At 46.8% G+C, this 69,788-nt stretch overlaps 3 protein-coding genes across 8 annotated transcripts; all 3 read right to left on the reverse strand.

Annotated features, from left to right (window-relative positions):
- Positions 1-1,199: 1,199 nt before the first annotated feature.
- HMOX1 (heme oxygenase 1) lies at positions 1,200-7,346 on the reverse strand. Of its 2 annotated transcripts, XM_051784634.1 has the most exons (5): positions 7,206-7,346; positions 6,762-6,882; positions 3,962-4,453; positions 3,245-3,356; positions 1,200-1,940 (listed from the first exon to the last, which is right to left on the reverse strand). In XM_051784634.1, exons 1-5 carry the CDS (start codon positions 7,235-7,237, stop codon positions 1,804-1,806), a joined length of 894 nt encoding a protein of 297 aa, XP_051640594.1. In that variant the 5' UTR covers positions 7,238-7,346; the 3' UTR covers positions 1,200-1,803. The 2 variants fall into 2 exon arrangements, with proteins under 2 accessions (XP_051640594.1, XP_051640593.1); XM_051784633.1 differs by lacking the exon at positions 7,206-7,346 and having other exon boundaries at positions 6,762-7,108.
- An 11,067-nt stretch (positions 7,347-18,413) lies between these two features.
- On the reverse strand, positions 18,414-39,595 carry TOM1 (target of myb1 membrane trafficking protein). Its single transcript, XM_051784603.1, has 15 exons — positions 39,471-39,595; positions 31,987-32,071; positions 30,122-30,200; positions 29,813-29,962; positions 29,567-29,701; positions 29,207-29,353; positions 28,054-28,170; positions 27,485-27,618; positions 26,811-26,844; positions 26,125-26,233; positions 24,968-25,088; positions 22,502-22,577; positions 20,271-20,330; positions 19,909-19,945; positions 18,414-19,813 (listed from the first exon to the last, which is right to left on the reverse strand). The coding sequence occupies exons 1-15, from the start codon at positions 39,520-39,522 to the stop codon at positions 19,665-19,667; spliced, it is 1,485 nt and encodes a 494-aa protein (XP_051640563.1). The 5' UTR covers positions 39,523-39,595; the 3' UTR covers positions 18,414-19,664.
- Positions 39,596-40,602: 1,007 nt separating this feature from the next.
- HMGXB4 (HMG-box containing 4) lies at positions 40,603-55,122 on the reverse strand. Of its 5 annotated transcripts, XM_051784583.1 has the most exons (12): positions 54,912-55,040; positions 52,814-52,919; positions 52,102-52,217; positions 50,801-50,876; positions 48,848-49,981; positions 48,804-48,811; positions 47,558-47,639; positions 46,796-46,860; positions 46,394-46,499; positions 45,680-45,849; positions 44,626-44,748; positions 40,603-42,886 (listed from the first exon to the last, which is right to left on the reverse strand). In XM_051784583.1, exons 2-12 carry the CDS (start codon positions 52,842-52,844, stop codon positions 42,842-42,844), a joined length of 1,956 nt encoding a protein of 651 aa, XP_051640543.1. In that variant the 5' UTR covers positions 52,845-52,919; positions 54,912-55,040; the 3' UTR covers positions 40,603-42,841. The 5 variants fall into 5 exon arrangements, with proteins under 5 accessions (XP_051640543.1, XP_051640546.1, XP_051640542.1 ...); XM_051784586.1 differs by having other exon boundaries at positions 48,804-49,981; positions 54,912-55,122; XM_051784582.1 differs by lacking the exon at positions 54,912-55,040 and adding an exon at positions 54,524-54,648 and having other exon boundaries at positions 48,804-49,981.
- Between the last annotated feature and the right edge of the window lie 14,666 nt (positions 55,123-69,788).

Here is a 69,788-nt window from a genome sequence, read left to right on the forward strand (position 1 = left end):
CCTCAGCATGGTTGAATGAATGTAATGATCTGGGGTGGCTGTTTGGGGTGGCTTAGGGGGACTGAATTGGTAGGATTTAACATAAACCTGAATGAACAAGTTCTGGTATTTGAATAGCAATCAAGCCTTGTATCCCTGCTTTTCAATCATCTACCTTTTTCAGGAATTAACTATATTTTTCTACCAGAACTGGCATGTGGGTCCAAAGAGAGAATTATTAAAGGGGATTGTGGAAGAGATAAAGGGTAGATAAGAGTCCAAGAATAATGACAGTCCCTTTTTCCCATTGCTAATTCTCAGCAGGACCTGCCTTCTGATTCTTTTTCTTTGAGTAGGTTCAGTGCTGGTCGTTAAAACAGATCAGTAGGAACATGTGTCTTTGGGATTAAGGTCACAGCCAGAACAGGCAGCATCATGGAGACCCGTTGATCAGAGAGGCTTTCTGGTGGAAAGAGAGGAAGGGACTCTGAGGTGGTACATAACAGTTCATTATCTGGCCACACCTGAACTGCAGCCTCTCCTGTGTAGGAAGACTTTCTGAAGCAGATAGGGCCTATGGCTGGCAAAAAAGGCTATCCCTCCAGATCTGCCACAGCAAAAGGCAGGGAAAGCAAGCTGTGTGCATAGTCTGCTCCAGCAGTGCTGTGGTTTGGAGTGTCTTTAGCAAAGTCATATGTGTGCCAAATCCTAGGAGTAAGTTGGATTGGTTTGTTACTCAGGTGAAGGTATCCTCATGTCTCCCATTTAGCTGCCTTGATGAAAACCTAGGATACATCTAATTTTTGGGTGGTGAAAACATACTTGCTGTTCTGATTCATGCTGAAGCTCTCGTAAAGGCAGTCTGGTAACGGAGCTGTCCTGGTTTTGACCAGCTGAGGGTCCCATCACCTTTTGTTTGTAATAGAATAGCAGCTCTTATGTACTGCTTCCACCCCTTAAAAATACTTTGTACACTCTCAGAATTTTGTGCCATTTCTAGAAATAGAGACCAATGTGTAGGAGCTGAAGAAACCTGCCCCAGCTTGTAACAGGTTATTGTTAGCACTGAGTGGGAGCAGAGTCTGGCTCTGATGATAGCTCCCACTTCCGTCTATTGTCATGTCTGTGGAGGCAGCAGCTCCAAAATACAGAAAACCGTGTAGAAGAAAGACACCTCCTTTTTCCCTGGGTAAGGCTTTAATAATAGGAAACACCAGGCCTGAAGACTTTACATTGAAGTTTATTATGTGTATAAATTATATAACCAGACAAGAATGACACTGTATCTTCAACAACCATCTTCTGCTTTTCAAAAACCATAAATGATTGGAAAAAGAAGTAACAAAGACCTACTAGTGTCATATAAAACAGTCTAACCCACGGGAGCCATGCGGCTCCACAGAAAGTGATCACAGTATTATCTACCAGTATAAAAAAACTGAGCAAACAGAGCTCCAAGGACCTTCATATTTCTGAGGAAAGACAGATGTTGAAGCTGTGTTTCTGATCCTGTAGGATTTTTGTAGGCACTCTATAAAGCACTCTATAAATGACAATTCTTGGCCGTCATTTTTAGCCTTTCTATCGTAGTTTTTGGTGATAAAGTTAGTCTCTGAGAAGAGCTCACACCAAGCACAGGATAGACTTTGCCTGAACCCCCTTACAGCACTCTCTTTGATTTCTGGGGAGAAAAGTCTCCTAATATTAGTGGCAGAGCCAAGATCACAGTACCCAGTCAGGGAAAATTTCTCTCAAAAGGACTGGGGAAGGTGGATTAGTTCAGGGTGAGGGAAGGCACAAAGAGAAGGTGAAGGTCCTGCTCTTTCACATGGCAAATAAGCCCACGGCCACTGTCATGGCTAGGAAGCTGAGTGCCAGGATCCACCGCACCAGGGAAGTGGTGGGTGTCAGGTTTGTGTTTTTCCTGTTTGTCCTCTCAGTTTCTTTCCCGTGTGCTGGACCTAGATCAAATAGAGAGAAAAAGAAAATAAAGGCAAGTGAGAAGAGGTTGAGGCAAGAAGCTGCTGGCATGGCACACTTGCTCTCCACAGTGCCAGAGCAGACCTTGCTGGGGTTGTCAAGGGAAGAAGGAGTTCTTCCCTTGGGCCAGGAGAAACAGTGGCAGCAAGTTCTACTCTCCTGGTGAAGAAGGGAAGAAACAGACTTGACCTGGGAATCACAAGGGCTCACAACCCCTCTGCCTGAATGTGAGTACCAGCCTCTTCCTTTGACTCCTTACAGGCTTATAAACGCACTGCCCAGATCCATCAGACTACTGATGTGTGCAGAGGACAACCAAATACTTAAGCCAGAATTTTAAAAGGCATTTTGTCTCCTACTTCTCATTAATTAATTAGGTGTCTAATAACCTTAAAGAGTCCTCAGCACTCCAGACAATTTTCCCAGTACAATTTCAGGATGAGATTCCTCATTCAATAGCAAACTTTTCTGAAAATTCTACTTTTATGACTGTGCTGGGAAAAGAACAGAGAACTTTTAGTGCCTTTCCCAAAAAAGTTGCTTTAAGCTTCATTATCTGGAGATGTACAAGGTGAGGTTTGCTTTTCATTCTTTGCTATGGGAAAACTGTGGTTCAATCCAGCGTGCACTGAAAAAAATCTTTCAGTTTCAGAATGGGTAGATAATAAGGGATTTTTTTATTTGACTTGCATGTCATCAGGGAAACCACTCTCCTCTGTAAACATCTCGCTCCTTACTCAGTTACAAGCCTGACTTACAAGCTGATTACATTTCACCATCCAGAACAATGCTCGCTAGAAACCCAGCACACTCTCTGGAGGGTTTTCAGCAAATACTTCTGGAAGGCATAAAAATGACCAGATGGAGATTTAGTCCAAAGGGACAGGCCGCTGGATAGGACTGTGTGTCTGGAAGAGCCTTCTGTGAGTATCACAGAACCACAGCTGATCTCCTGGGCCCAAAATTGATGCCTTTGCTTCTGTGAATTCAAGGACAGCTTTCCCTGTGGTGAATGAACCTTACATTTGTTAAAGTCTAAGAGGCAGAGAGGGGAGTCTTTTTTTCTCTTTTTGGAGAGCCCACATGTGTCATCCTTGCTCTGTTATGTCTAGAAGAAGCTTTGCACATACCAGTGCCTCTCCTTCCACTACCTGCTGATGGCTGGAGAAGGCATGGGGCAAGCACCTCATGCTCATTTATCAGTGGCTTTTACAAACAAGAACAGAGGAAGGGAGCCAAAGGAAATGAAGGAGCAATGTTAAGCACCTGCCCTTAAGTGTCTTACCGTGCTCATGTGATTTGTTGACATTCCTTGTGCGAAGAAGCTCTGCCTTTGGCTGCACAGGATGACCATTCTTCTGGCCCTTAGACACCAGCTCCTGCAGCGCCTCAAACACCTGAGAATAAGAAACACTGTCTCATTATGTGGCCTCCTCTTCTTCTTTCATGGACCCCTTGCCCCTTCCCCAGGCATTTTATGGACTAGAGGAAGACACAAGCCTTTGGTCCCAGTCTCCTATTTTGCATAGAAAATAAGCTGCTTGTGGGGTCAAATCATGTCTTTCAAGCTCCTTGTTCGTATTACAGGTTCTCCCTGAAGCTTTCAGCTAAGGATAAGGTGATTGCCCATCTTCTGATGGGAAGGAAAGCAAGGTACCTGTGTACCTGGTCAGTGTCCACAGGGGACCTGTGGAACTTTACTACATTGGTAGGACAGATAGGTGGTGATCCCTACTCCCAGTGTCAGCCCTCATTCATATCTGGATACTGGCACGTGGAAGAGGCTGGATTCAAACACTAAGGGAGGGAGAAGAGCTTTTCAGAGACCATACTTTTACTCGGCTCCCAGTAAAGCATGGCCATCCAGCTCTGACTAGCTTGCCCTAATTCACAACTTCTCATAAGCTCCCCAGAAGAAATACTGGCTTTGCATTTCCCCTCTAGCTATTTTATTGTTTGAGAGAGGGTGTGGGCTGGCAGGGCTGGAAGGTTGTGTACGCACCTGTATATTTAGCAGGAATGCTTTCTTGGCCTCCTCCATGACTCTTTTCTTAGTGGCAAGGTCCATCTCGAGAGCATTCATGCGGGAGCGATAGAGCTGCTTGAACTTGGTGGCATTGGAGACTCCATCGAAGGTGAAAAAAGCCAGCCCTTCTCCAGTGCTGGGCAACTGGAGGGCCTTTTGGGCAATTTTTTTCAGCACCTGCCCCCCAGACAGGTCTCCCAAATACCGGGTGTAGGCATGGGCCACCAGGAGCTCTGGGTGGTTCTTGCCTACGTAGTGGAGCCTCTCAACGTATTTCTGAGTAGCCTCGGGACATGGGATCTCTTCCCTCCAGTTGCTGCCGTAGAAGTACTCCAAGTCTTCCTCCAGGGCAGCTTTCCGGTGCAGCTCCGCCGGAAAATACACAGGAGCATAAACTGGATTGTTCTTGTTACGTTCAATCTCTTCCTCCAGAGCAGAGTAGATGAAGTACAAGGATGCTGTAACCAGCTGAAAGAGAAGAAAGAGGATTAGCTACAGGAGCATCTATCTGTCTCCTTCAAGTCTATGGGACAAATCCTGCTAACAAAAAGGTACTCATGGGCACACCCAATGTGAGTCATGCACATATGTGATGTTGCAGATTTCCCATTTGGAAAACAGAGTTGCAAGGTGCAGGAAGCCACTGTTTAGCCCTTCCCCTAATGCTTGAGGCAGCAATCAGGTAAGCCCTTTCCGGCAGATATTGGTCTTACTTGCTCTCAAAGTCACTGCCTTTGCCTTCACATTAAAGACCTTGCAGCTTGATGTAATGTAAACTGAGCCCTGTTTAATCATTTCTGGTCTATTCTCAGTCCCTTAGTCAATAGAGAGGGTATTCCCAAAGGTACATTTTCTGGTGCATTGTTCAAATTTGAATGCTTCAAAATGTGGCTTCCCTTTGTGCGGCCTTGTGAGACGATGACACACACTGTTTATTTTTCACCATATTCATCCTGTTGGCATCCTACCATCCTGGGAACCGAGGCACCACCACTCTGCTCATTCAGGCATGCAAGTGGGGTTGCCTCCTCGGTTGTCCCAGGGAGACAAGATAAAAGGGAGCTGGAAACACGGCCTGCCTCTGAAAGATGCCTTTGTGAAGGAATGCTGTGAGCCTGTGTTCTCCCCTCTATTTTGAAACCATTGTTATTGTTGTTTTTCCCAGCTTATGTGATACTTTCTTCTATCTGCCAGCTTTTCCACGTGGTCTAAGACAATCTAGCTGTGTTCTTTCCTTCCCAGGCATTCTGTTTTCAGAGGCTGTTACACCTACACCACTCCTTCCTTACACTGGGATCCCTTGCCAGCAGCAAAGGGTAAAAGATGAAGGTATTGCAGTACAAATGAGTCAGGTTGGATAGGGGGGATTACACTGCTTACAGGAGGGAAAGCAGTTTACTCTCTCAGAAAGCAGTCAGTTCTGCAGGGAGTTTCTATTTCAACTTTTCCCCACTGTGCCAGCAAATAGGACTTTGATAAGCACATGGGCAGTGACTTAGTTGTGGAAACAAATATTCACCATCTGGAGAGTCAGGTAGCAGGGCAGATATATGGGTTTGCCAAGAGAGTAAACAAAAATAGAGGTTTTTAAACAATAACCTGCTACCCAGCTTACTGGAAAAGAAACAAAATATGAGACCATTGCCTAACAAAGTAGGCAAAAATATAGGTCAACTGGTTGTTTTCAGAGGCAGGTAGTGGTTTAATGAGAAACACGCCTTTTGAAAACTGTCGTTAATTTTTAAAACCCATGTCCTATCTCACTTCCCCAACAACATATAAAACTCTTCTGAGAAACCAAGCTGTATTCCTGAAGGTCTGACTTTTTACACTCATGCCAGCCTGTCTCAAAGTTCACTGCCTAACCAATGCCACATTTCTAACAGCAGGGAGTCAGCACCTGAGATTAAATTTATGCTTGACTAAGTATTCTGAATGTCACCTGTCAGAAATAAGTAGTCTTTTTCCTACTCTTGTGGATTTATTTGCCAAGAAACAATTCAACAACAAAGTAATTAAGCCACAGGTTGGATCGCTAGCTGTTATATGCAAGCCCATGCGTCACATCCTATAGCCTCTCAGGAATTTCTTGCCCAGGTGCTTGCTTTGGTTTTGCTCACGGCTTTGTTACGTGGCTCAGATCCCAGGAATCGTATCTAGCCAGGTTAGGCTAATATGTGGAAATGTTTCTCTTTTATCTTGAAAGAAGCAACAGGTTCCTGCCTGTTAGCAGACTTGGATTGCTCAAACTCAGTCTGCTTTTGAGTTATTGTTCATGATTTCAGCGCAAAGTGACAATGCAAAGTTTAGTGCCAGAGATGATCCCACATCTTCACTTTCTCACCATTCCCTCATTATTTCTAGCTCTGCCTACAGTATTGCAAATATCATATGCTCTCTCTTTTTGGCATTTTGGCTGCTCAAGTATCTGCACAGTATCTCTATTAAACATCATTGCCAATAATTAACATGCAGGCATTTATGAAGAAAGAGAAAAGCAATTGCACTAATCCCATCAACCTCTTTGTCTTTTTTCTCCTGTTTCAGTTTGGCTGCCCATCCTGATATGCACAGTCCTGCCCTGCCTTCTGTGAGAGTAGCCAGGAGTTTGATGAAAAGCATGTTTTGCGTAGGAGATGCTGATACCAAACAGCTGTACTGTCCCCATTTTCCTTACCTGTACTGTTCCCATCTTCCCCCCTTTAGTCCCCATTCAGCCCGCCTGATCTAACTGGTGAGGAAATCCCATCCCCAAGCAAATGCTGCTATGAAGTACCTTAAACTCATCGAGTGACACCTGCCCCTTTTGGAAATTCTTCATGAACGGTGTGTTCTCTGCCTGCTCATGCACCTCCTTGGTAGCTTCCTTCAACAGTTCTGACAGGTCCTTGGACATGCTGGGAAAGAACACCAAAACGATATTAATGCCGTCTCTCTCCTCTGGCAAAATGGATCTTAGCTCGCTAGGAAAAACGAGGGAGCCTGGGATGACAGAAAACGGAGCAGAGCATTCCCGAGAGCTGCGTATGGGAACCAGGGAGCACCAGCTTTCCAAACGCAGTCCCGGGCGAGGAAGACTGACAAACTCCATCCAGAGGTGAAAGCAGCAGCATGCCGTTCACTGCAGAGCAGGAACAGGAACAGCATGCCTAAAAGCAACGGGAGAAACACAATATTCTTCTGGCAAAACACTTCCCTCTCGTTCCCGTCCCGCTCTCACCTTTCGGAGCTGTGTGTCTGGGAAGTTTCCATGTTTCTCCAGGTCGTTTCACTCCTCCCCTTCCCTGTTGTTGCTCGTGCTTCCCTCCTTCCCTTCTGCCCCCAGGACACTGAAGCTCTGAGCTGGGCAGCCCGGCTCCCGCATCCAGCTTTATACTGCCTGGCCACGTGAGCGGCTGAACGCTGACCTCAGTGTGAGTACAAACTTCTTGCAACACAGCAGCACTTCCCTTCCCAGCCTGGCTGTCACCCTCTCCTGGCCTGCAGCCCCAAGGGACCAGAAGGAAGTCACCTGATGCATCCTGATAACTAAGCACAAAAGAAGGGGTTATCCAGCAACTTCTCCTTCGAGGGTGCCTGGCTCTGTAACCCTTTCAGTGCATTGCCCATGGCAGGCAGAGGCTGGGTGCAGCAAAAGGTGCTCATTGTCCTGGAGGCAGTGGGGTTGGACAAGGAGGGTGGATTTACAAGGCTGGGGCAGGGAGGGCAGCCTTCTCACCCTACATCCCAGTCTATCTGCTGGCTGCATCCTGCCTGGAGAGCTAATCCAGCACCCCCCCTCATCTGCTCTAGCACAACTCGGGTAAAAGCATCTTATTTCCTGTGGCTGTGCACATCTTCAGAGAGTCTTTCAGGTAACACAGCTGGTTGGGGGCCATGGGATGGGGAGCTCAGCACTACAGGTTGGGGAGCACAGCAGGACCCTGGGGGGATGTACCAGTCATGGACACCTGGGGTAGTCTGGGTGCTGCGGCACATGCATGCACCAGCTCTGGTCTGCAGGTGCCAGAACTGCCCTTGTGCAGTGCTGGGCACTAGGGAATAAACCCTGTCACTTTGCACGGGGCCAGCACAGGTGTGCCAGCACTGACGCACAGCGAAATTGGTTCCATGCTCTCTTGCTCATGGAAACAATACCGTCTGTTTTGTTTCACAACTGGGTCCTGTTGTCACCACAGCAGTGTGCAGGGCAATTTAGGGGAATAGCACTCCATCTCCTAGATACCCAGAAGGCTGAGGTAGCTGGTGGGCTGAAAAGATATCATACAAGGCTTGGGGGAAACTGAGGAAGTCTGATCTGCAGAGACTTTGAAAGGCAAATAATTTTCCCCGATCTGAATAAAGAGAGTTGGACAAGGTGCTTCTGCCAGTAGCTGTCTGCTCTGCTGTTTTTTACTGATGGTCAGTGAAGCAACCAACAGATAAAGCTGGGCTCTCCTTTTCCACCTGTAGCTATGCTGGAAGCAGGGCTATCTGGGACAGGGCTAGCTATAGTTTGGAAAAGCACACATTTTGTGCTCAACCCAAACAGCAAGGCACTCAGAGCCACCATTCCCCTTCTGCTGTGGGTGTGAGAAAGTCCTTGCTACAGTTGTGCAGGGGGTGGTGGGGAGGCAGAGCCTGGGCTGGAGGGAGAAGGACTGTGGCATCTGCTGTCCATCTGCCCTGTCTAGCCAGTCCTCTCTGTGGCTTTGCTGGTGGGTGCTGCCATTCAAGCCACGCACCTCACCTGTCTCCCTGTCACTGCACCTATACCAGGTCACAGCAGGATTGGGTGCTGTAGGTTAAAAAGCTGTCCTGGAGAAAATATACTTCCATGCTTTTTTTTTTTTTACTCTGGCAGACATCTGGCATGCAGCGTTCAGGAAGGATTTCTCAGCATTTCCATCCTGACTCAGCCAGACTTTTCCTGTCTTGCTTTTGTCTTTTAAAGCAACAGTGCATACGAGCAAATGCTGTCCTGTCACGTTCCACTCTTACTCCCATGCCGTCGCAGACAACTTGTTGCTGGCTTGCTTCTTTTCTCTAAGGTAAAATAAATGTATCAGGATGTCTAAATCTTTGAAGCAATTAGTGACAAAGCTCCAGAGAGAGGGCTCTTTTGTGGATTCCACGTGCAGAGCGTAGAGCAGCATGGCCAGTCTCTCCTGAAAATGTTGATGCCGTTTTGCCACAGGGACAGCCCCAAAACAAATGTTTCCCTCTGGCATAACTTCTTAAAGCCACATTTTCTGTCCTTTTCAGTGAGTCCTATTCTGACGTGGGAAGCAGGAGTACAAATTGAACCTGTAGTTCTAATGCAGGAAAGTAGGAAATACGTGAGAATTATATGAGAATAAGAATTATATTATGAGAATATATTATTCATTTTATGAAATACCATGAAAAAATCCAACCCTCAAGCCCTGCCCCTCCTTTCACCTCTGTTCTGCAGCTCAGGTAATGCACCTAGTTCTTCCCTAAGAACTTTCTGGGTGCTGAAAGCCCATGTTTTTGTCCCCTGCCTGCCTGCCTGCCTGCCTTCTTCCAAGAAGTTGCATGCTTGGAGGCCTTATAAAGGGTGTAGCCAAAAAGTCCTTCTCCCTTTCATCCAGGATTGTGGTAGGTGTGAATAAGAGTGGGGGAAGAAAGAGAGGGTGTCTAATCATGTTTTTACCATTCCAGGTAGGTTTCCTGTCTTGTAACCATACTGCCCCAGGATGTGGAGCCAATGTACCTCCTCTGGATCTTGGGGCTTTACCTTTCCCTGGGTTAGTCACAAGAGATGCAGCTCACCTCTGCCATAAGCTTTTGCAAAGGTGCAGGCAAGAAAGCCATGCTACATAACTGATTTATGCTGTCTGATCTCTCACTGATCTGGGTTTCTTGGGATGGAACAGTTGCGAGACTGGGCCTAGCTCTCTGGAAAGGCTCAGATATCCTGCAGCAAGATGGAAGGAGAACTGAAACTGGGGTATCATCATCTTTGCAAGTTGCTGCCCTGAGGCATTCCTGGCCCCATCCAGTGCTCTGCGACGTATTCTTCTGCTCTGCTGTTGTTTTGTGGTGGGGGAAAGGTCAGTGACATGGAGTGGGCCAATGTGCTAGCAGGGATTTGCAAGGGACTGTCTCTTCCTCAAAGAGAACTTTGGAAGTCAACGCGGAAGCGATGAACGGGGAAGGAGGTGTGTGCTTTTAGTGGAAGGAACAGACTGACTCCCAGATCATAGTGGGCAATGGGAAAGAAGAGACCAGCCCATATCCAGGTCACTAGAAGATTTTGCTTAATATCACTGAAATGTCAGGGCTGTGGTCTCCATCATGCCTGGCATTAGTCCTGTCATCTCCTATTCTTCCAGTGAGCTGTGGCTGGTTGTGCCAGGGCTACTCCTTGTGAGGGCACTACTGAAACTTCTCAGGAAATTTTTAACAAAGATGAATAAAATAGCCTCAGGCAAAATATTTGTAATAGTTCCTACTGGGCTTAAAAGCCTCTGTCTTCACATTCCAGGGCCTGAGGAAATGCTTAATCAAGAGATGGTAGATGAATGGTTAACAGTAACAGAAAGTTATTGAGGGATCAATGTTTCCGTCTGGGATAGGGAACTGGGGAATTTTCTCCTCTTTGTATATTAACAGCCTGTTCTGCCAGTAGATTTATGGTCAGAAATGCCTAGTTACACAGGCAGTCACGAGGTACAAAGTCATCTCTCCTCAGTCCCTTGTGGGTAGCGCTGGCAGGCAGCTCCCAGCAGCTCAGCTCAGCTCAGCTCAGCTTGGCTTCTGTGGGGAAAACCAGCCTTTGCCAACTCAGAAGGGTTAATGGGCTTTTTCAAACCGTGACACAGCAAAATGCAGCTGCCTGGCTTGCACTTGGAAAGCTGACTCAGACATCAGGATTTGCTGTGTCATGACAGGGAAAAAACTTGCTGGAGAAGGGAGTCAGTGCTGGAGTATTCAGGGATATTCTGTGGGTTAATTTGTGTCTGCCAAAGGGAGATTGCCTTTCTCAACCCTGCCCTGGCAGAACTGACTGTGCTCACTGCTGTTGGCATCCAAAATTCCCATCTAGATCAAAGACACAGGTGGAAAAAAGGAGGTCAGGAGTCCAATGCACTGGAAATGCCCATGGAGAGCTCAGGCACTGCAGCTGTCCATGGGGCTGGCACTGCTAGTACCTTTGGAGGGTCCTATAGACAGGCATGGCTGTGCTGGGCAAAACCCACACATGGGAACCCCAGAGACCAACATAGTGGGAGATGGAGGTGCAGGCGGGTTTTCAGGATAAATGAACCAGCATGATAAAAATAGGAAATGCAGATTACAGTACATATTTTTATAGATGTATGGATATATGTGTGCTGCATCACATGGGTGTCTCCAGCACATGGCTTTGAACAAGGAGAGAGCTCTAGGCTGCCAGGAAACAGAGTGGGGAGGAGGTGGAGGGAGAAAAGAGCAAGCCCCCTGCAAGGCATGTGCCTGACCAGAGTCAGGCAGCGACCTGAAGCATGCAGCAGGTCTCCAGGTTATGGGTACACTGGGCTGAAATTCTGGGGAAGGATGCATAGAGCCCACCACGCTTCTTAAAGACTTGTGCCCTGCTTCACTGACCCTGTGCCCTGCTGGGTGTGTGCTTTGGGAGCCAAAAGGAGGTGTGGAAGGGAGCGGAGCAGAGTTAGCAAATAAAAATCCCATTTATGCAAATGTTTCAGTCAGTGCTGCCTCCTTTGTTTCAGTGCTACAACCATGTAAAACAAAGTGTGCCCTGACTGCGAGACAGAACAAACTGTGAAACTTTGGATTTGAAAAATCACACGTCGGCAACAAGGAGGACCTTGTACCACACTGCTCACATCCCTTTCTCAGGAAAGGGAGGAACTGGAGCTGGGAGCCAAGTTTTGCACAGAGAATGACACCCAAATACCCCCCTGCCAAGGTTACCAAACCACTCCTATGTGGTTCCCTGCCCCTGAATACAGGGGGAGACATGTTGGACCACAGAAAGCTGAGACTGTTTCTGGAGATTTCTCCAATTGTCCCGAGAAGCAGGATCAGAGCCAAGAGCAGCAGCTGCAATCTCAGGGCGGCACACAGGAACTGCCTGTAATAAACAGCCTCACGTGGACCCTGTTCCACTGTGACTCAGCAAAAGAGCCCCTCCGCCACAGCCCAAAACCTTTACTCAGCATTATGTGGTGTCCCAGCCTGACCCTGACTCAGCAGGACACCCACACTGGGGAAAGGGCAAGTCAGCATTAGCGGGAGGAAGGCTGCGGGTTTTGGGGCTCATGCGAGAGTGAGGATTCCTGACGGAACATGGGGTGTCATCGGCAGCCACAAAATGTTTCCCTTTCAGCTGTGCTTCCCAGAGCTGCTCCGGGTAGGCTGGGAAAGGTTGGAAAAGCAGGTGTCCTAGGCTGGGAAAGCTGCACACCTCTCTGACCTGGGGACAAGGAGGATGGTGTGGTCATCTGCTCTGGGACCAGAAGAGTTCCTGCTCCATACAGGGGGGAATCAAGGCATGGGAACACTGTTCTCTGGGGTGCTGGATGGGCACCCAGCTTTTGCCTATGCTGGTGGAAAACAGCAAAACCAGGAACAATGTGTGGGAATGAGTTTATTTTAGAGGTTGGCACGTAGGATGTGCCAAATTTAAGTGACATATTCACGGCCACATAGGGTGTCTGTGGCATAGCCTGTGTCCCCTCCTTCCCTCTACCTTTTCCTTCACTCATTACCAAAGATTGCTCCGGAGCAGGCAAGCAGGACTGTATTTACCCCACTGAGCTGCTGTCGGTTTTGAGAGGGTTACAGCTACATGCGGACAAGGGAAAATAAGCCAAAGAAGGGTTAGAAAGGGGAGATATTTCTTCAAAGCCCTTAGTTTAGGGGAAGAGTGGGCTCAGCATTAGAGGTTGCTGTGCACCACAGACTGCAGCTGCTACTGCAAAAGAGCGAGAACATTCCCCTTTTTTGTGGAGGCCTTCCCTAGCATCTCAGGCACCAAGGAGTCAGGGCTGTTGGCTCTGTTGGGCAGAGATCCCTTTCTCCTGAGCAGTGTTTGGCATAGCAGGACCTCAGGGCCGTAGATGCAGCTCTTTAGCTAAAAAAACATTAACAAGAGCACAGAGGCAACGTAGGGGTTGAATTTAAGTGTTCTGGTATGGTCTGGTGGAGGCTGGGAGGGACCAAAGGTGCTTGGCAAGTGGTGAGATTGAAGGTGCCTGTGATGGGGTGAGCCACCCCCTTATTGCTCTGCTGGAGCTGGTGGTTGATAGTGTGCATTGCTGCACAAAACATGTCCCTGCCCAGAGAGAGCGGAGATGAGCAGAGGGGCACTACTGGCAGAAGGTCACCCACACTCTGGCTATTTTTCTTTTCTCTCCTTTTTTTTTTTTTTTTTCCTATTTGGACTAAAGCTCTGCAAAAGAGCTCAGAGAAATTGGCACCTATCTCCCACTGAGACTGATCTGGTATTTAAGCTCTTTTTTTCTTTGGTCAAGGAGCTAAAAATACCACTGAAGTACCTCGCAGCAATTTTCTAAATACAGATTTTCCTACCACTCTGTGCTGGTGAAGGAGACTCCCCTAAAGCCGCAGGAAAGCCGTGTCCTTGCCTCACCCCACTGTCAAATTTGCTTTGTGCCTGATCCACAACTTTCTGCTAAGATTGGCCAGGAAAACACTGTGCCTGGATACCTTGCCAGGGCTGAGCTCCCAGCCTCATTATTGCAGAGTAAAACACCCCCCCACACCCTGACCAGGGGCTCCCGGCAAGGACCAAGGTCCAGCCCCACAGAACGGCCGCTGGAGACAGCACTGCAGAAAAACTGTACTCATGGGGAGTGATCCTGTCCACCCTCACCTGCCTCCATCCCTCTGATTGCTGGCAACCTGGCTGGGAAGGGTAAGAAAATCTGTCCCCTCATGCAGTCCCAAGCCCATTGTGTGCGCCACCACACAAGATTTTGCAACAATGGTGGTGGATAAAGAAGAGGAAGCTATTGCTTGGGAGCCTGTGCCACAGAGTCCCTGTTCCCTTGCCCAGGTTTCGCTGGTCGGTGACACAAAGCAACAAGGACACTTGTTCACCCAACACGTGTCAGAGCTCTGGGCACCAGGCAGGATGCTCTGGGTACACTAAAAGCCAGGGGAGAGCAGGCGAGTCAATGAGAAATCTCCTCAGGGCTACCAAACACCCTGGTATCACCTTGGTGCAAGAGGTCACCTGTCTGCATGGTTTTTGAAGTATCTTCAGGAGAAACAGACTGGCTGCAGTACAACTCCTTGTGTTGCACTGGTGACCGCTGGTCAGTGACCACCTCCATTCCCTTGCTGGGGAGGAAGGAGCAGTGGAGCACATATTTTCCCTCTATATGTTTACAATTTTTCGTATTCTTCTTCCTCCCCCCCCCTTTTTTTTTTCAGCTCTTTTGTCTCTTCTTGTGCTTTCATTTGCTTATGCCCACTACACAGATAAAAATGAGTTACCTACAGAAATGTTCTCCTTCCTCACAACCCACCTCTCTGATGCCCACTGGGCTCCCAGCATAAGTCCTTTCTCAACATCTTCATCTGCCCTAAGCAGCACCACTAACAGTAATCTGAAGGGAAGAGGAAGTGGCTTTATTCTCATTTTGTGAAGGAAGGGGGAGTTTTGTTATCCAAAATAAGATTTGAGGAAGTTTTGACATGGCAGAGCGACATGAGAGTCCTGTGGAATGGAGAACAACCTTCCCACTGTACTAGCTCGGGACACTTCTGTGGTGACTTGTGAGACAATGCTATGGGAAAACAGGATACAGTTTTGTTAACTGCCCTTTAAAAAGAATCATATAGTATTTGGAGGTTAGTGGTTGGTAAAAGAGAAGCATGCAAGTTTTTACCTCGATGAATGCAATGCTGGTATGGCAGATATCACAGTACCCAAACATCATGGAAATTCTCATTGACATTTAGCATATATTTACTTTTCAGAGACGTGGAGCCACTCTGGCCCAGTACAAGGAAGTTATGGCCTTCTTCACCTGGCATAGCAACAACTCTTCTGGGTTGTGCAAAATATCTGTCCAGGTCAAGATCCTGTTCCCAGTGTGGTTATTAATGGATGCTTAGACAGAGCATAAGCACTCCTTCCTGTCCCCCATGCAGCTGCAGCATGTGAATGCCTGTTCTGGAGCAGTCACTCTGTGAGTCCTCACTGGGCTGACAGTTGCAGCATAACACTTAAAATAAGGAAAAACTTCGTTTTGTTTTTGTTCCCAGGGATGGTAGAGTCTGCTAAGCAGGTCACTGAGAAGGGAGAGGTTGTTCTCTGAATTTGGGAAGCCCAGGCTGGGTGTGCAAGGGACCACAGCCATCTGGTGGTCAGAGTGAGCAGGCAGCGCTGTTCTTTTTAAAATAGCAACATTAGAAAACACTTTTAAACAGGGAAAAGCATTTAAAGGTATTCTTTATACTGCTGTCATTTTATTTTTTTCAATCATAAGCAGTTTTGGCCAATGCAAAATGCCCAACCTCTACTTAAAATGTTCCCTTGCAGAACTAGCAGGTTTTTTTTCCCCAAGTTCCTCCTCAAAAGAAACCTTGCAAAATAATTTGAGCTATTACTGGTGTAATCTATAAGAAGTACAACTGTACTAGTTTGGAATCTTTCTATGTCCTCATCCCCATTCTTCAAATTTTCAATTGCTTAAAAAAGAGATACATCCTCCCTGTTAGATAAATCTCAGTGCTGGATGAAAAGCACCACAGTGGAAAGCGCCATGACTATGGCTGGCTGCATGGTGGGGAGAGGACAGGCTCGCCCAGAGGGCCACAAGCAGCCATCTAAATTTTCACCTGTTGGTCACTGATTCAAACTGACCCCACTTGACAGCCACCAAAAACCCTTCCCACCTGTTTGCCCTGTGATGAAAATAGCAGCGAGCCAATTTTCCCACATTCAGGTCTTCCTCAGGGACGATTCCCTCTTGACTTTGCCAGGTCCTGTGTCCACTTTCTGGGGAGCTAAAATCAAGGTCATGGTGGAAGAAAGAGTCTTTATCCTGAGGTGGGCTCAGGATATCCCAGAGGTAGTTTGGAGGAGCTTGAACTCCCCACACTCGGGATATACATTCAGGGATGTCTTAATTTCTCTTTTCAAGGAAGCTGCAGGCAATGCCCCCTACACAGAGGGAGCTGGAGGCACTGAGGGCTTTAAGCACTAGTTGAGGCATGAACCAGTGTTCAAAACAACACTGGTGTGAACAGGCCACTATCCTGCACAAATGCTGACTGGGCACCAGAAACCCTTTCTTCCCAGAAGGGCCTGGCAGCCTGAGTCCAGGCACTGGCAAGAGGGTTTGGACATCAGGGCGTTTGCTTCCTCTGGAGGCCTTTCTGGCCCTACAGTTATGAAACTCGCCAGCCTGGGCTCCATCATGGCCCTGCTCTTACTTCCTCTCCTGCAGGTGCTCCAGCGGGAGAAGCTCAGTATTTTCCTCTTTTGCCTTTCTTCCTAGCTTGCATTTCCATTAACACAGGAGGGAAGCTGCAGGGGCTCTCAGACTCTCACATCTCAGCTCAGCCTTTTCTTGCAGGAGGGACCTGCCCTCGCAAGTCTCCAGCACTGGGGGAATGCTGCACTGGCCTGTAGCTCGTGGGCTCTCATTGAATCATAGAATGGTTTGTGTTAGAAGAGACCTTAAAGATCATCTCATTCCAACTCCCTGCCATGGACGGGGACACCTTCCACAAAACAAGTTTGATCAAAGCTCTATCCAACCTGGCCTTGAACATTTTCCAGGGATGGGGCACCCACAACTTCTCTGTGCAACCTGTTCCAGTGCCTTGCCACTCTCAGAGTAAAGAAATTCTTCCAAATATCCAATTGTAACCTACTCTCTTTAAATTTAAAGCCATTCCCCTTTGTCCTATCACTCATGGTCCCTTGACTTCGACTGTCCTCCAGAGGGCCACCCTCCCAGCACAGAGCCTTCAGTACAAGCTCTGTGTGCACTGACTGGGGTGGGGAGGGAGGTGCTTTCCAAGGATCTGAATTCAGCAGGGGTGACATCAGAGGCCAGACCCAGTGCTGCGTGGGTAAATTCAGCCTCTCCACGCATATTTCACTACTAACATCTGCTGTGACAAGGATGATTTGTAGATTAAAAAAAAGAAAGGATACTTCAGGAAGCCGTGAGTGTGGTTAAAAGGGACTAAAAATGCTAGAGGACTGCAGCTTTGCCAATCCCCAGTGTTTACCCTTGTCTGCCACATGAAACCCTCATGTAGTTGGTAAGGCAGAAGCCTGTGTCTCTTCAGCTGTGCTCTTCAGAGAAAAAATGCTTTGTACACTTTGTTCAATCCAAGCTCTTCTTAGGTGTGGAGCATGGGGTCCTGGGCACGATGAAGTCCTGCTACAGAACTGGCTGAGGGAGGGAGAGTAGCTCAGAAGTGAAGCCACAACCATTCAGCTTCAGGCAGCCCCCAGCAGAGCCACTCGTGGACTCAGCAGCAAGATGAGGCAGGACAAGCAGCTTTCAGGCTCAGTAGGCTGGGCTTTCCCCTCCCCAATACCCAGAAGATAGCATGCACACCCTGGTTTGAGGGCTGCTGCTCAAAGAGAGCTATATTAAATACGTAATAACACCTGGTTCAAAAAGGAGGAAGAGCTCTCCTGGGTCCTGCCAGAGGCATTGGGAATGCAATGGAATTGAAAATGGTGATTCGTTTTTCCAAGGGACAAACTATCCAAAGATAGTATGTGCTGTCTGTCTTGGAAAGATGAAAGAAGACACAAAGCCTCCTCCCATCCCACAGCTGCTTACAGAGGAGGAAAAACAGCACCCTGATTATTCCAGCGGCAGCCCAGCTTCCTTGCATCTCTGACCCTCAAGGCTCTGCCTGAGCTTGGTACAGCTGAAACTGAAGAGCAGGCATGGGGAGAGGGAGGTGCTGAGGTTTGGACAACTTCAGCTAATTTAACTCCTTCCCACAAGTATAGGGCTCAGATGACACTTTCAACCCATTCAACCTCCTTTTAAGAATGCGTCCCTCAGCTTCCACTCAGCTGCATGCTGGGGGATGGCATGGGGACAACTGAGAACGCCCTGTGGATACCAGAGGGCCCTTTCGTAACAACTGTATTTCTTGCATGTCCTTATAAATGACTTATGGGCTGCAAGGTGGGTATTCAGATCTGGTCACAAGGCAGAGGGGGAAAGGAGAGGAGGTATCTCACCCTTTGGCTATTGTGAGATGGGCTGTAGTCACCGACCCAGGAGACTGTGGTAAAAAGCAGCAAGCACCTGCCATGGCTCCCAGCACCCTTGGGGCCTCCTCTCAGCATGACAGTGTCCTTGCCTTTTCAAGGAAAGCAAATGTGGCTGCATGGTTTCACTCCTCCCCACAGGATCCTCCCCTCCCCACGCCGGCACTGATGGCACACACCATATCTTCAAGGGAGGCTCAAATCTTTGCTCCTTTAATGTGCAGTAAAAAAAGGCAACTCTCCCACGCTCAACAAGAAATCCCACGAGCAGGAGCCCTGGGCTTGGCACCCTCCTCCCTGGTTTTCATTTACAATCGGGCACCATGTGTGGTTTGCTCTGACGGGTTTTGCTCCCCATGTGCAAAGGAGCTCCTGGCTGCTGCAGGACTGCTTGGCTGGCATGGGATGATGGATGTCTCGCTTCGCCCCTGTACTCACCAGCTGAGCAAGCTACTGCAGCAACAGCATGTTCCCCCCAGTGGTGTAACAGTGCCAATGTAAGGACCTCCTGCTTTAGGGAACCCAGCTCTGCGACCCCAGAACACACAGCTACTCTGAAGGAGTCTATACGGAGAGACTCCCCACACCACGGCACGATGTGGTGGAAGGCATCAGTGGAAGTGAGAGAGGGGGGTAGGATCACATCGGGAGAAAAGTATAATAATGGGAGAATTAAATTAACTGCAGATGGTTTGCTGAAGGCACATCCTACCCCACGGGAGACAGCTCCTTCTGCCTGGGGTACCGCTCGCAGCTCAAGCCTTGTGTGCTGCCAAGGGCCTGGGGAACTGGCTGTCTTGCAATGGAAACATCTGGGCTGTGGGTAGGATTCTGGATAAACTGATGGGGAGGGGGAGGAAAGGAAGAGAAGGGGTTGTGAGTGGGAAGGTGTTGCATACCACAAGCACTTGTGTAAGAGAGATTAGAGCAACAGGTTCCCTCTATCAATAGTGTTCTTCCTTGGCCACCAGTAATGCTTCACATCCCTGTGCTTTCCAGTCTAATACTGCCGAGCAGAGGGCTGGATATGCATTCTAGGGAAGGGGTGAGGGAAGAGGCAGGCAGGAATGATTTCAGCAGCAGACTGCAGCCTCTCCTTTTTCTTGGGCAAGATCTCTAACTACGTCATCGGAGAGTAGGATGGGAAGCTTCTTCCAGAGCTTCTGCTTTGCCCACACTGTACCAAAAAGAGAAAAGCCCACTGAACTCCCACATTCTCTAGCAGCTTTGAAACCCCCCTTCACAAGTCTATTGTGTGATATCCCTAAACACAACAAAGATTATCTGAAGTCTGAAAGCAGCTTAATAATAAAAACAACTCAAAGGTAAAAGAGGAAGAGAATGGAGGAAGGGGACAGAGTCCTTCCTCTGCTGGCCCCTGGTTGGAGGCAAGCAAAACCGCACACACAGCCTCTTGCTCCACAGCACACCGGTCCATAGCATTCACAAAGCAAACATAGCATCATCTTCCTTTGCTTGCTTCCGATGATGGCTGGCAGTTGGAGGGGAGACAGATGTCCCTGCTGAGGAGCTGGACAAAGTGGGTAGGCGGTCCGCAACTTTTGCTCGCTCTTCCAGAAATTTGTCAAACTCTACAGAAAGAGAAGAGCAGAGCATTAGTAAAGAATGGAAGAGCCAACATGCTGCCAGGAACAGTTAGAGAAAAGGGATAGCTGGCATATGTTACCTTCACTGGTGACACCTTTTGCATCCTCTGATTCTCCCTAGAGAAGAATGAGAAGGGCACGGTTACAAGGAAGGTAGATAAAGATGTCTCACAGATGTGATTCTTTGCACAGAGAGAGACAAGGTAGTTCTCCCCCCACTTCTGCAGTACAGATATGTTAGAGTGGCCCTGATCCTCAGTTCATTTGCTATACCTTCCAGAGGGCTAATTATACTGTTGCCCTGTGTCCTTGGCTTCTCCTTCCCTCCTCTCTCTGAGCAGCCTGTGCCACATGTTCAGCAATGTTGTCCACCACCTGAAGTCCAGCCCTGCAGACAACTCTGTCAGGACAGCTGGCTCCAGGAAAGCAGCCCCTCACTTACCACATCAGTGGAGAGCCACTTTTCTATGTCTTCCATGAAATTGGCTTGAGGAACCGGCACCTAGGACAGAAGGAAAAAGGATGATGAGGCCAAGAAAAGAGAGGATGTTCCAGGAAATCCACTATGCAAAATGAAAGCCCAACCCAGAGGCTCACCCTCTCACTCCACTGTTCAGTCAGCTGAGGCCCTTCCAAATCCAGCCAGTGCCACTGCAAAGCTCTCCCAGCTACCGATGCCACTGCTCACCTGCTTCCTGTCCCCCATCCATGGCCAGACATGCATAGTTTCCAGGGTACATGCCATTAAAAGCCTCTGTGGTTTGGCAGTCGGCTTTGGGGTATTAGGACCAGACCAGACTTTCCATTTTGGTGAGGTCTCACTAGGTGGAAGTTGGCTGCTTGTGTTATGCAGCCAGAGGACAAGAGATGTGTGTTTCTCCACACCTCTTCCCTTCTAAAAACTAGTGACAGTCTGATGTCAAAGTCTGCAATGCTGAAGATATCAGACGTGCCAGGTTTGGCACCACAATAAGGGGGAAAGACACCTGCCAAGAACTGATTCCCTGCTAGGATCATGAAGCACAGCAGGATTTGACATCACACCAAACTACTGAGAGAGATTCATCAAAGAGAGAGTCATCTACAATAAAAGTAAATTTTACTTTCAGTAGGGATGAGGTTATCTGAGCGTAATTCATGTCCCTGGTCAATTTAAGCAGCAAAGAGACATATTACTAGTGGACAAAGATAACCTGGAAGGAAACCAAGTCTAATCCTTTTCTCCATTCAGGAGTTCCTGAACAAAGCTGAGCAAGAAGCAGCCCTTGCTAAAGGCTCCACAAGCAGAAGCATGAGAGTATTTGTGGTAACTTATTTATTAGTCTTCTAATATGTACAGCTTCCTTGCCCTCTGAAAAACACCAAGACCAAGAAAAAGAACACCACCTTCTTACCAAGGACAGGCCGATTTCCCCAAACCAGGGAGCAAGTGCAGATAGTTACCACAGCTAGCAGATGGATAAATGGGGATGGAAGAGGATGTGTGAGATTAGGGAAGTTTCGAAGTGAACTGGCTTTGCCTACCCAGAGAGAAACTCTTTGGAGTAGAAGTGCATTCAAGCCAAGGGGACAGCATGTGGGGAAACTTCCTAAAGCAGACATCAGTCTGGGCAGTGCCCATTACAGGAAGACAGGCTAACAAGCTTCAGACCTGGGAGCTGTCAAAGCCTCCATGTGCCTGAGGGAATGTAATTGTAGGAATTCCTGCTACTAAAAGACCAAATTCAACAGCCTGAAAGCTCAAACACTCAAGCTACAGGAGGAGGCCTTGAACAGTAAAAGTCACAACGTGTTTTCCTCCAAATGGGGCAGCTCCTGCTAAGCAGGGGAGGCTGCAAGGGGAATGAATGGCAGTAGCCTCCCTCATGATGCCACCAGCTAGTGCCTCTGCCCCAGATACCCACCTCAAAACAGGCCATCCTGTAGCTCAGAGTGGCACGTGCTCTCTTGGCCTCAGAGCTCCTAGGATTTTTTCCTACAGACATGTTTACTTGAGGCTGACACTCTGCCTGCTTCCTTCCCAACTCTGGTCTCCACCACTGGCCCAGGCCAGGGTTGCCCCATTTCAGTTTGCAATCTCTGCTGATGTCTGCTGTGCATCCTCATGTGCTGTGCCAGCACCACTCCTACTTCAGCAGCCCCAGCCTCCTTCCTCTCTGCTGGCCCTCCACGATCTCAGATCTCACCATTCCTTGCCGCATCATCCATTTAGTCAGCTGGGCTCCATCATTAGAGGCACCAGACTCCCCCTGGATGAGAGCCTGCATTGCAGAGTATGAAGGAGAGAGGAGGCAGTGGGTTTAGGGTGGGGGAAAGAACACATTGTACTGGTGGCCTACTTCTCTGATTGCAGAGAGAGGGCAACTGGACTTGGAAACCTGCTTAAGATGAATAAAACATACATTTCCAGGGGGGAATTTCCCTGCAGATATAGGGAGGACATCCTGTGACTGACTGAGTCAACCCCAGACTTTCCATAGTTTCCCACCTCAGGGGTTTAAAGAATGAGGTATGTAGCCCAGGTAGGACATGCAGGTTGGTAGAGACTGAACGTTATCATTGGTAATGTAAAACACTTGATTTTTTCCAAACAGACAGAACATTTATTGCATTGGTGAGCAAGGAGGATACTCTTATTCCTGGCAATACACTAAAAGCTCTGTGGCCACTTACTGTTCCTGTGTTCTGCTGCCGGGCATCCAGGGCACCAGCGAGTCCTTTGGTGGCTTGGGGATCTTCGTACTTTACCCTGAAAACATGAAATTAGATAACACACAGGCCATTGAGATGCCTGAGAGTGAAGAGCAGAAACTCCTAAACATATATTCAGTTCTTCTGACGGCACAGCTTTTCATCTCTTGCCATTCTGCTCCCAAGAGCTTCTAGAAAGGTGAGCAAAACCCCTATTAAAGGTATAGCTCACCACAAAGCAGACTAATCTACTCAGTGCAACATTATTATGGGATACCACAGGACAACTGTGGCACATGACAGGAGGATGACAAGGTATGATATGAAACTAAGATACAGACTTACAGAGGTAGGTGCATCAACCACAATGCTTACCTTCTTTGGGGTTGACTATAAAGAGAGAAAACTAACACAGACTGACCAGAATATTACAGCTACTTTAGAAAGGATTTGAGCAACAAGCCCCTACATACTCACCTACCTTCATAGACACAAACACAGCTCAAAAACATCTCTTTAACTGATACAACTCAAGAACTGATGGTGGCAGAGGTTCACTGCTACATAGGTGAGACTGGATGATCAGAAGATCCTAGTATTGCTTCACAGTCTCCAAGTGCACCATTACAGCAACCTCTTTCCACATGCAGATACTCCTCACCCATAAACTCCCTCATTCCATTTCTCTAGGCTGCCAGCACACATGATAATGCCACATGTCCCCATTTGATCCATGTAGAGTGGGGAAAACGCTCCATCCATGCTAGGAGAATGAAGCCTTTCACAGAAACTCTCCACAAGTCACCTCTGCAGCTGCTCCTGGGCCCCTTTCCACAGATCCAGCAGACCATCAAGCGGAGCTGTTTTTGTTGGGGGCCAGGGGCTTGGGCCACCGCTGCTCAAATTTCTCAAAGAAGTGCTCATCTGTGAAGGGGCCGCTGTGGACAATGGCATCCAGGATGAAGTACAGTGCTGCTATCATGCCGCTGATGAGGAAGAATGGCAGGAAAGGCTTGAAGTGTTTCAAGCACTGCTTCACTGAGGCACACATGAAGCATGGGGGGTCAGGAACAAACCCCAGTGGCTTTGCGTATGTCTCCTGCCAGCATGTCCTGTTTGGGAGCTGTAGGGCAATGGGTCTGTTCAGGTGGAGGGAGGCACTGAGAGCTGATGTTGATGAGCGAAATGTGAAGCCTGAGCTAGTAGAGATTACTTGGCAGGAGTGCAAGTGCAGGCAGATGAAGGGCAGTGAGGAATAAATAGAAGATGTCTTGTTAGTTGTGCCTCAGCCTGTTAAGGATTGTGCCACAGCAAAGAGGATACAATTTCACCCCCGTGCAGATCTCCCCCAGCCTCCAGCACTCAGCACATGCCAGTGGCTCAGATTTCAGCCCCAGATCAGGTGCTGTTGGCCCGATTGTTTTTGTGCTGTACTGCCTCTGCCCTAAGGCAGCACATCCCACCATAAAAGTGGTGGGGAAACCCATGGACAAAACACATGAAGTCATGTGTAGGCCACAGGTTTCCCCACCACTTTTATCAGAAGCAGTATGAAGCAGAGGAATGGAAGGAGATGTCCTTAAGAGACCTCGACATGTATATAAGAGACCTTAACTTGCTACTGCCCAGCTGCAGAACAAGGCACCCCAGTGGATGCAGGAATGCAGGAGCACAGGTCTTTGAGGGCTGGAGACAGCCATTTGCCTGTGGGGTCTACTGCTTGGTAGCTGATGGAGAGCAGGGAATGACTGACGGGAAAGCAGTGTGAGATCAGCTAGTCTCTCAAACCCAAGGGATCTGGTCAGCACAGCCATTGTCAGCTCCTCCAGAACAAGGATTCAGGAATCCATTTTGCAGTGGAGAAGACCACTTCAGCCAGTACTATGGAGACCCAGCTCTTAGTGCTTTACACTAGGAGGTCTCAAACATACTATGGTGGAAGAAACATCAGTCACACTTGCCAACAGGGAAGCTGAGGTACAGAGCAGTGCCCTGCCCTGCCACAGCTGACCGCATTCTTCCTGCACTCCAGTTCAATACTCTGCCTTTTAGGCTGCATTGGTATTTAGCAATTCCCAAATTCAACATCACCCCAGTCAGGGCACATGAATTCGGAGACAGACATGAAAACTCAGCCAGTCTCACTCCACACCTTCATCTCCAGACACTGAACCTCTTGAGAACATGTGGAACCACAGTGCTCATATATAGGGACCGCTTCCTTCTCTCCACACCCAGGAGGATACTGTGAAGGAGAGATGATGTAGCAGAAAAAAGGACTGGGAGCACAGAGCTCATCCTACAAACACTGTGCATCCAAAGAGTGCATTTCTTGCATCCTACTGTCTCCCAGGAACTGCTGTTGGTTGGGGTCATGGCCCCAGTTGCCTTGAGTCCTCCTTCCTTTGCAAGAAGGCAGGACAGGACAGAGTGGGCTGTTGCACTCACCCTCGGCGCTGCTCAGCCAGCGAGCTGCCACGGGTCAGGGCAAACATGTCAAAGTCTTCTTCCAGCTTGCCAGAGGTGTCGAGGGAGTGCAGCCCCGCACTTACGCTGCTCGAGCCCAGGTCTGTGGGAGAAAGAAGGGTGAGCAGGCAGCTCAGAGCAGTAAATGAAGGGCTGTGGGCTTGGAGAGTGCTAGATGGAAAGCTATCATCAGAACAGGCTAAACTGTTCTAGGTCCACTCCTCTATCCTGCCCCTCAGCTACAGCACAGGCTACGTGTGCATGTAGTGTCGTGAGTGAAGTAAAAGCAGCAGTTTCTTTGCCTGCTCAGTAGACATTTTTGGCTCAGTCTCAGGCAGAAGCATCATCATCAATTTACTGAACTGATGCTGAAGGCTAGATGTTCCCGATCATTTTAGACAGCTTGTGAGGGAATTGCTCCATAACCTGTGGAAGACCTGTGCTTCTGGGCAAGCACCTCTGAGACAGATGAGTGGATTTTCATGATTCAGGCATCATCTGAAAAAAACCTGACTTGAAAAATATCTCAACTGGCTTGTCTGTAAAAACGGTGTTGCCAATTTTCGGTAGCTGCATCCAAGCTGTGCTGAATGTGCTCCCAGGCAATGAGAGCTTCAGGCAGTGTTATGTAGGCTGTTGGTATATCTTGAAGAACCCTCAGGACCTCTAAGGCTTTTTGAGTAAACAATCTGTCAAATCATGAGTTCTGAGCCCAAGATGCTCATGGCTGCCTTCACAGCATAGTTTCAGCTGATTTTCTTCTTCTAGACCTTAGAGGTCAGCCTGACACCACACAGCATGAGAGGCAACTAGGCAATGCTGCCAGGCATGCAGAAGGGGCAATTTCATTCCCTACGCTGGTGGAAGGCCTAGTCCTTAGCCACAGACTAATGCTGAGGTCCTTCTTAAGTCATGTCTACCTCCTGCACAATGTGAGGTGTGGATGCCAAGACATATGCTTGAGTGCCTTGGGGCATATACAAGTTTCTTCATGGGTTTATTAGTTGAAAACACACACCATTTCCCTAGGTTACTCTGTGAATATGATTATATAATTCTGGGAGATGATTCAAGGGTAGGAAGGGATTCCCAGTGCAGCACAGGAGAAAGACTGAGGGGAAAAGTGCATGGAAACGTACTCATTCCAGCCAGCTGAGAGGAAAGGTTGTTGGTGACTTCAGCCTGTTTTAATGCAGAAGGAGTACTGGGTCCCAGATCAATCAGGCTGTTCTCTGTCTCATTTGATGCCTTTGAAGGAAGAAAAAAGAAAATGGTGGAGAATTTCTGAAGCTTGGACACCCTGGCCCTACAATCCTAGCTCATTAATACTGGAGAGGAAAACCCTTCTATACCCATTGAAAGATGCCAGTTGTGAAGCCTTTGCTTGTGAGAAGGGGGACAGTGATCAGAGAACTGGTTGGGAATAGTGTCCCAGGGCTGGCCTCAGTAGCCAGCCCTGGGACACATCCCAGCTCTGCTGGATGTCAGTAAGTAGGGTAGATGCTGGTTCAGAGGACAGGGTAGTGCTCAGAGAAGGCTCATATAGGAATTGGTCCTCCCAAAACTCAGTACTGGAAAACCATAACTGCTGTTGCTCTGCTCTTGGTCTTTGGGTGAGGAGAAGACTCCCATGGGCAGGGAGGGCGAGGCTAGCAGTGGGAACCAGAGTGTCCTGCACACCAGGGGGTCTGGTGCAGCTTGGCTGGGAGAGCAAAGCCTACCACTTCTGGGGGGCCAGACTGAACCTCTCTCCAATTCAGCAGGACCTGGCTGGACCTGTGGGATGCAGTCCAAGCTGCACAGAGGGGAAGTTGCTCTGAGTTACCTTGACAGGCTGTCCTGTCCGGAGGCGCTCAAACCTGCAAGAAAAATGACAGGATGCATTTCAATAGCACGTGCTTATTCACCCACAGATTTCTTATAAGGCTTGGCACAGCCTGTCCCTTCCTGCATAATAGGAAGAGGGCAACATGGTTCAGGGCCTAATTTCCTCTCAAGACTGAAGACCCACACAGTTGATGTCTTCTGAGAGAGAAAGCTCCTTGTGATCTTCCAGAGCTACTCCTAACCAAAATGCTTTAAAAATAGCTCTCCATACAGACACAGGGCCTAAATTCCCTAGACTTCATCCTAGCAAAGAGATGTGTTTGATAAAATGGTAGGGAAAAAAATGGGTTGCTGATCCCACCTGGGCAATTTCCATCCCCATCTGCCTCAGAGCCAGAAAACTAGCTCTTTCCATGCAGTTCCTTCTTCTTCTTCTGGGTTATGCCACCAGGGCATCTTTATATCCCATGAGTAACTTACACAGCAGTCTTGAAGGGACAGGAATTAGTCAGCAAAAACTGAGAACTGGCTTTGTTCTCAAAGAGGGAAGATACAGACTGATACATCTTGGGTATTACACTTATGGGCAGATCAAAAGGGTGGGATAGGCAGCCTTCAAGGGGCAGTAAACTCTTGTGGGAGAGCAGGGCAGAGAAGGGAGGAGAGAGGTACCTTTCATGGCGCAGAAACACGTTATTGAGGTTGTCATTGATGAGAAGCAGCTCCTCAGTGAGCTGCTCATGGAGGACACGGGGAATCAGCTCCAGTACACGCTGCTGCATGGCTCTGCATGTCCGATTCAGCTCCTGTTCAAAGCAAGGGGAAGTTACCACACAGCTCACGCTAAGGCTGAGCACTCACAGATTTGGGAGTCTGACTGGAATAGACAGACTCCACAGGCTACTGGGATCTATCAGGAACTGTTTGTTGAGGGGCAACAAATGGTGTGAGAGGTAAATTGAGTCTGGGCTCTACATGGAATAATTGTATGCTTTTTATATAACACATTGCCCAGAAAGAGAGGCCCTCAGGGACAAGTCCCCATGTGAGATGATTCCAGCCTCAGTAGTGCTATTTCCCTCCACCTACCCTGTGTCTCCCTTATCCCATTACTCCCTGATAAGCCACACACTAAATTGTTCAGTTGTTCCCCATGCCTGGCAGGCATCATGCCTCAGTCCATCAAGTCATTGCTAAATTTTGCTGCATGTTCCAGCCCTCCCCCCGCCAGCGTTCCTTACTTGCAGCAGCTCCAGGTCAGAAGGCTCAGCCTGGGATGGCACCAGCTCCGTCAGCATCTCTGACATGACCTTTGTGTTCCCATTCACCACTTCCAGCTCACTGCGCAGCTTCCCGATCTGCAAAAGGAAGTGAAGTGACAGCTCCACCTGGGAAGACTGGGGAGGTAGCTGAGGTAACTCTGAATGGCAGTAAATAGCACCATGTTTGTACGTGTGTTCACAGAGCCAAAGGGAACGGCCACTGGAGAATTCATTTGTCACCACTGTCGCCACTCAGTTAAGCTCTCGGGAGCTCCCAGCAGAAAGAATCTCTATTACTTACCATTGAGTCCATTTGCTGGTAACAGATGCCAGGCCTTCACCTGAGACCTTTGGCTACTAGCCCAGCCTTGACTTTTAGTAGCCAGCACAGGCTGCTGTTGTGATTCAAATCTCTCTCCAGCTAGCAGCTCCTGTGTGGCAGCCACTTAAATGGTTTAATTTCCAAAGCAGTGTAAGAGAGGGAAAAAATTAATTCCCATTCAACAGGAGAGCCTCAGCTAAGTGTGCAGTTGAAGCTTTATCCCTCTGTTTTCACAAGCTGCTAATGAGCCTCTTTAGAAGAGTTTCTACCCTCTCTTCTGCAAGAGAATGCAACACACTGACAGCTGGAGGTTTGGTGCTGAACATGGTGTCATATGCAGTCAGAGTGAGGAAGGAGAAAAGAGGATGGGGAAACAAGTGAGGAATCCCTAGCCTTCAGAAACCACAGAGCCAGACAAGGTTGATTTGTATAAAGTAAGCAGTGAGGCAAAATAAACAAAGATGATAAGGAGACATCTACTGAGCAAGCTTTTGCTGAACTGCATTATAAAGACCTCACTCTAAACCTCGATATCTCTAGTCCCCACTTCCCTATAGCCAGAACTTCCCTCTACCTTCAGGCAGCCCTGTCTTTGGAAAACATAACCACTCCATGATTGTGGTGTCCCAGCTCATCAATGTGATCACAGTGGAGCTCTGGGGAGCTCTTGAGAGTCTGTGCTTTAGAAGAACGGCTCTTGAAGACAGAGGCTGGGGAAGGACCAGGACAGCAGTCCCAGAATATTGTTTGTGAAACAGCCCCCAAACACAGGGAGAGTCAGGAATGTCACAGGGCTTGTGTCCAACTCACCTGCTCTGGTGTGGGTGTGATGGGTGCGTCGCTGGATGAGCCTCTTCCAGTGGGCAATGTGACAGGGTGGAGGATGGACTCTATCTGCTGAGGGGAGTTGACTGCAGGTGAGTTCTGTCCGGATTGGGAGTCAGTGCTATACACAGTCTACAGACAGAGGTGGGAAAAGTGACAGAGAAGATGTTAGACACTCACACCTGACATTAGAGGAGAAATGTTGATGGCATCTGCTTTCAACAGTTCTTGGCTGTCCTGGAGATTCTCACTCTCCAAAAGCCCTCTAAATGCAAGACAGAGTCCTTAAAGTCCCCTCATAGCTCCAGAATGGCAGCTGCCCAACATTCAGCAATGCTCCCATACCCTCTGTGGTGTGTGGATGGGTGACAGCATGTCCAGATCAGTCATGGGGAACTCTAGGCCCTTCCGTCTCAGGTCTTCATAGACAGCAACGACACCAGTCAAGTCTGGTGAGCTACGGAAGGCATCTGCCCAGGACTGGGGAGAAGGAGACAGCACAGTCCATCATCAATACAATACTCTTCTGTACAAAAACCTAAAGACAAACACTCTCTGAACTGGTGCAGATGCTCACAGTTCTTGGCTCACCTGTATGAGGGTCAGCACCTTGTCGTGCACTATGGCAGGTGGGTTGTTCTTCGGCAGGATTGTTCTCACCAGGACACCTTCTACAAAATCCTGGCTGGACACAAGGACATGGAAGCGATGGCCGCAGTTTTTGACACATGTCTCCAGGACCTTCAAAGGCAATGAAGCATTTGCTATAGCCTTCTCTGCCTACATGTGTTTATTTGCCTTGTTGGCTTTAGGTACACGTGTCTTTTCAGTACATGTGCTAAAGCTCGTGTTCAGCACTCAGCTTTACAGCAGAGCCGAGAAAGAGCCCTGACCACTCACCGTCAAAGCCAGCATAACTTCATGGAAGTTCTTGTTCCCTACAATTCTCTTCTTAATGGCTCGGAAGGCATCTTTGGGCCTGAGGGAGAAATGAGATGAAGAAAGATCATCAGAAGGTTGAGCCCGACCTACAGCAAGGCAAAGCAAAACAGCCAGTGGCTCTGGATGCCTCATATTATGCAGGTGTCCTTCCCCATCAGGTTTTCAGGGTGGCTTGAAGCGATGACTAGTAAAGCAGCTTCTGCCTGTGGTTCTGCAAGAGTAGTGGAGCCCTGCTAATCATGAAATCATTTAGGTTGGAAAAGACCTTTTAAGATCATTGAGTCCAACAGCAAACCTAATATTGCCAAGTCCATCACTAAACCATGTCCCTGAGTGCTGTTCCTGAAATTGGAGGCCTCTGTGCTGATGTCTGCAACAACTCAAGGTGCTCAGGACACAACAGAGAACAGAGTAAAAGCAATGCTAGAAACACACAGCTTGGGGATAGAGCAAAATCCCATGGCAGAGAGACTGAAAAGGAGAACGTCACCGAAAAGCTTGGCATGGGTTAGAAACAGGAAGGAGTGAGCAAGCTACAGCAATTCCTCTGTTGCTCAGAGAGAAGCTGTTTAACAACATTTCCCTGGAGAAAAGGAGACTAAAAAGCTGCAGGGGAAATTCAGTGGCAAAATCTTGCCTATATTGCAGGTGGGAAAGAGAGCAGCAGCACAGTAGGGCCCCCTTAACCATTCTCAGAGGGGAGAAACACCATGGTCTCAGACCACTCGTCTTGAGCGGGCACAAATGAATCAACATGCTCTAGTAGAGCACAGGAAGTGAGGCTGAGCTGGAAGAGCAGCACTGCTAGGGGAGAAGAGTGGCAGGGAGACACTGAGGCAGGAGGAGGGAAGGAGTGTATTGGCCCATGGGGCAGCATGGTGTCAATGGATGGGCATTAGCAGGGCAGTGGGAGAGCCTGTCATCCCAGAAGGATGCAGCTGTGTTATCAGGTGCCAAGACCTGAAAAAAAGTGGCCACAGATCAGGACTGAGAACTGTGGACAGAGACAGGTGCATTTGTACCATGGGAATATCATGAAAAAGAAGTGGTGACAGATCTGTGAGTAGAGATGTTTGACTTTGTTTTCATACAACTGTGAAGCTGAAAACTGGGCTTGCTAATCCTCTGTCAACATCACTGTGGGGTAGGACAGCAGGAGTGAAACCTACATGTTTTATTCCATGTAGCACCTTCTTTTTTACATGCTGCTCTTGACATCTCCACTGTGAGAAGGAGCAGTCTCCCTTGAATTCATTGCCAAATCCCCAGGTCCAGAGTTAACAAGTCTGGCAGATTTATGAACATCTCCCTGCAGGGAGAGGGAGACAAGGGCTCCCCCACCCACTTTGTGCGAGTCTGAGTGACTGTACATGAAAACACCTGAGCAGCAAACCCCAGCAGGACTTGCACAGTGAGAGGACTGAATAGCAGCTCTCTCCTCAGTCACCAGCCTGCAGATTTTTGCATTCCCAGAGGAAAGAAAGAGAGGGGTATGAAGAAGGAATAAACCAAAGTGGAAGAATTACAAATATGCCTTTGGGACATGGGAGACAGCCTGGATTCAATCACGGTTCTCTGGGGACCCTGAAAGCCTGTTTGAATGGCTCCCAGCACTCACTAAGATTATACAGAAGCATCTAACAAATGCTGTGGCAGATTGGCTGTGTCTCTAGGCCTCCTAGCAGAGTCTTGTCTAAGGGACTGTTGGGAAGCCTAGCTTATTATCTCCACCAATGTATGCTACCACTGCAGCCTAGGCATGTAGTGTTACAGGGTGTGCTGGGACCGGCTGCTGGATATGGACCCTTGCCAGCTCTCCTTACCCTTCTTCAGTCTCGTTAATGATGTCACAGATCTCCATGTTGAGAGCCCAGTCCTCGCTCCGTAGGGACCCATCGGTAGCTCTCTCTGGAAAACAGAAACCAGAACAGGGTAGGGCTAAGAGCAGCTCTGGCACTCTCACGGGCTGCTGTTAAGCTCTCACCGCAGATCCCGGCTTCTTCCTCGCTGGATTCCACTACAGTATGCAAGGAGGCAAACCGAGCTGCAAATCCCGCGTCACCAAGTGCTGCCCACTAGATGTCAGCACGGCAGAGCACATGGCTGGCTGGTGCTGGAATGGGTGGGTGCACCCGTGCCACCCATGCTACCGACACACACATTGTGTGATCACTGGAGAGAAGGAAGAGGCTCAGCATGACTTCAGCTCCATAGCTGGGGAAAAGGGGGCTTATTTGGTTTGTTACTGCAAGGCCAGAAACTGTCAGTTTGGTTCATTCGCACTGTCATGGCTCTAAAGTCACTCTTGGTTTGTACCACTTAAGGAGACAAAAGAATCAACCCCCCCTTTTTTTTTGTACACGAGGCCTATAAAAATAAATAAGCAAACATAAACAACCAAAGCAGGGCTCTCTCTTGTTTAACATTTACACCTCTCCCCTGAACTTCTGGCCTCTGGGGAGTGTGGGCAGAAGCAAACTGCAGGCTGAAGTCAAAGCAATATTGTTTCAGCTTTGATTGTGTTCCCTTTAATTAGGAATTCCTTAGTCAGCCTTGATGTTATTTATTCAAGGCAGAGATTTGGGAAATGAGCAGCTATTACTGAGAGCACCAGTGTCTCCACCCTGTAATCAGCCATGTCTCCATCCTGGCCACGCCACTGACTGATGCCTTCAGGGACACCACCAGCGGCTGGGGGAAAGAGAACTGCCAGTGGGACTGGCAGGACCCAGGCACTCTCAAGACCACAGGGAAACACAGAGACGCAGCAAATGGCAAGCAGAGGGCAAGAACCATCCTTCCCAGCTCTCCCGTCCTACAAAACACTTGACTTAGAGAACTAAAACTGGCCAGACTGGTTTAGCACTTATCAAGTGCTCTTCAAGAGAGCTCAGACCCAACAGAAGTCCTTGCATTTTCAAAACTGCTGTCCCTGCAAAATCTGGGGCTGTCCCTTGCTGCTGTGGGTCCTCTATCCCTTTGGAGAGCCCTTTTCTCTGCAGAGCTGCCTTTTTCTCTTTTTGACTCAGAAGCTAATGATCCCTGTGCAGGAATGAAATTAAATGCCCATTCACACATTAATGGGATAAGGCCATCACAGAGGAAGACTTTTTTAACTCCTGCCTGGGTAAGCACATCCATCATGTTTTGCGATGTCCTGTTTCTTAAGGGTCAGGCTCAGAGCTATTCACAGCACTGTGCAAGGTAGCCTCTTATACACGTGAACCTCCCACAGATTGCACACCACAGTGTGAAGTTATCTGCACATTATCACTATGCAGCCACCACCTTTTCTGTTGGCTGCAGAATGTATTGATTACACTGTGATTATGCTGATTACATTGTGGCCGTAGCCAGATGGAAAAGGGCAGACAAGGGAAGGAGAGTGGCAGAATGTTCTTGATGTTCTTCCTCCTTTCTGAAGGTCTGGCTACTACTGTAATATCCATAAGGCTCCTTGATTCAGGTGATCTTTTGTCACTTTGAGTACTAATTTTACATAGGAATCCTGATCTCTGGCAGATCCAAGCTTCCTCAGTGAGGCATAGGAGGTAGCATCACACTGGGTGATTTGGTAGAGAATATATCCAGGGCAATGGGCATGTCTGGTGCACCAGGGCATATACCAATCAATAGGTGAAGCTGTGGTAACATGTGGGGAAAATGTTTTCCATTGGGGCATCTCTGGGATCAGGACTCAGTAATATCAGAGCTCCAGGTTTCCTCCTGCCCTGGGACACCACACAGCCAGCCTTGCTGGCAGGCAGATTCCAGCTCAGGTCAGTCTGATGGTTTTGGCACACATGGTCACAAAGCCACCCTTCACTTGTGCTCTCCTCTGGCGTTCCCTGCTCACAACACACCGTGGTTTGAACAAGCCAGAAGTTTCTCTGTACTGTTTGCTGCTGCTGGCAATGAATCACACAAATCCATATAGCGGTTGCTCTGCTGAAAGGGAAGTCTACATCCTCTCTTCTCACAGTCTTCTCACTGCACATGGAAGGAAAGACCCACAACTCAGGAACAGGGCTGAGCCTGCTTGGAAGCTCTGAGCTACAGAAGAAACCAAGGACAAAATAAACACTGCCTTTAACCATCAAGTCCTTGCTGTTCAAATCTCCCCAGCCCTCCTCATTCTCACTGGCATTGTACATAAACATGAACCGAATCTGCAAACACCTTTCCCTTGCTTCCCAATGTTTGGTGGCACTCTGTAACCTGCTCCCCACCACTCCTTTTCCTCTAAACACACCAATCCTGCCAAGGTCGAGCAGTAGGTTTGCTTTTCAGACACGAATGCAAATAAACCATGCATGCTCTGGCCACTTATGACAAAACTTGGTTTCCTCAGAAGTGACACACACTGCCTTGCTGTTGGTTCACAATGTTGTGGTCATCCTGCTACCATCACCCTTGTTCATACAGTCATCAAGGAAGAGCTGCAGGAAAGCGGTAAACCTGTCATAAATGCAATTTGGCTTATAAAATAAAAAGCTGGAAGAGCAATATTAGGGTATATGGAAAACAAGAATGTGACCCTGAGGCAATTCCATGGACAAAGTACTTGAATTCACCCAGTACAGATTAAGGCCTGGCCTATCTGGCCTTGGGAGAGCTGGAGCTAATGCCCTTTTAATCCTCCTTGCTCTCTTCCAAGCTCTAAGGAACTGCCCGAGCCTAATAAGATATGCTGGGGTTTTCTCTGAAATCTTGAACTTTATCCTTTTTCTAAAGCCTGCAGAAGGGAAAGAAACAAAGTCTAATTCATTAGTCACATGAAGGATCAGAGTGGCTGGCCCCATTTCATGAGCTGTAATTAGCACATGAGCTGTCTGCCCCTCATGAAATCTGAGACTTGGATGGCTGAGGGCAGCGACAAGTCCCTAAAAACAGGGAGCACAGGAGGCAGGCCACAAGCACATGCTCAGCACTTTGCCTGGTGGGATTCATCAGGTAGCATCTCCTTCTGTGTGCTAGCAGCTGAGCCTGACCTGCAGTGGAGAATTCCCCCTGGCAGAGATTATCTATGAATGCCGTCTCCCTCCAAGCCCAAAACCAACTGGCTGTTGAATGTACAGGAGGCCCCTTCACAGGGCTGCTTCAAAGCCACATTGTTTGGGCAGCCAGTCCAGTTCCCTGGGTGTGACAGCATTAGGGTTTGTCTGATTCCAGTCTGCTGCCTCACAAATTACTCAGAATGACCCAGCACCACTGAGGACTGTGGTACGGGTTCAGCCAGAGCATCGACTCTTTTCCTGCCTGGCATTTGATGTGCTCCTACTGATTGCAACTGGGTTATAAAAGTTATTTGGAATCATCAGATAAAAAAGAACTCTGAGCTAAATATAATTGACCACCTTGCTTTGTGCCATGAGTAAATTTCACAACTTTGTTTCTTTTCAAGTTTATTGTCTCTGCCTTCATGCATGGCAGAGGAGAGCCCATTGTTAAGTCTGGCAATCCCACCCAACCATCCCTGCAGCAGCATACCATCACTGCAGTCCATAGTGTGGGGAAGTACAGGAGCCAGGGACAGAAGATTCTGTGTGGGCTCCTGTCCCCTTTGCTCCCCATCCCAGATCTGAAGCACCCATAACCAGACAGGCGCCGTTCAGAAACCCTTTCCCTGTGATATGCTTTGCCATAGCAGGTCAGAAACTGTGTGCCTCTCCAAGTCAAACTCTTAAATAGGGCTCCCTACAGTCATCAGTCTTGCTGGCTTTAAGTTCCTCAGCAAAGCATCAAGCACCTTCTCACCCATTTCAACAGGCATTTGAGGGCACTAACATTCCGTTGCACAAGACAGCATAGGTTCAACATAAAACAACACAACAGTCCTTTCTCCCAGCCTCCCTTCAGTTCATAAAGCCCCTGGCCCAAATCAGCACCCTGTACAAAGTGTCCTTGCTAAGCCTCATGCTTTCACTTCCCTTGAGGGAACTTCAGCTCTGTCAGGACTCCACCATTTAGCTGTATCACTCCTCCAAAGACCAAGGGGACAAAAGGCTTTCTAGAGAGAACAGAGATACGGCTCCAAACCTAACTCCAGGACAGTGATGGACACAGACTATGCTGACACAGAGCTCTGGGTTTTTGGGTCTCTGAACTCCTGCTCCTTTCCTGCGAATCAGCTCAAACTCTCAGGGATCAACTGACTCTTCAACTGCTGCCTTTTCCCCTTCTCCACACAGAGGGGGCACAGAAGACAAGGTAACGCTTTTTTGAGAAGCACACCCTTGCAGGGACCCACCTGGCTCCAACAGGAGACTGTTACTGACAACAGCTCCCAAGGTCCCAACTCACAGAGGGGTGCAGGGACACCTGCAAGGTGGGATCCAAATGGCTGTGGAGATTTTTCTAGCATATTGTGTTGTATCTGCCCTTCTTCCTCACCCATGAGCCTCTCTTACTTGCTCCCTCTTTACACTCTCAACTTTTACTGGTTCTCATGCTTAAAACGACTCCCAACCACAAAAAAATCCTTTTCATCTCCGTGCTACACCGTTACTCCTCTCCCTTGCCTGCCCTCACGCACTGAAATAACCTGTCTCTGTCCCTTTCAGTATTGCTATAATTACTAGTTATTTCAGACTTCGAGGGTGAGGAGAGAGCATTGATGGTTTCCTCTCCCGTCTCTCACTCAGAGGGAATTCACCTGCTTGAAATCAGATTTTCCATTGTGAAAGTGGAAAAAAGCTTCTCTTAGTTCTTAGATGCAGGTGCAGTGGATTTCCCTTTTGAGGGGGGATTCCAAACTACAATGCTTCATCACTCTGGAAAATTTCCCACTGGTCAGAAGTACTGTGTTTAAAAACCCACTCATAAAACAAAAACAAATAATGAAAAAACAAACAAGCAAGTCTGTATTCCTCTTACTTGGGAAGAGACATCACAAACAAAAACAGGACAGAGGCAACTTTTGTGACTAAATCTCAGAACTGTGAGCAAGAAACTAGAAAACCTACTCCTCTGCAACTGACTCATTCTGTGACACATCACTGAGATTATCTCAGCATTGGATTCCTAGTCAGCAAAATAAATAGGTCTTACTAGATTAACATTAATGAAGGAATTTGAGAACGTCGCTGCAGTGTGCCACAGAGGATTTTTTTATATTCCTTAGCCTTCATCTAAAGCTATTTTAGACCTCATAAGCTATATCAAGCGTACATGACTTTGCCTAAGTAATTTACAAGGACGCAGCATTAGCTTTTTGCAGACAGCCCAAAGCAGCAGCACTATGCAGGTTTGGTGATCAGGCTCATGGGTTGGACACGAAGCTGCCACGGACCTACCAAACAAGTTTGGGTAAGTCATGTTCGCGTCTCAAATTAAACAGGGCAGATAGCATTTATCCATGTCCCCAGGATGTTGATAGGCAATGTTCAAAAGGAGAAAACATTCATGTTTTCAGCCACCAGCCCTTTCAAGTCCTTCAGCCTGAGTTCCTTACACATATGCTGTAATTCCTCCAACCCTTTGGACTCAGATAACCCCAAACCCCAGTAACTAAGATCTCCCTACTATCGTACCTCTGCTACTAAGGATTCTCAACTCTTCTTTGACAACACTCTTGAAATACCTTTTTTCCCTCTTATTGGCTGTTGGTTTGTTGCTTGGGAATCCCTTCTTTAATTGAAGCAAAGCCCAGAGGGACCCCACTTACAGTCTGGTTACTATACTGACGAGAAGATCTGGAGGGCAACAAGGGACCTGTGACATCTTCAGATTGCCTCTACCCAAGCACAAGGACATATTTGATAAAGTCACTGAGAGAACAAAGACCTTTTATTTGGGAAAGGGCAGGAGATGTTTTCCTGGAACGTGTGATGGAACACGTGACATTCTTCTGGGGAGATGCTGAAGATCTTCTGGAGGTTTTTGATAACAGAATGATCCCTGATGATCCTTCCCCCATCTTGCTGTAGTGCATCCCACATATGTGTCCCAACACCAGAGCGGCACATCACAGTGCCGCTAACCCACTTTTGGACAGCGCTTAGGGCAGCCTCTAAAATAAGCAGTGCCTACAAAAGCATTACTTAGAGCAGCTGCTTGCTCCCTTCCTGCCCCAGCCACAACAGCCCATTCACCCATGTGAGCTCACCAAAAACAAATGAACCCAGGACCAGATGTTCACAGTGAAGAGCAAAGGTCTGAAGGGTGACAAACAGCAAGAATGGAAGTGCATAAACTGACAAATGGAGAGTTTAGTTGGGCATCAATGTTCAAGTGCAAATTGAAGGCCCTTAGGCAATGCAGCATGGGAAGAATGGGAGGAATAATTCATTCTAATTATTTTAAGAACTGCTCAAAGAACTGATTTTAAGAATCTCTGTTCCAACGCCAGTGCAGCTGTTGACGGTCTTGTTCTAACTGTGGCATCGCTGCTCCGCTTTCTCAGACCACATCCTTCTCCCACGTTCCCCAAGTTGCCCTGAGTGCAGGGACTGCGGGAGACCGGAGAGGTCACAGCGTGGGCGCCGTGTTAATTGCCAGAGTTGGTGCTCAGTGCGCTGAGCCGGCCCGTGCTGCAGGGAGCTGCCCTCCACAGCCATGACGCTTGTCCCACAGCTCAGCGCGGGGAGGCTCGGGGCAGCCGCCTTGGGTGCCCAGCGCGCATGACCTTCGAGAGCAGGACGCTGGCACGTCACAGGGACAGCCCAACCTGGAGCTGCTGTCCCTGCAGCCCCCACTGTCCCCTCTGTCCCCTCTGTCCCCACTGTCCCCTCTGTCCCCTCTGTCCCCACTGTCCCCTCTGTCCCCACTGTCCCCACTGTCCCCTCTGTCCTCTCAGCCCCCGAGGGCGACCCTCGCGCCACCGAGGGTCACGCGCCCCTTCCCGCCCGGGCCGCGATAGGCCGCCGCAGCTGGAGCCCAGCCAATCAGCGGCTCCCACCGTACCCCCGGCGTGGCCCCGCCCCTGCTGCGAAGCCCCCGAAGAGGCGCGGGCGGGAATGGCCCCGAGCCAATCACGGGCCTTGGTGGCCCCGGGGGGCGTGGTCCGGACCCCCGGCTCGCGGCCCCTTTAAGCGAGTAAACTTCACCCCGAGACCCCCTTGCGCCCGGATTGGCTGGCGGGGCCCCCGGCGGAGCCGCCTCGGGCTGTGCGCTCGCTATTGGCCGGCAGTGCCCGTCAGTCAGAGAGGAGATCTGCTCTGATTGGTCAGTGCCGGCTCGGTCCCGCCGCGGGGGCGGGGCCCGGCGCTTCCCCGAGGAAGGGTCGGTCGGGCGCCCCCGGGGCGGCGGGGGCGGGCGGGGCCGCGGGGCCGCGCGGGGGCTCGGGGGGCGCGGGCGCGAGTCTCACCGATGCGCTGCCCCACGGGGGAGCTGAAGGGGTTCCCCAGCAGAAAGTCCATCGCCGCCGCCGCCGCGCCGCGATCAGCTGACGCCGCCGCCGCCGCCGCTCACGTGACCCGCGCGCCGGCCGGGGCGGGCCCGCTGGGCCCCGCTGTGACGCCGCCGCCCGGGAGGGGCCCCGGACCGGCCCCGCCGAGCTACGGGCTGAGCGAGGCACGGAGCCACCGTGCGGAGGGGCGGCGGCTGCCGGGACAGGGCTCCTGCCGGCCCGTAGCCTCGGCCCGCGGGAACCGAGGGGCTCCCGCCGCCGGCAGCCTTCGCCACTTTCTGCAGCCACACCGAGCTCGCGCAGAACACCCAGAGCGGTGCCCGAGTCGTGGAACGCCTGTAGCCATGTGGTTTTAGTTTTCCACGGCCTGGTGTGGGAGCACACTCGTAGGAATTGGGAAGAAACTCTTTACTGTGAGGGTGGTGAGGCACTGGAACAGGTTGCTCAGGAAAGTGGTGGATGCCCCATCCCTGGAACTGTTCAAGGCTGGATGGAGCTTTGAGCAGCCTGGTTTTAGTGGAAGGTGTCCCTGCCCATGGCAGGGTGCTGGAATGATGACTTTTAAGGTCCCTTGCAACTCAAACCCTCCTGTGGCCCCATAGATGGTGGTTAGTAAGGCACAGTGTTCTGTGACCTGCTCCTGGCCTAATACCGCACCCTGCCCAAGCCGTGGCTGCAATCAACCAACACCCATACCCGGAAAATGAGGACATGTTAACAACCAGCACAAATCCTGCTCTAACGCTGCCACGCCTGACATCCCATGGAACACAGTCAAGTCCCAGGTGTTGGTCTCATCTGACACTATGAACCTGAATGGAGGTGAGGCAGCAGGGAAGAGGAATGCCCCAATGCTATCCGTGGTACTCAATAGCTTGTCTCCCTTCAGAAAGAAGGGCCAAATGGCCAGGGTCTTTCAGCAATGATTAGGGTGACCTGTGCTGCTGCAAACAGTACAGCTTGCCTGCAAACTGAGTGAGCTTAGCAAGGATAGGGTTGGATGTGCTTTGCTGGGAAACACTAGATACGAGTAGTAACAACAGCTGCAGAAAGCAGTGCATGCCAGAAATGAACGACAATACTCCAAATGTTAAAAAAAAATTATATTGTAAGTACAGTACAAAAAAAGTTTCTGTGTATAATTGTAATGTAATCGGGACCAAACAGCAAAGAAATAACAAAAATATAAAAACGGCTAAGTCTTGCCAAAGTTTTCCCTATAGTACCAAATACCACAAGATACAGATTATACAAAGTGTACAAATTTTAATACAAAATACAATACACCAGGGTTGTGTGTGTTTTTCACTCTTCAAGAGTTTTTCATTGTACAGACAACAAAGCTAAAGCTATCCCCTTCTGTTTCTTCGAGAGCAGATCTATCCCTTCACCACAATGCTCTCAACTGTAAAGGGCTGGAAAAAAAGTTATTTTGTGCCGCTCCCAGCAGCAGATGGTTCTGTATGGGCTAGGATCCCTCCTGGGACCTTCCTAATTCTAGGCTCACTGGGATTTGTCATATGTTGCTAAAACGTGTGTTCTGGTCCAGTGGTCTGAGAACCTTCTGCCTCCTCCACTAACTGACTGACAAAACCTCTCACTGCGCTGAGAAAAACTCTGTAAGAGAGAGACTACCTTGTACACAGGCACATCTGGGGAATACATAGTGAAGAGGTATTGGGAGAAAAACCCTCCTGCACACCCAAGGATTTAATTTACTTCCGATTTGGGGCTCAGCCAGAATGAGGGACAGTTCACTTTCAACTATCCTGAAAAACAGAAGCTGGACTTACTTGGATGTAAAAAATGGCTGTTCTGTAATTTTAAAACTTTCTTGTTACAGAGCTGGAAAGGTTTGAGTCAAACTATATTTCAGTTTTTCTACCTTCTTTCACAAGATGTCCTGTTTTTACAAACACTTAGAATCTTCCTGGTGTTTTCCCACATATAGCTGATTCCTGCAGGAACAGGTGAGGCAAAGTTGATTCCTATTTTCCACACACTGTTGGCTGAGGGAGGGATTTTTGCTTTTAAATTATGTATATATATATATATATACACACACACAGAGAAATATACAGGATAAATTAAATCTGTTACAGATATCGGTAAAAGTTAAATACATGTGATATGAACACCACATAAACATATAAGACAGACAAAAGTCTAAACAGGAATCAAGTCTTCTTCTGCATCTCCTCTTCTGGAGGAGCAGAAAACCAAACTCCAAGTATGTGGTTGGAAGGAAGAGGAACCGATCCAATCAACTCACATGTGCCTTACTCAGCCGTAGCTGCTTCAAACTGGTCAGCAGTCACTGCCTTGCAGCAGCACCACAGCTCTTTCAATAGTGCTGGTGAAAGGGATGGGGGGTGAGCAATCTCATAAAACAGGTGCAAGATGGGCAGAAGCAATCCAAGTTTTTCCCATCTGCTTCTGCACTCCTCTCCATCAAAGCAGGCTGACCATGCCCTGGAAAAAGCCAGCAGGAGGTTCATTCTCTCAAGCAAATGCAGTTGGTTGATACATTGTGCTAATGATGATTTGGGTATGAGTCCACAAGAAAAAATTAAACTTGTTGACATCTTCTACTTCACTTCAAATGCCAGCTACCAGACCAGCCAGCTGACACTGACAACTTTCAGTTATTATTGACTGAGGAGCGAGGGTTGGAGGAAGCGACCAAGAGGCAAAGACCTCTGTATCTTTAATCAGCTATCCAGCTTTCCCCTCAAGCAGTGGATTTTAAACTGAAAAAGAGTTACAAATACGGCTGGTGAAGAATTCAGTTCTATTCCTTGGTCCAAAATATATTATCATCTCTATCTGCCCATAGAATATCAGAATACTTTAGGCTGGCAGGGGTATCAGGAGGTCATCTGGTCCATCTCCCTGCGTAAAGAAAGTCCAGCTAGAGGAAGCTGCTCATTCAATTTTTGAAATCATCAAGAATGGAGAGTCAAGAACCCCTCTGGGCCAACTTTCTCATGGTGACAGCTTTCTTCTTTACATCTAGAAGTCCATTCTCTGCCTGCTTCCCCCACTAAAGGATCTGAAATTAAGGCAAGTATCTCAAAAGTCTTCTGAATTCTTCATACAAAGTACTTTCAGACTGGAGGACATTTCACCCAATGACACAAAAGGGTTTTCTCAGCTTAATTTCACAACTTTTCATAAAATAGAAGTCAAATAGTTACAATCCTATGTATATACTATACACATATAAAACTTTAAAAGCCTCCACATGGAGCCCTTCAGGAGCGCCGCGTAGTGCATATGTACACAAATCAGTTACGCAGAGGTTGAGTACATCCCAGGATCCTTTTCCATCAAAGTCCAGGCATGATGTAGGCAATGTTGTCTAGTGTGTTTGACTGGGAAAAGAAATTCAGTATTTTTTTAGTGTCAGGCAATAACTCCAAATCCTTAAAAATTACACGGATGAGGGTAATAAGCATATTCACTTGTCTTACAAGTGATGGGACAACCAAATCTGCCTGTCGATCACTAGGCTTATTTTCACATTTTTGGAAATGTAGGTTAACTAAACATAAAGGTAGCCTCAGTATTTTTAAGCACCTGGAAACACTGAAAATGCTTGAGGCTTTCCCCAAGTGACTTCCTCCTTATGGACTCCATACTCTTATCTCTGCAAGCCACAGTAACCACATCACATCAACCATAGAAAAACCAGTGATGAAGGATTTGAGCAAGGTGATCAAAGTTGTAGCATATAGAAAAAAATTACTTGACTTTACACTCATAATTTCTCTATGAAATTCTGTAGTGTAAAAGTAAAGAGAAAAAGCCTTAAATGCACCTCAAAAAGGGTGTCAGATGGGAAAAAAAAGTGCTCTTCAGTTTTTCTTGCAAAACATAACACAATTCTCAGAGTAAGAATCTTTCCATGCACCTCAGAAAAAAAGTCCCCAGCTCTATGCTTCTTCAAGTGCAGTATTTCAGTAAGCTCAAGCCTGTGGCTGGATAGCCAAAGGCCTTAGAACACCACCTTTTAATTGGAGGAGCTAGAGCTGTACCAGTTGTGATTCTAGAAGTTAACAATGCCACCTACTGCCTGAAAGATAAAATGCATTCTACACGCAACACAACTGCTGAATTTTATCCATTTCTGTTATGAATCTGACAGTAAAATTCAGAATTATTTATTTATTATCAACTCCTGAACACCAGTTTTCAGAATTGAAGGGTAGGTGCTTTAATTCACCTAAAGCTCCACTACTGCTTATAACAATAAGTTGATCATGTTTCCAATAGACCCACCATTAGTCACGTGGTGTCATTGCACTTGGCAAGCAAGAAGGAAAAAAGCATATGATTTTTCCATGGCTTAGGATGGGAACATCCCACTGATTCAGCTTTTGTGCAGAGAGCCAGTTTGTGGGAGCTCACAGCCTAAGCTGTCAACTTTGTTCCTGTTGTTAACAGTCTGCTCTCAGAATGAATCAATGTTTAAGCTGCCCTATTATGACATGCCAATTCATAACCCATTTTTGTTGTTCTCTCTGCCAGATTTGTTTTTAGTCTCTCAACTTTTGCAGACTGTATATTTTTGATCTTTGCTTCTATCCTTCGCTGCTTTATTCACGTCTCCTGTTGGGGATGTGACTCCCAATTCCTTTATGCTGCTGCCATCTGAATCTGTCACATCAGGCTACATAGATGCCACAAGCTGTTGCTAAATCAGGGCTCAATACTAAGGGTAATTTAAAGTGGAAAAGAACTTGTAGCTATGCAGTTCCTTAAAACAGGGACTATTTTTCTTTCCTCAGAGAAGGTTTCAGCCACATGTAAAAGACCCTACACCATCACATGGGGAATATTGACATCACAAACTATTTTTTATGCTTCTAAAGGAAAAATAGCTTGTGTGATACAGAGCAGCTAGAAGGGGGGGTTTATGTTTACAGAAAATCAAAACTTTGAAAAATAGTGGTACACGTACTGGCACTTTGATTCACACGGATTGACTCATCACTAAAACAGAACCTACCCACACTGCAATTAATGCTACAAATATTAGGTCAGTTGCCAGTGGTAGATAAAAAGTTACACAGTATCATACAGTGGTAACATATAACCACAGGGAACTCACCAAAACGTGCCTCGGGCAGCCATTCAGCTCAGGCAGTTGTGTGGTCAGACATGCCAATGGGCCCAAAGCACAGATGATTGAATCTAGAAGTACTGACAAACTTCCTGAAACAGCCACCATTCCCTGGTAATAAAGAAAAAAAATTGGATGGGGATGAGTGGTGGAACTGATGGTTTTCTCAACTGTATCACTCCTCATGCAGATACAGTATCTTCAGCTCCTCTAGTCCACTTTCACTATTTACACAGTAACAAAACTGTGCCTTGTGCTTCACAGGGAGACTGCTGGGTCAAAAAATTTAAGAATTCAGTAGGCAACATACTGATGCAAGAAAAAGGTAGGGAACAAAAGAAAAGGTCAGAAGGTTGTGAGTTGCATAAAACACTGAATTCCCCAAATTTTTGTAATGAACTCTGCCATTTCATACCATCTATTTTGTTAACCACATGAGTCCTAATGACAAAAATTTTTGATTTACGAAGTTTAAAGAAATGCTATGTCTGTAACAAATGCTTTAGTCATTGATATACTTTCAGGAAGGGGAATTTTGTGCCTTTCTGTACTCTGGTTGTTCCTCTGAAAATTACCTCAGTCATCCCAAAAACAAAATGCTTGTTTTTATCAGCAGTGAAATAAATGTTCTTGCAAGCACAGTACGATGAGATGATCACGCTACCCATAAAATTCAGTGGTATTATTTGAGACAAATATGTGTTCTGCTTAGAGTCTGGGCTGAGTTCTGAAAGTGCATGTGTGTATGTGCATTCATAGAATCACTATCATTTACCAGTAGGAAACCATTAAAATATGACATCTTCTATTACTAGGTAAGTTGAAACAATAGTAGCCCCTGTCCAAAGCACTGGCAATATGATACTGCCAGAAAACTACCATAAACAGCAATGCATCAAAAAAACATGGCACACCACCTCCAGTTTCTCTTCCTAAATGAAAATCATTGGTTAAACTTCTAAATTAAATAAAATAATCATCCCCCACAATCCAATGTGTAGATCACAGGACATCACGGTGACACTGCTGGTTACAGACTCACCTCTGTTTCCTGCAGTCTGTGTCCAATGAGGCTCAGGGATTCACCCAGCAGCTGTAAGTGTGCAGCTACATCAATAGGATCTGTCTCAGGGGCTTTGGCTGGTGAGGAAGGCACCACCACGGTGCTTGTGGGGGATTTCTTATGAGGGGAAATCACTCCTGTTGGAGAAGCTGGAAACATGCAAATTAAAATTCCATATTCATTTCTTTCACTGTTTTACTTACAAGCCTATTTACTTAGTAAAGTTCAAATCTCAAAGGCATGAGATGCTTAAAGAGTTCTGCGGACCCAATCCTGTGGTCTTTGGAGTCAAAGCTTTTTTTTCACATGTACAAAGCATCTACCTCAGCTGAATGCAATTGGGGAGATTTGGTATCAGTGATGCCAAACCAAGAATCAATTTTCCTCTAGCAGCAAAATTAATCCCACTACAACTTCCTTTCTGCCTTCTCTTATTTTACATTTCAATCCCTATAGTGCTAAAAACAACGCCGTTCTATGAATTAGACAAGGAAATCTGTATGAAAAATGCTGATATCATTCTCGCTCTCACAAAAAAATTGATTTGAGTAGTATGGTGATTTAAATGTCAAACCTTGTGAGAAAGCTGATAGGGATGTGAAGCAGGTAAGGACGTTTGCTCCTTATTCCACTGGCAACACTATCTTCCCTGACCAAGAAAAACAATGAGGGCAAATAAAGTGCAACAATTACCTTTCATTTTTGGTGCACCATCTGAAGATGATGCCTTTCTCTTCACAGTAGTGGCCTCTGCTTTATTCTGCTTGTGTTGGAGATACTGAGCTTTCTGTTTCCAGATCTGTAGTTATCGTGGTAAGAAAAGAGAGATTCATAACATTAGGTAATTCTGCTACCTGATGCCAGGACCTGGAGGCAGAATGATGTCATGTAGCTAACGGGTGAAGCAATACCATGAGAAGGAAATGAAGGCTTTTATGTTTGCAAGGGCAAGGTTTCCATACTTTCCATCTTTACATACTTTGGGGACATAGGTAGCATATTTCAAGGTATGGTGGCAATGCTGCCAGCACATTCTGATCTAAGCACCTAGTTTACAGAAATCATTTTACAAAAACATCTCACACGCACACCCACCAGTTTGTCCTTCTCAGGTAGCTGCTTCCACACTTCTGCCAGTTTTTTACTTAGCTCTCCAAAATCTGGCAGAAAGAAAGAAGAAAAATGTTTAAAACAAATTAGATCATAAAATCAAGGAGAGAACATAGGAAACTTACAGGCCCATCCATACACATTTAGGAAGCAAGCCACTGCACAACTGGAACTCTCCACGCTGTCCTGAAAATGAGTGCCAGTGTGCATTCCCATTACTGTTTAAAATAAAAAAAAAAAAAGCTGATACCAGGAATATGAAGTGACAGTGTATTTGCAGGACAGTGACACAATAAAGGTAAGTCTCTAAGTAAAGAAAGAGTGAGCTAGCAATTTCTTTATCCAGACTCATGGCTTGGTTAAAATGTAATTATAATACAATCACAAAATCTTTTAGGAAGACATTTTTTACAGACATTTGGAATGGGCTGCCCAGGGAGGTGGTGGAGTCACCATCCCTGGAGGTTTTTAAGATAAGACTGGATGTGGCACTTAGTGCCATGATCTAATAACTATGGTGGTGCTGGATCAAGGGTTGGACTTGATCTCTGAGGTCTTTTCCAACCCGGCTGATTCTATGATTCTACAAAAATCCACTCCTGTCCCCTTTTCCACCTCTTACTCTAAGTTGGCAGATTCTTTGCATTCTGTCAAAAGTAAGGGGTTGGTCTGAAACAGAGATATGTTCTCCTAATTAATCTGACTGGTGTATAAGCAAGAGAAGAGAAGGCTCAATTATTTTCTTACCTATTCCAGGGTGCTCAGACACAATAGTTGTACGATACTCTTTACAAAACACTTGATAGGCAGACATGTTTTTCTTCTTTGGCTAGTCAGAAGAAGAAAGGAAACAAAGATTTTTAATCCTGATGAGACCTTCTCCAATTTAATAAGAATTTGGCATTTATTGAAGACCTAAAGAAAAGTATGACACTTAAATCAGGAACCTTAAAAAGCAGTGTTTTATATGTTCTGGCTGAATTCAGTGTTTATGAAAGCACAGGAATCAGCCAGAACCAGTGTTAGTCCATGGCTTATCTTACAAAGTTCAACAGCAACCTGCTATTCTAATTTCAGGATCAACATCCCACTCTGTTAATGTAGCTCAGTTTTAAAACTTAAAATAAAAACCACTATCTGTTATGTTATTCACAGTACCTATTGTAGATCTGTCAAAACAATTCGGTTCTCATGATAATATTTTGTTCCATTTCTTGCATCCTTACAAAGTATTTCAAATTGGCAGAAAACAGACTGTGTAAGTACATTGACAGCAGAGGTTTTGCAGTTGCCAAGCTATGATCAAGGAAAACTTCCCAAATAGAATAGGATAATGCCTGAACAGATTTGGGCTCTGTCTGACCATTTCCTCATACAAAGCAACATTTCTCTATCTGAGCATGCAGAAACTGCTTTTGCCCATTTATAAACTTACACAGCTAGTTACATAACTTGCAAACTTGTTTGTATGCTAGTTACCATTTCTGCTACTCATTTCTTTACACAGTAACCATGGAAAACTGAATTTATAAGTACAGGACAAAACTGGGAACATGGTAATCTATAAGAATTATAATTTCATTGAATACAGGAGTAAATGGGTAAATATCTTCACTTTTCATCACAGGAACTGTGATGATGGACTAGATCACTAGTCCAAAAGTCTGCCTGGCAATAGCTTGAACCAGTCATGTTAGAAAATGATGCAGTTGTGCTTGATACCTGACCTGTACAAAGCAAAATTAAGTATAACCTTTCCAGAGAACCTCTATCGGCTAAAGACTACCTGTGCCACAAACCCAAACCAACATATGTTCCTTTTGCTACAAACAGAAATCACAGTGGCTGACTGTTTTCCAAACATGCTTCAGTGAAACCATTGATAGTGGTATTAGTTATCCTTCTGTTTCAGTTTAACATGCCTTTGTAATGGAATGCCTAATCCGCCATTACCCACCACCCAATTTCTCTTTTCCCTCCAATTTTTCCTTACTTTTTCTCTTTCTCTTTCCTTTTCCTTTTCTCTTTCCTTGTCTTTTTCTCTTTCCTTTTCTCTTTCCTTGTCTTTTTCCTTTTCCTTGTCTCTTTCCTTTTCCTTCTCTCTTTCCTTTTCTTTTTCTCTTTCCTTCTCTCTTTCCTTTTCTCTTTCTCTTTCCTTTTCTTTTTCCTTTTCCTTGTCTCTTTCCTTTTCTTTGTCTCTTTCCTTTTCCTTGTCTCTTTCCTTCTCCTTTTCCCATTTTTCAGCTTTGTCTTTCTCCTTGTCTTCCTTTTTCCTCCTTTTCTCACCTTGACCATCTGAGTGAAAAACAGCAGGAGGAGGTGGAGGAACAACATAGGGGGTACTGGGAGGTGGTGGTGACACCCTTACTTCTGCTACCGCCACAGGAGAATGCCCAGAACTCTTTTTAGACTTAGAGTGCTTCTTCTCTCTGTGTTTCTCCTTGTCCTTTTTTTTCTTACTTTTTTTTGATTTCTTCTTCTTCTTGATTTCCCGGTAGGAGTCATCTATCACTAGCTCTCCAGCCTCCAACTCTCCACCAGAAGAAGAACCAGATTCTGGTGGTGCTTCCGTACCTGGAATCTCATACTCACTTCCGTGGCCCTCTGAATGAAGGGAGGTGTCAGCACCAAAACTCTCAGAAGGCGGATGTGAGTCAGAAGGTGGTTTGTGCTTCTTTCGGGATGACTTCAGGAAGCTCTGCAGTTCATGACCCAGCAGAAATGAGCCTTGCTCATCTCGAGCTGATTTCTTTGAAGATTTCTTTGCAGCTGCTGGTGTTGAAGAGTAGGATAAAGCATCATCATCTGCTGCACTACTTTTCTCTTTTGGTGAGAGGATGAGCTTCATCTTCAAGCCATCAGGTTCACGAAGAGTAAGTGTCTCTGTGTTCACATAGAGAGGTTTCATTTTTTTAGATTTGTGGGAGCTGCCATCGTCCACTGAGTGTTCCCCACTGCTCCCACTCAGCTTTTTCTTGGTGTGCTCCTTTCTGCTTTCAGAATGGCCAGAGGAAGAATGAGATGATTTTTCAGAGGTCCTCTTTGAAGACTTTGAGCTTGTGGCCAAAGGTGAGGTGATAGCCTTGAGTAAATCCATGGTTGGATCAGCTGAGGATGGGCTAGAAGCTGCTTTTTTCTTCTTCTTTGATGGTAGATCCAGAGGCGAAACACCTGAAAAAGATGAAGAGAAATTTACATCAAGATGACTCCCTTAAAGACAGCAAAGAAGGGAAGTGGGGATCCTGCAAGACTTACAATTTACAGCTAACAGATTTACAGCCTGGCTTAAACAGAACATGCCTCAAGACTGCAGCCAGCTCAGCATGGTCTTACTGATACAATTCAGAGGCTGTAACACCCGAGCTGGTGTTAAAAAAATTTAAGGCAGGAAGACAGTAGGAAAGTTCCGGAAGTTTTGTCAAACTCTATTCTATTGTGAAGTAACTTATTTTGATAGAAATATATCTTACTGAGCCTGAAATTACACCTTGAGTGCAAGGTTTTCATGCCATTTTTAGCTAATGTGAGACCAATTGATTGAATATATGAGCTTTTTCATTCTCTAGACAGATTTCTTGAAATTTCAGCTTGGCTTTCTCCTTCTATTGTACCAAAAACAAAATTCTAAACATGTTAAGCTTTTACGAGGTGAACTGTCACCTTCTGGCCAACTTACTGTGAGAATAACTGAGCAGAAAAGCAAATGCCAAATGGGAAGGCAAGGGTTAGAAAGCTACAGCTTGTCAATGAAAAGGGGGTGGAAGATCTCTACCCCCAACAATGGCAACTTGTTGAGCTAGACTCTGAAAATATAATTCCCTAATCTTCTGCTGTCTGGTGCTGATCAGCGTCGGGTTTCCGAATACTTGTTCTAGACAGGTTGACTCCCCATAAAATGCTAACCATAAAGCTTCATGACACTGGTTTAAGAGCATCCTTTCCTCAAAGTCATGATCTGTTAGCCCCTTCCCTGCCTGATTACTATTTTACCTCTGTAGCAGAACTCATCGGAGGAGTGCTTTTTCTTCTTTTTGTGAGGTTCTGTCCCCGGAAAAAACTCACTGTCCTGGAATAAGAAGAAGAAAGTTGCTGACAAAAAAGAGGGAAATAATATGAGATTCACACGGACTATTAACATAGATAATAATTCGTAGGAGATATCAAGAGTTATCTGTACTACTGTAACATCAAGGAACCCTAGGTATGAGCCAGGATCATCATTCTGGGTGCTGAGAGGAAACATGCTCTGTCCCCAAGAGCACACAGTGTAGGTTTAAAGTAAAACAAAACTCAAGTTATGAGGAGGTGGGAGAATACAAAAAATGATATTAGTCAGGATTGGTTTCAGCACATCAGTCACCAGATCAGCATCAAGCTTTCTGTAAGCATTGCAGCAAAACAGGGTTTCAAGCAAATTGAAAGACATATCTCTAGAGGGAGGTCCCCCCAAAGTGAGAGGAGCAATGCACAAGAAAACTTGAAAAAGCACATTTGAAAATGTTAAGAAATGGGCAGTGAAAGCTAGCTGTTGGAGATTAGCAGTTCATGTTTAATATGCTAAATAAGATAAAAGAACTGACAGGAGGTACGAAGAGATGACAACTAGAATGGGCCAAAAATATGTCCTTAATATGTCATGTCCCCTAATTATTATTTGTGTCTTGACCAATTTACGATCCGAAACTGAAGCTCCTCTGCAGAATTCATCTACATGGTAAAAGAATTTTAAATTAGAACTTGTTTTCCTGATTAAAAAAAATCACAAGGTAGTCACCTTTGAACTAACAGCAGAACTTTTAGCTCAAAGAGGAATGTTTTGCAGAAACTTAAGTTGCCACTATGTGATTTCAAAAGTTAAGGCCCCAAAGAGGTGAACAGGGCAAGTTCATATCTCTCAAGAGCTATTGTTTCAGGCTGTCTGCAGAATCAGGAAAACAACAGTGCATCAGTTAACATTATACCCATCCTTTCTTGGCTACTAATACAACCATAAATTCCAAATTATTTTTATGTGCGTAAGAAGTTATTCATGGAATCTCATGACTTGCAAGGTTCTATATCAAGACTAGGACAACATCCTACTACCAGAAAAATCAGAATCAGTTGTAACTGAGATTGACCCCCTCCTTTTCCCCAGGAAAGTTACTGAACAATACAGGACATGATTAGCTGCTCTTGCTGCCTTCTACATGCATTTCTAAATTAAAAAAAAAAAAGAACAAGAAACCCATTCCATCACCAGCTTTACACACATCCTTACACCTTCAACTTTTCCTCTGAGGCTTTCCTACCTGAGTTGCTACCTCGTCTTCCTCTTGCAGCAGATCCTTGTAAGAGCGCTTCTTCTCTCGCTGTATCCTGCTGGTTGCCAGCCCGTCATCAACACCTCGGTGACTCTCTAGGAACTCTATCGTTTATGTGAAATGGGAAAAAAGGAAGAAATGAAACACTCCATTAAGGAATGATAGGTGTGTGGACCACGCACAAAATAAGCGAACAGCAGATGCTGGCACTGAGTGATGTGCAAAACTCAACAAGCACAGGGGCCTAAAGGGGCCTGTACTGTCTGACCACAGAGATGGGGCTCGGTGCTCTAACACTCTAACACAGTCACTCCAGATTTAATTTGTAACCCTTGTATATTCCTTCCTAAAGACAAGTGGACCTAGAAATGTTACCATGACTAAACTTATCATTACTGCTGGTCCCCAGTTCCATTGACCTGGCAGGGAAAAGAAAGGCTGCAGTGGCACAGTTTCCAGTCAGGGTGTCTGCACAAGAAAATACCACCCATTTTTCTCAAGTTCTAATCCCAGTACTTCACACCTGAAAGTCAAGGGCTTGGGATCCTCCAGTAACTTGGTCAGGTTAAATTTAAGAGCTCCACAGCACATTAGCTTCTGTTCCCACTCTGACTGCATGGCCTGGCAAGGCTGCAGAGGGAGGGCACCCTTTTTTTTTTTTTTTTCTGCAAATCTCTCTGAGATTATGAAGCAGTCATACCTTCTTTCTTCTTGGCGCCATCATAAGCCATGGTGGTCCGGCAGGAGCCTGTGAATGAGTTGCCACGTCTGGGCTCCTTCCCCCGTTCCCATCTATAGGAAAAGGTCTGAGAAACAGAGAATGAAAATAACTCTCCCATAAAGAAGAATCACTATGTAAATTGGGAAACTTTCTCTGAACAAAGTGAAGATTCTCTGGAAGACAGTGTGAAAGGAGTCTACCTCTTGGTGGGTTTTTGTTTATTATTCAGGCTTGACAGATTTTTTTTAAAGTAAAATGGATGTTGTATTATTTTCAAGATAGAAAAAGACCACCTCTTCCGTATAAAGTAATTTCTTTACAAAAATAGAAGAGGGTGAGAAGGCAACTGAATTTGATTTTTATGACACACAAAACTGTACCCAAACTGTGTCAAAGCCATTTTTTTGTCAGGAGCCACTGTAGCAAAGATTAGGATGTTTTAAAAGAGATTTCAAACCCTTGAATATCAGATAAAGTGAGGGAAAAGAAGGGATCAGGCAGAAATCATTATATTACAAAAACCAATAATTTAAAATCATTTTAACTAAAGGATCACACGTTTTGTAGTAAAGGTGTGCATCCTTTTGATGTGTTTCCCAATGCTACCACTGCAGCCATTCTCAATGCCAGCCTGGGAGAGGGGATGGAAGAGAGCACTCCTTTTCACTAGGCCTTCTCCAGCACCCTAACCTCTGCCAGCCCACAGGTTTCAGGCCTCCTCTGAGTCACCCTGTTCCACAGTTATTGGCATATAAAATGACACTACCATTATGGAATAGCCACACACTGGATTTCGCAGAGCAAACAACTTTTGTTCTTCAGTCAGTGACCAGCTTAGCAAGAAAAGATCAACTTTCTGCTCGTAGGTGATTAAACCAATCACACCCAACTGACTCTGTGTGTTTGTATGTATGTGCACACATGTAAACACTCAACGATGAAGACCATGCAGCTTGTTCATTCCAGCTGTCACAGTAACTGTGCCACACTGAAGTTACATTGGAATGCTTGGGGAGCAGGGAATTTGTGCTTGTACATCCCTGCACACCGCCCAGTTTTACAGACAACTGGCTAATGTACAATGTACAACATATCAATTTCTATAGTGGTTACTCAAGTGACATAACAAAGTCACAACTGAATCAAGCATGAGGGTACACAGGAAATGTTTCTGCTTAAATTCATAGGCATACACGTTACTTCTTCAGCTTTTGGGAACCCATCCATCACAAGATGTCAAGTCAGTATTCCAACCCCTATCCATTGCCGGTAGCAAGCACAGCAATTCTGCCAACACACAAGAGCACTGCACATGTATATGCACTAGAGCACTACACTTTGCAATAAAAAAAGGCATCTTGCTACTTGTGGGCTCAAGATCTTGAACCAGATGTTGTCAACATCTCGTGATGTTCATCTGTCAAAGAGACTTCTGTGGGAAGGCACACAATATTAAAGCGTTATGCTCAAGAGGGAAAGGGCCTAATACAGATACTGCTCAGCAAAACAAAGCCGGAGACAGTCATTCATGAATGGATGACCTGGAGAAACTGGGACTTCTTTGCAGCTACATGCATACCTTTTACTCTATTTTCAATCTTACCTGCTTAGCAGGTACAAAGGTTGGTAGATACTGCTCAGAGGGGCTCACCACCAGAGGGGCTCCCACCCAGCAAACACAAAACGTACCCTTAATTAGTTTCATCCTATAAATCCTAATTAGGTTCCTCTGCTTCGAATTCCTCGGTGTCAGCAATGACCGCACAGGCTCGGTGAGGAAGCTCTCCTTCCACGTCTCCCGTTCCTTAACGCACACGCCCGGGGGATCGAGCCCCAGCCTCGCTGTCCTGCATCCCCGGGGCCCCGCACTTCGGTCCCGCCGCCGCCAGACCGCGGGAAGCGGCTGCCTCGCCTCATTTCCCGCCGGCGTTCCAGCTCCCAGCCGGGCCCGAGGGACAACCGGCACCGGCCCCTCCGCGGGCACCGGCCCGGCCGCGCATGCGCCCCAGCACCCCCCGGGCCGGTCCCCGCCACCGCCTCCGTTCAAAGCGGGCTCGGCTGCCCCGCGCCCCCTCACCCGAGCACGCTCCAGCCTCGCGCCAGCCCGCGGCTCCGCTCGCTCTGCGGCAGGCCCGGGCGTGCCCCGGCCGCGGGGCGGCCTCACTGGCGACACGGCCCGGCGGCGCCGAGCCGCGGGCGCAGGGTGGGCACGGTCTGCAGCCGCCTCACTCGGCCTCGCCGCTTCCCGCCGCGCCGCCACCCGCCGCCGCCATCTTGGACTGGGAGACAAGGGGCCGCAGCCAGGGCCGATCGCCCGAGCACCGAGTGCCTCCAACGCGGCGCCCGCGGGGTGTGGGAGAGGGCGGGGCGTGGCCTTGCCGAGCGCATCGATGGCTGGGTGGGAGTCGCACATCCCTGGGACACACGGGCGGGATACGCGCGGGGCACCCCAGCACAGTCCCGGCTCTCACCCCCACCAGCACCTGTGGAGCCCACACCCACCTTCCCCCTGGCTTTGGCGCAACCTCCTCCTCGCGTGTGTGCGTCCCGGCACAGCTTCCCCGTTCTCATCGTCCTTGTCTGCAGGAGACTGACCTGGCTGGGCTTGCAGCCTGGCTTAGTTGTTGGCTGCAGCCTGGCTTAGTTGTTGGCTGCTCGTGCCTGCAGCGGTGGGTCAATGGGAAAGGGTGAAATCCTCTTATTAAACGCTTACTGAGCCAGCGCTTCCATGAGATTAGTCACGCACGCACAGGAACGGGCACATCTCCCGCAAGGCCATCTGATTGCCCGAGGAGCTGAGTGGATGCGCGGCACAGGTGGAGAGTCAGGACCAGCCGGGGCAGAGAGAAGCACGTCTGAACAGTACCCTCGGGGCTGCTGCCGTGAAGGCATCACGCAACCCACACATCCATTCTGATCAACTGTACAAAGGTAGCAGGCAAAAGAAAGGCAAATTACCCTCAGCATCTTCTAAAGGGCTCATTAATTACTGCAAAGGATTCAAGACAGAGGTAAAAAAGCTCGAGAAACAGCCAAGTCAGAAAAGACAAGCCTTTCCCCCACTAGGTTAGCCTTTATCTACTCTGACCTCTCGGGAGGTTCAACTTTACCTCATCATCTCCACTGATGCAGGAGTTTTTTTTATTTAGATGCCGGCAGATAGTCACATGATTCTTTGTCAGATGCTGCTCACAGTCACACGCTGTCTGCAGACTACAATTCCCAGCCATGCCTGAGGTTAAACCTGACCCATCACAGACACGCAGTTCCCCAGCCCTTACAGATCTTCCTTCTGGTCCTGCTGATGCTTCTGTGTCCTGACAAGTACATAACGATGACAGTAATTATTTGCAGTCCAGTAGGGCCTAGAGGAATTTGAAGAGAACAGAGGTCAGTGCCTGTTATGCTGTGTAAAAGTGTAGTTTGATCCAAAGTGGGAGGTACAGCCTGTATACACAGATCAACGTCTGCAAGTGCAGCAGCTGTAACACATCAGAGTAAAAACCACCAGCCCTTAGGCTGAGCACAAAGCCTATGCAGATGTTCTCACACGTGTACACACGTGTGCCTGCTGCTGGTAAAGCTCACTAAAATCACTCCTTGTCCTCCAACCCATTACCCAGGGAGGAATCACCCAGGTGGACAAGTCCCTCTGCAAATTTATGACCAGGATCTTGCCTGAGTTGATCCTGACATGACCTGCTCCTTGTCTGATTGTTGATGATAATTGTTTTTAGGGATCCCAGTGATGGATTCATACCCCATTTGACAATGCACAACACAACAAAAACACAGTTCCTGTGTTTTTACAGTCTTCAGCTTTCTCACTCGTATTACACATGGTACAAAAACATCTATGGATGTAACAGAAACATCAGTTAACTCCTGGGAGCACTTGGCCTGTGTGTCAGGTGGAGGCAGAATGGGAGCAAGTTAGAAGAAGCTGGTAGCATGGTTGGGAGAGGCCAGGTACAGCCCAAAGGAACAGGGATTCAGATTGCTTTCAAAATGGAAAGCTTAAATTAGCCTGGTATTTGATGATAGCAAGCATTTGGTAATGATAGCTAGTAAAATGTAAGGATGGTATGTTTAATATTCTGCACCCTAGAATGAGAAGGCATTTGAGCTCCCCTGCAGTTTAATGTTTTTAGTGCTGGATGGTTCACAGGTATTAGATTGTGTCAGTGACTGTATGTGGAGGAGAGAGAATGAATTTGCAGGTGAATTTGCAAAAATGAGCATATAGCAGGATATTTGCACAATAAAGCCACTGAAGCACCAATCATTCAGACTTCCCCTGGTGAGATCTTTCAATGCTCCTTTCCTCCCCCAGAACAAACATAATAATAATAATAATAATAATAATTGTAATAGTGACAATAATAACATGTAGTTCCTCCTACTGCACTTTTCATCAGTGAAGAAATGCTCAGAAAAATTCGTTGCAATCATATCCATTCTTCAGAGCTGATAAAGGGAACTGACCAGAACAAACCATTGGCATTTCTTGGGTGCTATCAGACAGCTTAGCCTTTCCGTTTTCTAGAAAATCCAGGAATCCTTTTAGAGTGTACACCTAGATTAAGTAGGTCAGGTGGGGAAAATGTCAGCATGCTGATAGCAAATTTAAGAGAGTCACAACCCCTTCAAATCCTTAACAGTTGACAGAATTTTTTCTTTGTAGTCTGGAATATAAGAGGTCATAGCGAGTGAATCAGAAAATCAAACAGTCCCCGTAGGTTTTAAGACCTGAAGTGCAGCTTCAGTCAGTCTCAGACTGTTGTGTGAATATTGCTTATTCCTTTTGCTCAGAGTATCTTGCATTCTTTTTGCCTATATCCCAGGGAGAGAAACTGCACAATGGTACATGATATGTTCCCTCAGGTGTCTTCTTGTCTGTGAGATACATATTGTATAACATGCTCTTGCCAGTGCAGAACGTTTTAGGATGTATGTATAGTTTCCTGTGCTTAATGCAAGATTAGATGTGTGCTAAGGGCTTACCGCTCATGAAGCCTCCCTATATGGTCTTGCTTTCCCCGCATTTTATCCACCATATATCCTTCTCTGCTTATTTTCTCCTGACTGAACAACAGTCCAAATTTCTAGGATTAGTAACTCTTTTTTGTTTCATTGGTTTCTAGTACTTAGTTCTGTGGTGTCTCAAGTACAGTGAGTATAACAGGAGCACAAGCTTACAACCAAGTTATGTACTGAATTAAATACAGCACTCAGAGCTGGATGAACAATTATCAATTTTCCCCGTCATAGTTTGTAACTCATAAATCTCTTTCCACTTCTGTCCCATTTTTCCATATTTTTTTCCTAGATTCCAAGATGATTTGGCATTAACTGAAATGGGGCTCAGATTAAAACCTCTGATCCCCACCTATCCATTGAAAGCCTGCTTTGTTTTACACAGACATAGGAAGAGAAGAGAGTTACTTTTCTCTGTGCACATTACAAGACTTCTATGTCACCAGCTACCAAGCTGCTCTTAAAAAGGAAGGACAGCTTGTTGCAATTAAATAGGTTCTATGAAAACTAGATACATTTTAAAAGGCTTATGGCTATGAATATGGAGGAAGTGACCACGATGTTGCAGTGGACTTTAGGTGTAATGGACCTTGCTTGCTTGCTTGCCAGTTGTCTCAGCCATGTAGTTTTCCTTATTTATAAAGATGACTGGTGACTCCTGTTTGAATACAAGAACTTGCTTCCTTAGAGAAGCAAAACTTCAAAAGATTTGTTAAGTGCATTGTTTCAGTGTCGAGGCTTTACTTAAATTACTTCCCATTTGTCTTTGTTTTCTTGCAGGATGCATTCATTTTCGTGCCTCTTCATCTTTCAGTATAGTCATTAATGAAACCACAAGGGTGTGTGCATTCATTTGTAATGTGAATACAACAGCCTGAATGTTCCCTAGAGCCACAGCATCTGTCACGGTGGGGACAACAACTTCTCCCCCTGCTCCTGGTGCTGCTCCCTCTGTATTCATATTTGGAGAGAGCTAAGGTGAGAAGGGAAGTGAATGTCCATCTGGTAAGGAAAAAGTATGGTGAGTTACAGTAGGATTAGTGGGGTCCAGAGTGGGTATGATTAGGCAAAGGGAAAAGGACCATACCAGGGCGATATGCATAGAGGAAAGGCTAAATGCAGGCAATCAGTCAGCATTGAATTTGCCTCTTTTCACTGATTTTGATCTCTCCCTTCTTGCCACCTGCCAAGGAGGTAGAATGGTTTAATCTGAGTTTCACAGGGACGTGCAAGGCCTATTGTGCTGCTTTCAGCACTGAGCTCTCCCTCCATGCCTGGTCCCTGGAGACCTTGCTGGTCTCTACTGACCGTAATTCCTCACAACCCTGGTCTCATAAAACATCAGGCATTCAGCTTTATCTGTATCCTTGATAGGTATTTTCCCTTTTTTCCTTGAATCTGTTGATTTATTTAATTTCTTCCTCTCATACCTTATTCCGTGATAGCTCTCTTCTGTACAGGCCAGACTGACACTGCTCTACAGTGTGGCATGATCCTTCACTGTAGGAAAAAAGCCTGTTACTCTGTGGTGCTTCATTTCTGCAGTTTTCTGTTTATGACAGACCCACAGCGTTGACATCTGTCCTGTACTGTGTAGCAGAAATTACTGTATTACAAAAATTTGTCTTCAAATAATGTGGATGGGTCATGGCTATTTCTGTGGACCAAGCCTGCATATTGCTTCTGCTTCTGGCTACAGATGCCATAGCTGGAGATCAGAACAGAAGAGGAGAAGATTTCGCTGTTTCCTGAACAGCTGGAAAGTGGCAGTGGAGTTTGCAGAGGCTGGCAACAGGACAGTACTGCCTGCAGAATTCTTGAGATGCCAGCTGGTGTAATTCCAGCCTTGTCACCGTGGTGTGCCATGGTCTATGGAGCTGCTGCAAAAATATGGGCAAGAGGTGACATGTGGAAAGGACTCCGGACTCAGTTTTGAGGCACAGCAAAAGCAATAAGATGTACTGGTGTGAAGATTGGGTAAGGAATAACAAAAAGTGCCTTGTACACCCACGTGCATTACATAGTGGTGTGTGTTGGGAGAAATTGGTGGTGTTGCAGGACATTTTATATGTTTTACGTGACAGGTACTTTGCAATGATTTCAGAATCACTGGACAGGACAACATGATCTGGGTCATCAAGTGCTGTTTCCTGCTATTGCAGGCCCACTGTCATTCAATCCTATTGTAAACTGATCAATCTTTATCTTAAAAGTAATCTCATTCCCCCACAATGCTCAGTGGGAGACTGTTCTAGAACCTCTTTTGTCTGATGGTTAGGGACCATCTCCTGATCACCAGCCTAAATGTATTCATAGTTAACTTGCATTAAGTTGTTCTTGTGTCAACATCTTATTTTTGCTAATATAATTATTGTCTCTTGTTGCTGTTTCTGCTCAGAAGTATTTATAGAGAGCTGTCATACCTCCACTCATCTCTCATTTTGCTAGGCTAAACAAGGCATGCTTTCCTAGCTCCCTCCTAACTAGTGGCCTCCTCCTTCCTCTCCCCATGCTGGCAGCCTTGCTCTGTGCTTGCTTATGTTGAATTCTTCCCTGAAGCTGGATGAGTGGTAATGGACACAGCTTGAGCAGAGATCTCATTAGGGTATTATACAGCAACTCTAATACTTCCCTCTGTCCAAAGGAACTTTTCTTTTTGTGAGATAGAAGAGTTGAGTACTTTCTTAAAACCTTTGGATGCAACTTTCTGATAAGATTTTAAAAATCCAGCAAAAGTCTACCTGCATTATAATTTTCCCTGTAGTCACAGAAGGATGTGACAAACAAAGAACACGTGCAGCTTATTCCTGGCCTGTTGGGGACCAGAACAGGGCCTACTCAGCTCTAGGTTTATGTCTGCAACACATGTCATATGGAGGACGGACTGTTGTTGCCTGTAGGTAGCACTCCACGATAGCACCTTGCAGGTTGGGCCACCACTATTATGCTGGAGGCATTTGTATTTAGGTTGGTACCAGTTCTGACTGTCTGAAAAATTAACTGTTTGCTGTATTATGCCAGACAGATCATATGACTTGTATTATTTGCAAGTAGAATATGGAAAGAAATTACAGAGGTAGAAACATGGGAGATTTTTATAACATTTATTAAAGGGAAGATATTTATCCTGGTAATTTGGCTTATATGTGCAAGGGCACACATCAGAAACCTTCAGAAGAAGTTGAGGTGCTTCAAGATAAGCCGGAGTGGAAGCTCTTTCAGCTCATTGCTCACTGCACCGTGCAATATTTTGAAATTTCTTCTTTTCTTTCATTAATTGCTGTCCAGAAGGAAGTTGAGGGTTTTCAGCATTGTCTGGGGATGCTGAAGCTGTGACAGCCTGAGAAACAGTTTCGACCAGCCTCCCAGTGATTCTCAAATACTTGCTGTGTGCCTGGGCTGTGCTCTGATCACTTGTACACTATACAAGTGAGGATAAACTATACAAGGAGGATAAACTATACAAGGAGGATAAACTATTCTCCCAAGAAGGGCTGGTTCCAAATGAGGCTCGTAAGTCTGCGTGCCCCACATTTATTTTGATGAGAAACCTGGGGAAGAGTTTGGTGGGTTTTAGTTATGATTTCAGACTGTGAGAGTGTCAAAAAAAAAAAAAAGAAAAAAAAAAGAAGAAAGCTGTTGTTTGTTTCTATGCAGGAAATGCAACACTTAGTGTGCTTAAGTAGAGAGAAGTAGAGATATTGTATCAGTGTGTATCCCAGTCATAACTCATTTCTCTTTTTAACAGTACCAGCCTGGTGAGGCTATTGAGTACCTGTGCTGCACTTGGAGCACAGAAAGAATGGGATGTTTTGCCGTGCTAAATTCAATTCACGGTTAAATGTCTCAGGTAATGGAAGCTTTTACCACCTCACTTGAGAGCATTGTATTGTCTGCTAGATTTCATAAGCAAGGAGTTTTTTATTTAGTTGAGCTGCTTGCTTTTTCTGAAGAAATAAATGGCCAAATAAAAAACAAATCTGAAAACCTCCCCCACTGAGTCTATTTCAGTTGTTGCTGGTTTTTTTCACATTTTCCTTCTTGAAATGCATTAGTTTCCAGTTGAAGGAACCTTAAGAAAAGATGATTATTACCAAGAAATTTGCAAATTAGCACAGCTCAAAACACCCCCACAGCAGTGTTCTAGTAAAATGAGTAAGGCTGGGCTAAAACCTCTATATATTTATTTGGATCATTCTATATTTGGATTTAGCAATCCTATTACTGAGCTGAAATTCAGGACTCTTTAGACACATTTGTCCTGGAAACAGCACTGGTAAATTACAAACTCTGATATGTGGGAGGATGAGGACAGTGTCTCAGATCTAACAAGGAGAAAAGCAACAGACATTCTTCCATTTCTATTAAGTGCGTTTGCATATTTTCAACACATTCAGCAAATGAATAGTTTCTGCGGATGGACAAAATTGGTGGTTAAAGAGAAGCAAAATGTATAGGATGTGGGATATTGCAGTGCTATTATGCAAATCGATGCTATGCCTTCAGCCAGAGTTTTCAGTTCAATTTAGAACTACTCCAAAGGAGAAGAAGAGGGCATTTGAGTCACACCACTGGGATGAGACTGGTCATGGGAAAACTCCTCTATATAGAAAGACTGAAACATTTATGAAAAGATGGAGAAGGGATGGGAAATGTACACCACGTAAGGTAGAGTGCAGAAGACATGACCACTAATCACTGGGGTTTTTTTGTGAAACAACAAGAAAGGAGAGCTTAGTGGAGAGACAGAAGACTGATAAAAGGACTGCCTTCCATGACAAAAGGAGGCGATGGGAATCCCTGCTTTCATGTTTCTTGGAGTACAGGAGCACAGTTTTAAACAAGGATATAAATTTTTGTGTTAATTCTCGTGTTAATTCTGTAGTTGCAAACGCATTTTTATTTAAACTCTTCCATTCTGGAAAGCAGAGCCCTGCCATATTCCAGAACAGAAGTAATATTTGGATTCTGAGAAGTTGTCAAGAAATGCTCCCGGGAGACAAATGATCACATAAATGTCAAATGTAGCATTTCTTAAATGTTCCTGCTCTGGTCACTGCTAGCAATAATGTCTCAGCAACATCTTTTGGGCTGAACGTGGATCTACACGACGTTATGTTCATTATGTGCTGAAGACATCCAGCACTGAATTTTTCACTGTATTCCTCTATTCACAGTTCACAGTTATGTATGTATTATCCTGCACTGCTAAGCTAGTGCTACCTGCCAAGACTCACATCATCTTTCCTTAAGCTCAAATGGTTGCAAAATCACCAGATGGCAGCAGAGTCATTCCTGGTCTCCTCTTGCCCTAACTCCTGGTCATAGCTGCATGCTCTGGGGTGCACCTTGTAGCCAGAGTTCCCAGCTTTGCAGGGTATTCAAAGGCAGCTATACCTACTGAGAAAGTACTTGCCTGTTCCTGAACAAGAGGTTTATGTTCTCCATTTTGTGCCTCCACAAAGGCTGGTTTTTAGTGGATGATTCCTTATTTTTTCTCCAGATTCCTTGTTTTTCTCCAGAATTGCCCGAATTTGTAGCTTGCAGACACTGGTATATACACATGCTAATGGCTGTGTTCTTATGGTAGTTATATCCTCCAAGGTAATGCAAGGTAACTAATTTAGCTTTGGCTAAGAGAAGAGACTGTCTCTGGACAGCAGAGGTTGAGTCCGTGGCTCAGGTATGAAACTGGATAGTAGGAATTTGTTGATGGCACTATTTGCTGTCGTTCCACTGTTGCAGCTGGCTTTGCTCAGTAAAATGATAAAAGCAAAATGCTAAGAGGAGAGGAATAAACTGGAGAATAAAAAGATGCAGAATATTTTTTGTCTGGAGCAATCCTCAGCTTTCCCAATTCTGGAATTTCCTGTGCAAAGGAATAATTTCCAGGCAGTTTCCCAGCTACAACCATTAGGCTCTGAGGTTCCATAGCAGTGTGATGGATTTATGCACAGGCATGAAAGCAGCCTGGCTGGCCAAGTCAAGTGTTGTTTTGCCTGCTTTCCCAAGAAACCTCACTGAACCTGAGCAGTCTTCAGGAACACTTCAGATGTCAGTGTCAAAACCAGGAGAAAGTTTCCTCTGGTGGTCAGGATCTGGTCTTTGTGGGTTCAATAGCTCCCTCCCTGCCTGCTTCAATGACAAACTGAGCTCTAGGGCAGGAGGAAGAAGGAAAGGTTATTGTGATTCCTCTGGCTTGTTTTTTTAACAGAAAATCCGCCTCCTCCCCACCAACTAAAAAAAGGAACCCACACTTTTATTCCTCCTAGAAGAGCTCTTTTCAATGAAGTTTTGCTTCTGGAAATGGACCAAGACAACTGTGTTCAAACCTACCAGAAAAGACATGGCTCTTGTCACAGACTTCAAGACCCCTTTTACCAAACTCTCACAAAATCAAAAAGTGCTTCTGTGCTCTGCAAAAGGCAGATGGAGGCTTCTAAGCTAAGGATCATCAAACATGTTCCTGGACAGAGGGTCTTCCAAGGTCACCTCTGTAATTTACAATTTTTTTTTTAATTGATGGGGGCTGGTGCATCTGGAAACTCTGACAAGGTAAAGGGCTTAATTCTTATTCCCACAAGTGTTCCTATTACAATTTGGTTGTGGAAAGAATTCCTCAAATTGGTTCTACTCCACACATTTTAAAAGCCTTTTTTTACATGGCCAGAGCTGTGGAAAAGTAGTAAGTAGAAGAAGAGACCATTTTATGTGTTTGCACACCCAAACACTCACACTTTTGGAGCTTCAAATTTTCACTTTGTCATTGTCCCTCCAACTTCACTTTCTCCATGCTGTTCTTCAGCAGAAGTTGGAAATTTGAAATAGATTTAAAGCAAAAATACATGCTCTCTTTTATTATGAGCATATTTCAAGGGTGTGCTGGTTTAAAAGTTAACCAGCAGGGGGAATGAACCCAACTCAAAGGAGAGATTATAAGTCAGAATAACAATTTATTAAAATAATACAGTAAGTACAATAATACAAACAAACAATTGGTCTCAACCCACAAAAACCCAAATGTATAACCCAGTACCCTGGGGCCTGAACAAAGTGGTGTTCCTTGGGCCCTGTTTGAGTCCAAAGTAAAGGGAGAGGGGAAGAACCTGCTGGTGGGAGAGCTGCTGCAGTCTGGCCAGAACTGGTGATCGCAGTCCAGTGGTGGTCTAAGTCTGGTTGAGAGCGATGAGATGCAGCCGTCCTCTGGATCCCACGAGTGGGTTGAAAAAATGTTCCAAAACTCCAAGATTATATATCCTCCAGTTCAGGCAGGAATGCTTGGTACTCCCCTCAGGGCGGGGAGTTCACAAAGGGTGTGAGGACAGAAACATCCTTCTATCTCACAGGCCTCTTAACACCTAGTTTATAGCCTGAGGAGTCAGGCTCTATGGGTAGAGGGTGCGAATAGTCTATTGACAACAATAGTCTAGTTTCTGGGAAATGACATGGAAGGCTATAGAATACAGTTTTGGGTTACACCCACCATGATGAACTGATCTCAGCTGTCCTAACTAGGACATTATCCACCCCTTATTCTATGCCATCCATGTCATGCCCAAATTAACCCTCTTTAAAAACTATATCCCTTTAAAACTATATACATCTATCTATCTATCTATCTATATATATATATACAATGAAACATTACAGACCATTCTCACTCAAAATTAGGTCCCCTTGTGGTACACAACGTGTCTCCCCATCTTTTTGCATTACCCACCACGTGGAACCAGGTCCCTGAGCAAAAACAATCCCTCGGATGGGTTTGCCTTTGCTTGAGGTGGGACTAATCCAAACAGTCTTCCCTAACATTCCTCTCATATGTACCACGGGGACTTTATCTCCATCTACAGTATGCAAAAGTTCTGATTGGGCAGGGCCAGCTCGATTGATGGAACCTCGGGTGTTGACCAACCAGGTGGCCTTTACTAAATGCAGCTCCCAGTGTTTGAGAGTCTCCCCACACAGTGCCTTCAGAGTGGTTTTCAGCAGTCCGTTGCACCGCTCAACTTTTCCAGCAGCTGGTGCATGGTAGGGGATATGATACACCCACTCAATGCCGTGCTCTTTGGCCCAGGTGTCTACGAGGCCATTCTTGAAATGGGTCCCATTATCAGACTCAATTCTCTCCGGGGTGCCGTGTCGCCACAGGACTTGTTTTTCAAGGCCCAGGATGGTATTCCGGGCAGTGGCATGAGGCACGGGGTATGTCTCCAACCATCCAGTGCTTCCTTCTACCATGGTCAGTACGTAGTGCTTGCCTTGGCGGGTTTTGGGGAGTGTGATGTAGTCAACTTGCCAGGCTTCCCCATACCTGTACTTTGACCACCGTCCACCATACCATAGAGGCTTCACCCGCTTGGCCTGCTTGATGGCAGCACATGTCTCACAGTCATGGATGACCTGTGAGACAATGTCCTTGGTTAAGTCCACCCCTCGGTCACGAGCCCATCTGTATGTTGCATCTCTCCCCTGGTGACCGGAGGCGTCATGGGCCCATCGAGCCAGAAATAATTCTCCTTTGTGCTACCAATCCAGATCTACCTGAGAGACTTTAATCCTGGCAGCTCGGTCCGCCTGCTCGTTGTTATGATGCTCCTCATTAGCCCGTTTCTTGCCTACATGAGCGTCTACGTGACGGACCTTCACACTCAGCTTCTCTACCCGGCCAGCGATGTCCCGCCACATCTCCGCCGCCCAGATGGGTTTCCCTTGGCGCTGCCAGTTGGCCTTTTTCCATCGCTCCAGCCATCCCCACAGAGCATTGGCCACCATCCATGAGTCAGTGTAGAGATAGAGTCTTGGCCACTTCTCTCGTTCAGCTATATCCAAAGCCAACTGAACGGCTTTAAGCTCTGCAAACTGACTTGACCCACCTTGTCCTTCGGTCGCTTCTGCAACTCGCCGTGTGGGACTCCATACAGCTGCCTTCCATTTTCGGTTTGTCCCTACAATGCGGCAGGAGCCATCCGTGAAGAGCACATATCGCCTTTCATCTGCTGGTAGCTTGTCATATGGTGGGGCCTCCTCAGCCCGTGTCACCTTCTCCTCCTCTTCTTCAGAGGATAGTCCGAAACTCTCACCTTCGGGCCAATTGGTGATAATTTCCAGAATCCCAGGGCGATTAGGATTCCCTATCCGGGTTCGCTGCGTGATCAGAGCGATCCACTTACTCCACGTGGCATCGGTGGCATGATGTGTGGAAGGAACTCTTCCCTTGAACATCCAGCCCAGCACTGGTAGTCGGGGTGCCAGGAGGAGCTGCGCTTCGGTGCCGATTACTTCTGAGGCAGCTCGAACTCCTTCATAGGCAGCCAGGATCTCTTTCTCAGTTGGTGTATAGCTGGCTTCAGATCCTTTGTATCCCCGACTCCAGAATCCCAGCGGTCGTCCTCGGGTCTCCCCAGGCACTTTCTGCCAGAGGCTCCAAGAAGGGCCATTCTCCCCGGCTGCGGTGTAGAGCACGTTCTTCACGTCCTGTCCTGTCCTTACTGGCCCAAGGGCTACCGCATGGGCAATCTCCTGTTTAATTTGTTCAAAGGCTTGTTGTTGTTCGGGGCCCCACTGGAAATCATTTTTCTTCCGTGTCACAAGGTAGAGAGGGCTTACAATCTGACTATACTCGGGGATATGCATCCTCCAAAAGCCCACAGCGCCTAGGAAAGCCTGTGTTTCCTTCTTGCTGGTTGGTGGGGACATGGCTGCTATTTTGTTAATCACCTCCATTGGAATTAGGCGGCGTCCATCTTGCCACTTCACTCCTAGGAACTGAATTTCCTGAGCAGGTCCCTTGACCTTACTCCGTTTAATGGCAAAACCGGCTCTTAGGAGAATCTGGATTATCTTCTCTCCTTTCTCGAAGACTTCGCCCGCTGTGTTCCCCCATACAATGATGTCATCAATGTACTGTAGGTGCTCTGGAGCCTCACCCTTTTCCAGTGCAGTCTGGATCAGTCCATGGCAAATGCTGGGACTGTGTTTCCACCCCTGAGGCAGTCGATTCCAGGTGTACTGCACACCTCTCCAAGTGAAAACAAATTGTGGTCTGCACTCCGCTGCCAAAGGAATGGAGAAAAAGGCATTGGCTATGTCAATGGTGGCATACCACTTGGCTTCCTTGGACTCCAGCTCATACTGGAGCTCCAGCATGTCCGGCACAGCAGCACTCAGGGGTGGTGTGACTTCATTGAGTCCACGGTAATCCACCGTCAGCCTCCACTCTCCGCTGGACTTACGCACTGGCCATATAGGGCTATTAAAGGGTGAGCGAGTCTTGCTGACCACCCCCTGGGTCTCCAGTTCGCGGATCATCTTATGTATAGGGGTCACAGAGTCTCGGTCGGTGCGGTATTGCCGACGGTGCACTGTTGCTGTGGCTATCGGTACCAATTGTTCTTCAACCTTCAGCAGTCCCACAGCAGAGGGGTCCTCTGAGAGACCAGGCAAGGTGTTCAACTGTCTAATTTCCTCCGTCTCCACAGCAGCTATGCCAAAAGCCCAACGAAGTCCTTTTGGGTCTTTGAAATACCCACTCCTCAGGTAATCTATGCCAAGGATACACGGGGCCTCTGGACCAGTCACGATGGGGTGTCTGTGCCATTCCTTCCCAGTCAGGCTCACTTCAGCTTCCAGTACAGTCAGCTGTTGGGATCCCCCTGTCACCCCAGAAATGGAGATGGATTCTGCCCCTACGTATCTTGATGGCATTAATGTACATTGTGCGCCAGTGTCCACTAAAGCCTTATATCTTTGTGGCTCTGATGTGCCAGGCCACCGAATCCACACAGTCCAATAGACTCGATTGTCCCTCTCCTCTACCTGGCTAGAGGCAGGGCACCCCTAGTCCTGGTCATGGTACTCATTGTGCTCTTCTTGTGGGTATGACCTGGAGGTCCCTTCAAGAGGATCAGACGTATCATCATTCCTGTACCGTCTGGAGTCTTGCCCACGAGAGACTGGAGCAACGTTTACCCTTGAAGAGTTCTTTATGGTATTTGTTCCTCTTTTCAGTTCACGTACCCGGGCTGCTAAGGAAGAGGTGGGTTTCCCATCCCACTTCCTCATATCTTCTCCATGCTCACGGAGGTAAAACCATAGATCGCCACGTGGAGTGTACCTTCTCTCCTTAGCTGGGGGACGCTGGCTCCTGATAGCAGAGACTCTTGTTCGTCCTGGCGAGATATGGAAAATCCCTTCCTTAATCTCTTCTCTTAGCTTCTGGTGTCCCTCTTCAATTTTCTCTTCCAGGTTTCGGACGTGTTCAGCCAGTTTGGTTTCCACAGATGAGACGTGGGCTCGTAATGGGGCGGTGACAGTGTCTTCATAAATCCTGAGTTTGCTAACCAATGCTCCCACCTTGTCCTCTCCCTCCCTCCATTGCAGCGTTGCTAAGTAGCGGGAATACATTTCTGGCCCGAGTCGTGCAAACTTTAACCACATTTGGGAGGTGCACTGTACGCCATCTGGACTCTTAGGGAATCTTTCATCCTCTGAAAAGATTATCTCCAGTACAGCTAACTCCCTTAAGCACCGGATACCTTGTTCCATCGTGTTCCACTGTCCTTGCTGTACGTGGAGGTCCTCCTTGCAAAGGTATCTCTCCCTCACACTGGACAACAGTCGCCGCCAGAGGCTGAGAGTTTCCTGCCTCCTTCCAATCCCCTGATCAATGACTACATCTCGAGACAGGGATCCCAGCTGTCTGGCTTCACTCCCATCTAGGATCGTATCGTTAGCTGCGGCATCCCAGATTCGGAGCAGCCAGGTCAGAATGGACTCGTTCGCCTGTCGTGTGAACTCTCTCCGGAGCTCACGTAGCTCACCCAGGGATAGGGACCGAGTGATTATTTCTGGCTCTGTCTCCTCCGGTGGATGTGAAGGTCCCGCCTCTTCGTCATCATTTGCTATGCGAACTGAT

The sequence above is a fragment of the Manacus candei genome, unplaced genomic scaffold (genome assembly GCF_025592945.1).
Source record: "Manacus candei isolate 608988 ecotype Guabito, Panama unplaced genomic scaffold, ASM2559294v1 h1tg000018l, whole genome shotgun sequence".
In the NCBI taxonomy this organism is placed as follows: domain Eukaryota; kingdom Metazoa; phylum Chordata; class Aves; order Passeriformes; family Pipridae; genus Manacus; species Manacus candei.

Excerpts from the sequence above, each read along its gene's own strand:
- HMGXB4 (XM_051784586.1), bottom strand. The coding sequence starts at position 52,844 with ATGGCTTATGATGGCGCCAAGAAGAAAGAAG. Across the intron at positions 49,982-50,800 it reads CGATGAGTTCTGCTACAGAG|GTGTTTCGCCTCTGGATCTA; the intron begins GTAAAATAGTAA and ends CATCTTTTTCAG. Across the intron at positions 42,887-44,625 it reads GCTGCCCGAGGCACGTTTTG|TCAAACACACTAGACAACAT; the intron begins GTGAGTTCCCTG and ends TTCTTTTCCCAG.
- HMOX1 (XM_051784633.1), bottom strand. The coding sequence starts at position 7,076 with ATGGAGTTTGTCAGTCTTCCTCGCCCGGGACTGCGTTTGGAAAGCTGG. Across the intron at positions 4,454-6,761 it reads TGTCACTCGATGAGTTTAAG|CTGGTTACAGCATCCTTGTA; the intron begins GTACTTCATAGC and ends CTTCTCTTTCAG. Across the intron at positions 3,357-3,961 it reads CATTCCTGCTAAATATACAG|GTGTTTGAGGCGCTGCAGGA; the intron begins GTGCGTACACAA and ends TCTTATTCTCAG.
- TOM1 (XM_051784603.1), bottom strand. The coding sequence starts at position 39,522 with ATGGACTTTCTGCTGGGGAACCCCTTCAGCTCCCCCGTGGGGCAGCGC. Across the intron at positions 28,171-29,206 it reads TCACACCCACACCAGAGCAG|ATCGGGAAGCTGCGCAGTGA; the intron begins GTGAGTTGGACA and ends TTCCTTTTGCAG. Across the intron at positions 19,814-19,908 it reads AAAAGGTGTCACCAGTGAAG|AGTTTGACAAATTTCTGGAA; the intron begins GTAACATATGCC and ends CTCTTTCTGTAG.